This window comes from Colius striatus, chromosome 3 (assembly GCF_028858725.1).
Source record: "Colius striatus isolate bColStr4 chromosome 3, bColStr4.1.hap1, whole genome shotgun sequence".
Lineage (NCBI taxonomy): Eukaryota > Metazoa > Chordata > Aves > Coliiformes > Coliidae > Colius > Colius striatus.
The window spans coordinates 28711825-28783913 of NC_084761.1; positions in this window are offsets into that span (position 1 = coordinate 28711825).

A 72089-nucleotide genomic window follows, 5' to 3' on the forward strand; every position below is an offset into this window, starting at 1 on the left:
TTTTAGAGTGAAACACCCATACAAACCACCAGCATCTAGGTTTTTTTATTTGTTTTTATTGGGGATATTTTGTTGGTTCTTTTCTTTATGTGTTTCTTCTGATCAGTGTTTGTATTTCTGGGTTAAAACCCAGAAAGCACACAATTACTGATTTTGAAAAATCTGTAGTAACAATAACTTCAACTGGCTTGAAAGCTGGGGAGAGTGGAACCTCATGAGGTTCAACAAGGACAAGTGCAGAGTCCTGCATCTGGGAAGGAACAACCCCATGCACCAGTACAGGCTGGATATTGACCTGCTGGAGAGCAGCTCTGCAGAGAGAGACCTGGGAGTCTTGGTTGATAATAAGCTAAATATGAGCCATCAATGTGTCCATAGGGAAGATTTGTGTGGTTCAGCCATATCTAAGAAAACACACATTTACATGTTCAAGTCTATGTAATTCAAAAACTAATTTATATATTTTATACTATTTTTTTTAAATTTTATGCCATGAAGATGATGGAACTTCAGTCTGTAAAAGTTTGTCAAAATTACTGTTTTTTTATTTAATTACTAGCAGTCCAGGGAAATGAAATGCATATCTGATGAGACTGAAAAGCATATGTTTCTGTTTGAGTGTGCCTTCCTTTTTTTCAGGATATCCTTCTAAGAATCTTAAATTAAAATATACAACTCTCTGCCACTGTTTTTATCAGACCTTTTAATTACAATGATTATACATGTCCTCATTCATTTTAAAACCGAGTTTATCAAAACTGTATTGTTACCCCAGTGTTTATTTTCTTGACTTTTTACTTTCGCAAACTACAGAAATAATTTATAATAAATACTTTTCACTTTAAGCTATTTCAGACTTTACCCAATCTGTTCCTATTTCTGCCTCATTAATTTTTGGCATATGTTTTAAAATCCATTGTAAAAAATGTATTGGACCCTAGGGGCTGTTACCTGTTTTCTTCTGTATTTCTGTAATAGTGACAGGCTTACATAAAAATTTTAGTATGAGTTTTGAATAACTGATTGAACAATGATATTTAGAACCAATAGGTAAATAACAGACAAATTGCCCATTAGTAGCACAGAACTTGTTATATTCTTTTCCCCTTTTATAAAAAAGTTGAATGCAGAGTTTGCCATGTTAAACTTAGTACTAATAATTTTGATCATTTGGATATCTTGGTTGTTTCATAGTAATTGACTGAGTTTGTCTTTATAGAAGATATGTTTATGAATATTAGTATAGTATTTATATTATAGCTTACTGTTGTAAGCTTTCTACTCGTGCCTTATTGGAATTATATCAGGTTTCTATTTCAATCAAGGGAAAATATTATGATAAAGAGATAATTCTGATTTAAATAGTGATTACTTCTATATGCATATCCAGATTTTCAACTTGCTATGCTGTTTTTGATTTTTACACATTTGAAAAATACAACAATTTAAATTTTTTCATGCTTTAAAGTACTGGAAAATCATTTAGTGTTGGCTAAAGTATAAATAAAAATGTCTTGAGAGCCGTGCTTCCTCTGTACACACTCTCAGTGAAGTTGGGTCTTTCTGTTTTGTGTTTAATATTGGAACAATATTCATAGGCCAAATATCTTTGAAGGCGAGAGAAGAAAATAAAGTATTCTGCTACTTCAGTATCTAGAACTGCAGGAAGGAAATCTGGGAGGCTTGTTTAATCTAGACTAGCTTACTATAATGATGCAAAGGCTATCTCAACACTGTTTCCTGTTGGGTGGTGTACACCTACACATTCTGCTTGTTTTCCTACTGCATGCTACTTTCTTCTTCTATATGCAACAAATTAAAGACATTATAGAGCAGATTGACTGCAGCTGGCTATGATGTCCCACAGGAGGAATTCTAGGATGCTCATTCTAAACAGCTTTATCCTTTTACAATACTAACCAGTGAACATTCAGAGTATAGAGAATATTTACACTCCAGTCGTCTAAAGTGGTTGTGTAGTAGCTGTGATATTAGCATCATGCTGAAATCATGTGGGTTCTGGCAGGTCATTGAGATGCTGGACTACTCTTGCTGGACTTTACTGGAAGATTAAAAACTTTTGTTGTTTAATTCATTTTGATCAAGCATTAATTTAGCCATATAATTGCATATTTGTTTCAGGTTTTGTCATGGTTTAGCAGGAGTTGCTTTTGCTTGATAACAGAGGGAGAGGGCTGTAGTGCAGACCCAGTAAAGAATTCTCAGATTTTCCCCTGGCTCTTGCCTTCAGACACACCTCCAGCCCAGCTGGGCCAATCTAGTACCTCTGTGATCAATATTTAAGGATGGGAATTTGAAGTGCTTGGGAGGAGGTGTAGGAGTGGTACAAGATGGAGGCGACCATGTGGACCCCACAGTCAGAGAAGGAGGAAGGAAGGAGGAGCAACAGACTGGAGATCCCTCTGTAACCTGTGCTGAGAATACAGGCTGTGCCCCTGCAACCCATTGAGGGCAATGGCAGGACTGAGAGCCACCAGCAGCTCTGAGTGAGTGCACTTGGATAGGCAGGAGACTGTTTGAGGAGGCGGCCATGGCGCAGGCCATACTGGAGAGCCTGAGGGCCGCAGAGACCCAAAAAAGAGGTGGAGCAGAGCTGCAGCCCATAGGATGAACGCACATCGGAGCAGCCCATGCAGGGCTGCCCAGTGTGTGAGGTATCCCGTGGAGCAGCAGGGAGGACCTGTGAGGAGCTCACCTTCCCTGAGGAGAGACAAATGGCAGAGCCTTTAAGAACAGACTGACTGAAACCCCCATTCCCAGCCCCCCTGAGCCATTCAGCAGGGGAGGAGAAAAAGATACCTGGATCGGGGATCTGAGCCTGGGAAGAGGAGAGGAGTGGGGAGAAGGTGGTCTTAAAGGGCTGGTTGTGCTCTTCAACATTGTACCACTCTGTGTTGTTTTCTGTTTCTTATGTTTTGGGGTTTTATGGTTATGTTTTAGTTGGTGGTGGATTAAATTATTTTCTGTTTCCTTCCCTAAGCTGAATAGCCTGATCTGTTTTTTCCAGGACCATAAGCGGCAATTAAGCCCTCTCTGCCCTTTGGCAATTCTCAGGTCTTTGGTACTTGAGTCTAATCGTGGTCTTTTGTCCCTAGATGGGCCTAAACCTGGACAGGTTTTTTTCTCCTTTAATAATTCTGCAACAACTGTCCAGTATTCTGTGCTCAAAGCAGTTCTGAAAGACTTTTCCATATATTTTTTTTGCAAAGGAAAAGAATGTAGACTAGATGACTTGAGAAAAATAAATTTGTTGAAATGAGATATGCTTTGGTCTGGGAGTAGCTGAAGAGGGGAACACTTACAGGAGTTGCTTCTCACAAGTTTGTGTAACGGATTTTGGAGAGTTTTACTGGAATGTTTTGTTGTATGGGGAAGAAATTGTCACAGAATGAACCATCATCTGTGTATAGGCATTTGCAGGTGTATGCGTAGCTTTTATCATGAACTATTGCTGGTTTCAATGTATTCCAGTGTGAGGATCTCACTTTTGCCTTTTTTCAGGTGAGGGGTGTTGTACCTAATTGCTTCAGAGCTCAGATGGACTGCAGTAACTGCCAGTGCTGGAAGAGCTTTCTCCATTTCCCTAGCAAGACATTGATCCCAGGTAGATTGTAGCCTAGTGTCCCTTGGATGCAACAGAGATAATGCAACGGGGATTTCAATGGTAAATATAGTAACATGTTATGTAATAGTAGGGGTTTTTTTTGTTGTTATATTGTATTCATTATTCCTTTTAGTCAGAAGAATCAAGCCCAGATTTTAGAATCTTGCAGTGTTGTTTCTCACCTATGTATAGCTCAAAATATAGTTACCTTTTCATTAAAACAAATGACTATGTCACTTCTGGTAAACAGAGAAGACTAGTTGTTATGCTCTATTTGCAGCTATTTCTGGGTTTAGTCATGGTTTGCTAGAGTTATAAGATCTTTTACTAATGCAATATGAAACAAGGGGATTATGTCTGCTTTCTTCAGCATACAAGAGTGCTCTGATCTTCTGAAAGAAATGGATCACTCTGGACCTCATCTTGCACTCATTGGAATAGTGCTTCTGCTGTCTTTAAATGGTGTGCCCCATGACCCTAGTTATAGAGTCTTACTCCTTCTTTTAAGAACTCTTTTCATTTCAATCACTTTTAGCTCTTCATTTCTTGTATTTCATTGAAGGGGTACAGCTGATTGATTTGGTGTAATACGTGACCTCCTGCCCTCTGGGAAGTCAGTGAACTCTTTGTTGTTGAAGCTTTTCTAAGACATATTTCCAGGTCTCATTTTAAATCTAAATTTGATTCTGTTAGCAGTCATCTCTGTGTGACAGTTTCATTTGCTTCACATGCTAATCTGTCAGATAACATGGCAACTCTTGCTGACCTCAAATTCATTTATTAGCTTTACATTGCTACAAATGCAAAAATAGATTCACTTTAATGCTGAACTTTGCCGTTATGTTTCAGCCTCTGTAAAACTCCGTAGTTTGGGGTGATAGTTCTCTTTTAAGAGGTCTATAACATATGGAGGTAATTATAATGTAATGATTAGGGAACAATTTGGTTAAATATTCTCAAACATTTTAAATGATCTTATGGTTTTGTGTTGTGCAAAATATGATTTGCATGAAATCAACACCTCCCTATCTTTGTGTGCATTTTTTCAAGGTTTACGTATGATTCTTCCTATGCTGCATAGAAAACAACATTCAGTGCTGCAGTCATAGGAGTAGCAGATTTGACGTGTGCTATTATTCTTCAAGTGTTTTATTAAAGCGCTAATTATGATTCTTATCAATAGATATGAAAATAGTTTGTTAAGGAATCAAATAACAAAATTGGTCAGACATATCTTCCTGACCTATTTTCTAGGAGGGGGAGGGGATGTTGAATATGTAAGGCTTATGTATTTTCTTTTTTTATGGGAATGAAGATAGTTGATGGAGTGCCCTTTTTTTTTCCATTCTTTTTCCCTAACTGGTACAAAGAAGTACTGTTTCCACAGCACAGAATTGCTTCAAGTGAGCTGTATGGATTTATTCCCTGATTGTCGCATGTCACTGTTTTGCAAGTTGAAATGGGTGGTATTTTGCGGAAGATATGCTATATCTCAGGAGATCAGTCCCTCTGTTAGTGTGGATGGGAATGTGAGGTGTTAAAACTCTGCTTCAATGAGCAGTTCAATGGATCGTGTAAATATTTTCCCTTTTCAAAGACAGGAGACAAAATCACAGGAGAAGTAAATTTCCTGCTGTTACGCATTAAGACATTAACTGACCTAGGACAAATCTCTTTAATCCCAACTGAGTGTCCTGCTGACTGCTCCACTGCCTCATTTTGTAGCATCATGTAGAAGAATCATGCTGTAGATTTGTAGCATAAGCTGACTAAATAAGCAATTATGTATTTTAGAAAAATATATCCTTTTTTTCTCAGAACTTGACTATTGGGATATACAAGTCATTGGAAAATGGTGATAAGTGATTAATATTGATAACTATTTGGCTGTTGATGCCTCAGATATTCGAATGCCTCTTAGCAATACAGATGCTGGAAACTATTTGGAAATTAATATTGCTGTAATTAAATTACTTTACATATACTGTTTATTCCTTGCCAACATCATGCATGGTTCCAAACCCCATGTAATTTAATGATGCCTCTGTAGAATTTCTGATTTTTCAAACTAGTAAAGTAACATAGCTGCACACAATGATGAACTGTAACTACTTCTGTCATTATTTTCACTCTGCCAGACCTGCTGAATATTTGGCAGAGTTTCTCTTGTCTTGTAGTTGTTTATTTAGGTTTGGAAGGAGTTTTAGAATCACTCCTGGCATTTGAAAGTTTTTTGGGGGATTTTGAGAAGTTTAATTGCAGTTGTGACTTTACAAGTGGTATATCATCTTCAATTGTCACTGAGAAGTTAATGGTTCAGATTTTTCGTTTGTGTGCCTGCATGGTGCTTAATGCTGGTAACTGGTCCAGAGCTGCAAACTCATGCTGTGCAAAAACATTTCTGATACCCTTTTTAAACATGTCTGTGTTGATGAATATGTCATATGTAAGGCAACAGAGTCGGGCCCCTGTCATGATTTCAAATATCTCCATCTAGTTCCTTATTTGCAGAGCTAAACAGCAGAGGTGTAGAGGAGAATGCAAGCACTCAGCTAATATTCTGTATTGCTGTCTGCCAGTATATATGTTCCCCTCATTATGTACTCTTCTCTTTTTCTCACTGATGCTAATAGAATCTGTACATTTTGCTCTATTGGCTAATGCTATAACTGTAATGCTGTGCAGTAAGAGATAGTTGCTGAATATTGTATTTTTGAATAAATTGTGTTCCTTTTGAAATGCATAAACTCTAAAACCACAAAAGAAAGGCACGGAGCAGGATGACACCAGTTGAATGGAATCTGATAGCAGGAGGCTTTACAAAAAACAAAGTCATGTAGTACCTTCCAAAACTGGAGAAAAGTTACGACCTGTGGTACTGGAGAGATATAACTAGATAGTGCAGACCTGCAGCTTTTCTCTACTGGCAATCAAGATTTCTCACATAAATAAAAATTTCCTCAGATCTAGCAGCTGTACAAGACCTTGTGACCCAATGAAAATTGTGACCTTCTTGACAAATAGTAGACCTTGGTGGTAGATAGACAAGAAGCACTACTAGAATCTCAAAAAAAAATATTTCTAAGAGGTGTCTTAGAAAATATAAAGGCAATGTGTTGCAAAAGACTTTTTAGGAAATGTTTGTCAAGTCTACATGAGACTTGATCCATCTTTCATGTTGCATCTATTTTTCATGCAAAGTAAAATTAGGCTGCATTGGGTAGTCTGATACTAACAAAACTCATTTGAAGAACTGAGTAATTTTCTTTAAAAATGTATGGTAGTATGCTTGATGTGGAAGTGTAAAATAATACAACCTGTTTCACGTATGCTGTATTTTATAGAGGCATACTACTTTATATGCAAGCTACTTTTTTAAGTAGGATTCTTAATTAAGATTTTAGACCAGAGAAAATGACAAACTCAATGCCATTTCCACTTTTTGTTTCAGAATAAGTTTTACATCTGTAATAAATATAACTGTCTCCTTTATACGAAAAGCAGTTTCAATAGCGGAGGCTCAATAGCGGAGCTGGGTCATCTTCATGTAGGCTGATTTGGAGAGCTGATTTTCTTGAAAATTACTATTTTTCTTTTTTTTTAATCTGGTCTGTTTCAGCTGTATCTGTCAATGGATACTTACACTGGCATGATAAAGGGGTTTTATGGAGAACAAGAGGATAAGAAGACAAGAATTGTGTTGCTTTGGCTGCCTGTGTCTAACTGTACTTATAGAGGAGATAATGTGAAACCAGTTGTCTGCAGTGCTTTTAAGACACAACTGAGTGCTGGAATCTATATTTTCCTACAATGGTAAGGTGTTGAGAGATCTTTACTTTCCATGGAGCTTTGCTTCTCCACCCCTTTATTTTTGCTAAATCTAAAATTTAAATTCTGTTCTTACTACTATGATTATTATGATGCTTAAGAGCTTAGAAATGTGAATGTTCGCCTTGTGCTTACAGCTGTTATTGGAAAATGGAAATAGTAAATGCTAATAGAATCTGTACATTTTGCTCTGTTAGCAAAAAGTCTCATGCTATACCATTTTCATACTTTATACATTGAATATGGTAAACCTAATTTCATATCATAAAAATGTTGTAATTTAAAGTTATTACTCTTGTGTTGCTTTAGGCTACGTGTGTGAACACAGTGGTGTAAGTGGAAAAGAGATGATCTCTGTGCTGGGTATAAGGAAGTCATTAAAACCATGAATAGAAAAAACATGTAATTCTAGTTTCCTGCTGTTTTTACATTTATGTGACTGACATGCCTTGTTTCCCAATCTACATTAGGAAGTGTTGTGACTATTATGTGAATTAAGCTTGCTTTGTAGCTATGTTAACTGAATATGGAGTGCTTGTCATAGTCTTATTTGTGTTAGTTATGGCTTACAGTTATTAGCTGATCCTGATAATATGCCTGTAAATGTTCTGTAATGCCTGTAAGTATTCTGTGAGAATAGAAAGTTCAGAAGATACCTGAAATTACAGACCCACCTGTCAACTGTCTTCTCTAGACCATGCCTCTAACAAGAACTATAGGAGCACAGGAAAGAAGTTAAAGAAATGAAATATCACACAGTGTTTCTCTTGCAACATGTATCAAATATGAAATAGAAATAAGAAGGAATTTTGTACTGTTTATCATAGAGAAAGCCAAGTCACTTCTCTATGGAAATTAATTTAAATATTAAAAACATATATAAACATCAGACATTCTCAGAGTCTAGTCCAAGCCCATTTGTTCTGTCCCAGGCCTCTTACCCCTTGGGGATGCATACACTCTTACTCATCTGGCTAGGTTTCCTTGAGTGTCTTTGAAGCTTTCTGTAGCTAAGTCTATGGACAGTAAGAATGACTTTTTAGTATCTTTCCAAATGTCTGGTAGTCAGTGCACAATATTCTGATCTGACAGAAAACTTTAATTTCCTCCTATTCCTGTGGATTCCAGTGCTGCTTGCTATGAAGACTATAGACTACCATTATTTTGCTTGCTCTCTGTTTTACTTTGCTTTGTAAGTCTAATAAGCAATGAAAAAGAAAGTGAAGGAAGTCCCAAGTACTTTTATTTTTCCTTTTTAAATAACAAAACTACTTATATTCATTTACATAGATTTCACATTATAGTAGTAGTACTTACATTTGACTAGTTTATGTGGTGAGAGGATTGATGCTAGTGAAAACTGCTTAATTTCGTAATTCCCAAATCACGTAACAGGAGGATGATGCTAATTGAACACTAATGCATTCAAACTCAAAAATTATTTGAGTGTGTTCTAAAAATTGGCATATAACTATCTCTAGAGGTGAGATAGGTGTGTCTATTGTAAGTAGCCAAGTGTTGTTTAATAAAATCTATTTACAATCTTGTAAGTAAGTGTCAGATTTAGTAACTTTTCCACTGGTAGTTTTTTTCTCTGTTTCAAGGGGAGGTGATTAAGTCTTGCTATTTAGGAAACAATATTCCTTTTGCAGCTTCAGTTTGTTTTTACATCGTTATACTTTAATTTCACACAAGAGATTCCAGTGGGTTTGTTTTTCTGTAAAAAGAATAACTTCTAAAATCATACCCTGTGGTGTGAAAGCACACTGTTTAAAGGAAGAAAAATAGTTTCTATAGGGCACGATTCTCTCTATATAGCAGAAGATACTGATCTTAAACCGCACTGTCAAAACCTCTGTTTATTTATTTATTTTTTCTAAAAAGGAAAGCAATAGAATAAATGGCCAGTGAAGTTTCTGTACGTTTTGTCATTAGTGCTAAATTGGTACCTGCTGCTGCCTGGTAAGCACAAGGGCACAAGGTAAGGGGAGAAAGAAGGGTACCCTGAGGAAAAGCTCTAGGAGCTTCAACAAGCTCAATCAGCTGCCTTTGACTCGAGTGCCAGCAGTCTTTGTTGCAGCTACCCCCTGATTATGGAGGGTCAAGCACCCTTTCAGTTAGCGCTGAGAGAGGCCTATATAAGAAACAGACATGGAGCACATCTATCAGAGTGCATTCAGCAGATGCAGCAGTTTGTGCAGCCCTTCATGCAGAAGGGTGCAATGAGGGACCCTCATCTGAAGTCAGATCAGCCTAAACGTTCTCAGTTATGGCAGCGAGGCACCACATGGCATGATGCCCAGCAGGTGTTAGAGCAGCAAGTAGGGATCCAGATGCAGCTCCAGATGATTGATGCAGCTCCAGATGACTGATGCAGCTCCCCATGTTCCAGACTGCAGGGACTGTCTAGGTCTTCACCCTGAGGCCAGGAGAGATGGTCCTCTGTCCTGCAGGTGGTATGCTGGTTTTGAAGGGCTGTGTTCTCAGGTCATGTAATTAGAGCAAGTCAGCAGGCTGTGTGGCATCAGAGGTTGAGAGAGACAGGATGGTCTCGTAAATATAATGCAAGCTCTGGGAAAGGTTAAGGGTAAACCTAGTGACTTCAGCTCCACATGAAGATTTGCAACTGTGGGGCAGGTTTACTTGTCTCAAGGCTGAGGAGGAGCTGGGTATGCTTTCAAGCAAAGCATCTAGGTCAACTGACCCTGAGCTGTGCAAAGCCATCAGGAGGAAGCAGTGAGCGATAGTAATGGGTGACTGCTGCAGGGAACAGATACACCATCTAGAGAGGGGTCCCGGTAGACAGCAAATTGAACACGATCCAATGGTGTTCCCTTGCAGAAAAGGAAGCTACCAGGATACTGGGCTGCCTCAGAAGTGTTTCCAACAGACTGAGGTAGGAGAGCCTTTCACGCTATTCGGTACTACTGAGGCCAGACCTGCAGTACTGTGCCTAGTTTGGGACTTCACAATACAAGAGATTAAGTTGCTGGATAAAGAATAGCAAAGAGTCGCTGTGAGGATTAAGGGACTGGAGCGTCTCTCCTAAAAGGAGAGGTTGAGAGAGATGGGATTCTTGAGCCTGGAGAAATGAAGGCTTGGGGAGGAATCTCATCAATGTGTACACATATTTGGAAAGGGGAACTGGGGTGAAATTTGTCTTCCTGCATATGTGAAGATGCATTAAGCATTATAAGAGTGGCTAATCACATTTGCAAGGATACCTAGATGCATGGAACTTGAATCTTTGTTATGTTGTTATTTACCTGTCTCAACAGCAATACACAGGTAAGATAAAAAGACACTTTGGCTTAAGAATTCTTCTGTCTTTCATTATACCTGATGATCCTGCACTGATAAAATATTGTTCCCTGCAAGACTTCCCTTACAGTTTATTCTTCAAACATAGAGCAGTGGTTTGCAGTTTATTTATATGCAGTCTTCTGCCTCAAGCAATGCAGAATTTCTGTTAACAGTTTTAGCTGGTTATCTGTTCATATCATCTTTATCAATCAAGTTTTAAAGTATAGGAGAACAAAATACCAAATCATTTATAGATAGATGTAAAGTATGTAAAGAGAAGAATTCATGAGAGTTTTGCAACCTGAAAATCATCTCTTGAGAAAAATACAGATGGTGACTTAGCAACAGTTAATACAGAGTTTTCTAGAAACAGTATCTTATATCTCCCAGTAGTCTGCTCTGATAAAATAATAGTCTCTCAGATGTGGTGTTGTCTAACTTCTTTATAAAGCATATATTTCTTACTCAAACATTAATATTGGAGGGATGTGTCTGCTGTAGGGTTTTGGTTGTGTGTGGTTTGTTAGTAGTTGAGACCTTGTAGTTCAATGTACATGTATATAGGGTATCAGGAAGATGAAGCCAGACTGTTCTTAATGATGTCCAATGATAGGACAAAGGGAAATGGGTATGCTAGAACATATGAGGTTCCAAAGAACCACAAGGAAAAATTTCTTCACTATGAGGGTGATGTGACACTGGAATGGGCTGCCCTGATGGGTTGTGGAGTCTCCTTCTCTAGAAACATTCAAAACCCACCTGGATGAGTTTCTGTGTGACCTACTCTAGATGGTCCGGCTCTGGCAGGGGGATTGGACTAGATGATCTTTTGAGGTCCCTCTAACTCTTAAGATTCTGTGACTGTGAAAGAGTTATTGACTACTGCTGACGGAATTAGGAAGAATACAGCAATAGAATAGTGACTGGAAAGGTTGAGACAAAAAATTCTTTTACTGGTTGATGCAACTCTGAGTAGGCTACCTGTACAACCTGCATCTGGCCCCTGTCCCATTCTCTGCACTCTGTTTTGAAAACCTAAATTCTTTCAATTATTCAAATTGGATTACTGTTTCTAATAAATATAGCATGTTCAAATGTTGTAAGTTCTCAGTTGTGGGTTCAAATTCACTGTGTTTTGACAGCTTTAAGTCTTTTCCTGTTGTTTTGTTTTAAAGTTGACTTTGCACTTCTTCAGAGTACCAATGTGGATCGTAAAACATAACCTGTTCAGTATAAGAAGCATAATGTTTTTGAAAATTTCAAAGGCTTGACAATGCTGTAGCATTCTGAGTTCCAAAAATGCATCTTAGAATATCCTCTTTAACATCATAGTGAAAGAATGTCTCTAGTGAATGTCTGTCTCGCTTTATTTTTCCACCTGCTACTAATAAAAGAAGACTTCCTTTGAAGTTTTGGGTATATGATATTATTGGTAATTAGCTCATCTTAATCTTATGAGGATGCCAAACTCTCTTAAATCATTGCTTTGCCTGTTGTCATTCAGACACTAGAATTACTTGTTGATTATTCATGAATATGAGGAAGAGCATTTAAAGGAAATTTTTAATGGATTTCTATTAAAAAATTAATCAAAGCCCTGATTCTCTGGATTGTACAAAGGGCAAACAGTTTGAAGAATGAATGTCAGGTAGTTTGGTGAAGAAATATTTCATCTATTTAATTTTAATTTGCAAGCTTTGCACATGTGAATTAGAAATGTATGAGCTACTGAGAGCAGATGTGTTGGATAATGACTGCCAGAGATTTTGGCAAACCTTTCTTTTTTCCATTTTTCTAACCCGTTCCATAGATACTGTACATGTTGGTAGTGGGAGCTGAGGTGAAAATCCTATACAACAATGGAAAGAACAACGAATTAAAAGCCTATTTCAGGATTTTATGTCTCATTTAATGTTATCAGTGCTGTTGTAAGAGTTTTACACCTTTCTAAAATAACTTTCATCCGAAGATGTGTTAGGCTTATAGCAAAAGGAATTCATGCCCTCTTTGCTTATGTAAAAAGCAGGCTGGCACATAAATGGACTTCTCATCCTCTGTGTGGTTTTAGTCACAGGGTTGCATGTTTTTCCAGAAGCTACAGAAATCGCTGAATGGGTGTGTGGCACTAGCTATTGAAAAGCCAGAACAAATTAGTGAAGGCCAGAGAAATCTTCAGACATTCAACATTACTATATAACATTATCCTTAGCAGCTTGCAAAGCTACCTGTTGATGGAAGGCATCTGGAACTACCTGCCAATGCCTCTGAACATTTGATACCAAAACACTAGTTTCAGGATGGGAACTACTGTCTTAAGTGAAAGCTTCTGAGACTAGGGAGGACAAAAACCCAACAAAGTGGTGGTGGTAGTGAATGCACATCATATGTAATAGTATCATAACTCTGCCTTGTCCACAGTGAAAAAAGGCCATGATATTAAATTTTATTTTTTGTCTCCTAAGGCACTCCAAATAGAACTCCCAGAGATTTTCTCTAGTTTTCTGTATTCACTGACATGATGCAGTATGATAATGCCACAGGGAATGTTATGCCACCATTACCCAGGTACCATTACCCAGGTAATGGTGGCATAGCCTTAGAATATGGCCTAGTTGTGTCTAAACTTTGGAAGCAAAAATTATTTTTCTCTGAAATTTCCCTTTTTGGAAATTCTTCTTTAAAGACTTGATTTGATTCCTATGTAATCTCTTAGTCTTCTGGGTTTCTGAAAATCTGTGCTTCTCATATCTATGTGAAAAAGGCTTTGAATTAATAGTATATTCTATCATTGTATATCTTTTATAGTTTCTTTATGTTTAATTTTTTTTTTTAAAGTCAACTGCAACAACATCTTGTTTTTCATCTCAGTAGTTGTCACAAGTTTGGTATAACAATAAAAATATTGCATCTTACATCACTGTGCATTCTGCTAGGGCTCTACTGAGGTTTAAACTACATGCAACATCTCTGCAGCATGTAAAGACTTTAATAAGAGAAAGTCAATGAGCCTCATGTACCTTTTATAAAACATGACATAAGGCAATATAATTAAAACTAAACTTATTTCCTGTGGTGAAATTAACTTACAGAAATGAAGGTGTTTATTTATTAAATAGGATCTCCGGAGTTCTCGCCTCATTTTTACCCCTCCTGGGAAGGTTTTGATTGTTTGCTTCCTTTCTTTTGCTTGCTTACTGTGTAATTTAAAACTGATATCTTCCTTTGGGAAACAAAATTTGATCGGAGAATGGTCTGCATCACTAACTAAACAAATTACCAATGTTTTATTCACTTTTCTTTCCCTATTCTTTCCCAAACTTCCTCCCCCCGCAACTGTAAAGGGGTGTGCAGAGGTTTTATAAGTGTAGTAGTGTAGGGCCTTTCCTTTCAGGATTGGCAAACACTTTTTTTTAAGTGGCAAAAAAAGATAGCAGGTGGTTGCTTTTTTGTTTATTTTTTTCCTGTGACCTAGTCTTTTGATGTTCATTTTTGGTCTCCTACCATGTGAGCTGACGGGGTGCAGCTGCTTTATACTGTACAACATGTAATTTATGGAAAGGATTAAAGACATGTGTGAAAGCAGTGCTGGTTGCTACTTGGCTCAAAATGGCCAGCAGTGTCTTTACAATGTTTTTTTAAAATACAAGGCAGTGCAGTAGAGTTTTATTTGCTTTATTAAGGAAAACAAGTTTCAATGAGTGGCTAAAAAAAAAGATTATGGGCAAAGTCAAGAAAAGACAGCTGCTTCTTTGTGTGCCATGGTTTCCTCTAATAAGACCATTGCAAATAGAAGGTTATTTTTAATGTGATAGTAGGTTAAGATATGGGCAAAATCAAATCTTCATACTTATAAACTTTAGTTGAATGAGTTGGAACCTGGATCTTATCTGCACAGGTTGGATTTGTGCAGTAATAGAGATAGAAGAATCATTATTCTTTTCATAATAATTTAGTAAGACGTGTTTTCAAAATCTGTTCGGTATAGGCAAAAAGTTGAATGATTTCTATCTTTTAGACCTTTGTAACTGACTTGGAAGAATTTTTTTAATATACATTGCATGCTATATGCTGCCTATATATAATAATAATATTCTTTGCAAAATCATTATGGTAACTAAGAATGATTTAGAATAATCACTGGAAAATGTGAGCTACTAAAGTTTCATATTTTAACAGAAAAAAAAAATTCTTTTGTTTTCCTAGCAATGATTATGAAAATGATGCTAGAGAATTCACAGAATAAAAGTTGGCAACCAGTACACCAGCATGCAGTGAGTGGAGGCTCTAACTCTAATATTTAGAAATAGATTGATACTGCACTGTATCTTCTGGTTTAAGTGAAGTCCTTGATCATAGTGCTATATGACAGCACTTTGACTGAGTCAGTGATTTTCTGCAAACAATATAATCACATTTGTTACTTGCTTTCTACATCAATGATAACTGTGATTTAGGTTCACTTCTCATTTTTGGGAAACATTTTCTAGTATATAGGGGTTTTTTATGAGATGCAAAGAAAGAATCCAAGTTTTGATTATTTTTTTTTCAGGCTTCTAGAGTGCTAAATCTGATTTTGCAGATTTGTCAAATCTTGGTGTACTATTGGTTAGGATAGTATGAATAACTCTTTTAAGAGCTGGAGTTAGAGAAATAGTGAAACAATGACTTTCTGTAAAGATTTCAGTAAAAGAGGTGATCTGGAATACTTCTTTAATGCACCATCTCAGATTTCCTGAAGGAGATCACACTTTAGATGTGAGAGGGAGATACTGGTTTACTTGACTAAACAGGAATAAAAATTAGGGGAAAACTGGATTTTCACCTTATAGAAACAATAAGGCAACTTCTTGGTTATCTTGGTCTGTGCACTCATACGTGAGAAGGTAACTCTCTTGGCGAGTACAGTGAAGAGGAATTCTATGGCTTTTCTCTGTAATTCATCTGCCTAATCTCTTGATTTAGTAACATTTTCTGTCTCTTATAAGTATAAATTGATGTCTTCAAATTAATAGCAGGTTTTTGATTTTTTTCAGATTATTAGTATGAACATTGTGTTTGAATTTACCTTCTGTTCTCACACTGCATATTGTAGGGATAGAATAGAAACTAAGAATGCAAAAAAAACATTGCCTTTTAGGATCAGCTGAGCTAAAGCAATATATGATGAATTATCTGAAAGATTTGGGTTTGCTAGCATAAAATTTTCTGAAATGAAAAGATGTATACTTCTGAAATACTGTTATGAATACTTACTTATAAGTATTCCATAAGGTAGCACATCTGATGAATCATCAAACAAAAATCTACCTAATTGCTACTCAAACTAAGTCTTTTACAAAAAGATCATTTGCTTTTGCCATAGTTGTGAGTTGATCAAGAATCACTGTGGTTTGACCTTTATAGGAACTATCTAGAGGAACCAAAGTGATGCTAAAAGTTGTCTCAATGGGAGTTTAAAAAGTCTTCTTAACCTTTAAAAATACTACACCTTTTTTCAATCGCCTCTGAGTATTTTTTTTTTTTTACTGCTTTCTAAGTACTTTGTAAGTTTTCATATGTGGTGCTGTGTTGGGTTTTTTTTCCTGATTTTGCAGAATGGTGAGGCAAATGAGCATTAGAAGAATGTTTAAACTGAGCTTACGTCCTTCTGCAAGAGTGTTGAAGAATAAACTTTTTTTTTTTCCCGTAAGAACTCTTTTCATTTCAATGTCCTTCTAAAGTTTCTTGTCTTACAGCTCAATATCTTCATTCAGGATCATTTCTTCCTTGCATCCTGAAGTCTGGTCTTATAACTGTCTTACTGTGCACTTTTAAACTTTTGTGGATATTTAATTGTTAGAGAAGTTAATTTTTCTCCTTATGGAAAGTGTGCCATTGATGAATTTATAAAGTGTGTCTTCTCATTTTAAATCAATTAGTCCTAAGAAATGTAGTTGAATGAAATTAAATTCATGAGGGAGGTAAACACCAGGGACAGAGAAGAGCTATTTAAACTGAAGGACAATATTGGCACAAGAACTAATGGGTCTAATCTGACTATGAATAAATTCAAGCTGAGATTTAAAATAAGGTTCTGAATTTTTTAGAGCAGTGAGGATCTGCAATGGTTTTTCAATCAAAGCAAAATCATAACCACTTCTAGGAAGGAGTTTGATTGCCTTATGAAAAGCATTAAATTACATAGTGCTTGTCGTGTCTGGGGACTGGACTGAAATTTGATGGCCCTTTATGAGACATTTGTTTATGAGTCAGAAATGTATCTTTATGTGTCCTGATAGATGCATAAATTTCTTTCGCATTCATTTTAATAAGAAGATCAGACCTTGGCACGTGCAATTTACATTAATTTTCAGGGGTCAACCTGGAGTCTTGAGTTGTGGGGGTCTCTCAGTTGTACGTGGTAATGGTAAGTTAGATATTGAGATAGGCTTCTTGCATTTCACTTCTCCAAATTTACATGAAGAAAGGTTAATAATCTTTTTACCTGAAAGTATATGTGGAATTAAAAGTGTCTTTTTTTTAGTTACCACTACTCAATTTTAATACAAACTAAAATAGCTTTCTAAAACCAGCACTAGAACAGTCTACTCGAGTAGCTTAAATGTTGCTTAGTATAATCTAAAGTAAAATCAAGTGTGTTTTACTTCTGTATTTAGCCTGGGGTTTTTTTCTGCCTTTTTTTGTTTGTAGGGGGTATCTATTTTCTCCCTATGTATCTACCTGAAATTTTTAAATAAAGGAAAATATATAGCAAGGTAATGAAGTTTTTCTCATTCAAATGTGTGTAGACTAACTTTTACAAGTAACTATTGCAATGACTGCCTCTAGTGCTGACAATGGTAAACATGATTTACTATTAATTCAGTTACATGATGTCTTTGGGCCATATTTCTGAACTGTTATGCACAGGAACTTAATTTTTGTTCCTGCTTTAATTTTTTTCATGCTGAAAACTAACCATCTCCTCAGCTACAGTCAAGCAGCAGACTTCAGTGAGTTGACTTGCAGCTGCATGAGAATTTGTAATTTTTTGTCAGTCTTTTCTGCCTCCTTGTGCAATCCTGTCATCTTATTTCACATATCAGGTTTTGAGGTTTCTTGGTTTGGGGTTTTTTGAACCTTTCATACTAGCACAAAAATGTCAAGTTATTTCATGAATGAACCAGAAAGACACTACTAGTAAGTTTTTATTAAGTTCTCATTCTTGTGTTCTGTATCGTCTTTGTGCTTTGACACTTTCTGCTGTACAGATTGATCCAATCCTTTCAGAAAGTCATAGGGTGGAAACTGAATTGATATATTTTTAAATAAGAAGATAAATCTTAGTCTCATCAATAACTGTAAAAAAAAAAAAAAATCCATCTAACCACTGAGAAATGGACCTCAGAAAAGTAGTTGTACATGTTTGTAGTGAAAATGTTTACTGACCTATGTCAGCTGAGCATTTCTTGTGGTGAATTTAATCAGGAAGGGTTTTTGAGGTTTGTCCATAATGTTGAACAGCTGCTTGCATGTACTGCTGTCAGGGAACGGCAGAAGGCTTATTAGTACTTCAGTATGTTAAAAAATGCACCCTCCTTAACAAAAATGTATTTATTTTGTTAGTATATGTTAAGATGTGCCTGTGTATTAAGGGTGCACTCCATTAACCTTTCACTTGTAGAGCTGGATTAGAATCTGGAATAGAGCATCAGAAGGCCTTTCAAGATAAAGTTAAAAGAATCCTTTGTGCTGTATATAAAAGGCTGGCCTTATGCCATCTGACAAATGCTTTGATCATATTTCTCTTCTGGGAAGGTAGTTTTTATAATACTAGACTCTAACAGGTATTTTCAATAAGCTATTATGAGTGAAGCAGATAAGCACGGTAACAATCTTTGATGTCCATTTGATTTGTCAAAGGTCATTGTGGGGGTTCCATTCTGAAGTAATTTTGTTTACTAAAACCAATGTCTAATTAAATCAAGTAAGTAAATCAGAGTCATGAAAAAAAAAAAAAGTATTGTTTCCTTTCTGGAAAAAAATTGAGTTTAAGAATAGGTTCCATATTCATGTTTTATTTACAATTGTAAAAGAACATATTTCATCAATATTTTCTGACAGGTTTGTATTGGATTTAGGCCCAGAAGATTTTCTGCAGATGCAAGATTTCCAAAAGCTATTGTTTTAGTGATTTTTCACAGTATATTATAAATGGCTTGTTTTCTTTACTGATTTCTATCCATTTTAATCAATCTGAAGACAGGTTCTGTAGATTAATGTATTTCTGCTGGGTCCAGTCCCAGTTACTTTATCCCTTTGTGAACTGTATTGTTTTTGATGTGATTGGGGACTACAGCTATGGTTTTGAGTACATTTGAAACTAAAGGTCTACAACCTGTGCAGTGATCATTTGCCAGTCTGACATAAACAGACAGTATGATTTTTCCTATCGTAGTGATAAGTAAACTTTAGGATATAGCATTCACTTTCAAGCATGTCTAAGTAGTTTATACTCTTTCATAGATATACTTGAGAATAGGGGTTTTGTTAATTTTGAGAGAATGATTACATTTGTGAACTGAGTGACTGTCACAGATGGAGTGATGCACTTCATTCATAAGAGAAGAAATCATACATTTATTGATAGAAAGCAAAGTTTGATAGTAAATGCAACAGTGGTTTAACAAGATTTGATGTCCAAGTACATTTATTTACTGCATAGAAGACAGGGTCAGAGACTCTTTTGTTGAGTCATAAGGCTCAGGTTGGAATTTATTGCTTTCTAAACTCCTTGGAGAGGAATCTAGGTATGGCTGAATCCACTCTAGTCCCACATGTGTTCAATGCTTTATGTGTAAAGAATTATACATGTGCAATCAAGCCTTTATATCACTTAGTTTTAAAAGTTTAGCATGTTATTAATCACTTAGCAAGAATCTGGTGTGACAAGGAGTCTCTCAACCTTGAGAAGTAACTTCACTCAAGGGGAGATCCTCACGTGCAACCTGCTGCTATACAGGAGAGCTCAGTGGGCCCTGGGCTGTCCACTATTTATGGAGTAAGATGATTGACTAAGTCATATCTGCAAACCAACTACTGATGTTTCTTTCTTCCAAACCTGGCTTGAGTAGAACCTTGACCAGCACTGTGATTAGGTGGATGCATTGCTCAAATTAGCCCTTGGCTATCATATTGCCATCCGTCTCCTCCAAATCCACTTTAAACCAAATGCAACCACCATGACAAGATGCATCAATTACAACTCCCACTGGTGGTTCTCACTTGACTAAGGTTATGAAAATAATTCTGCTTAGGAGTGGGGAGCATACTACCATAGTGCTAATAATTTTCGTTGTTATATAGTAAAATGGTTTCAAACAAAATTAATTGTCCTGGTTTGGGCTGGGATAGGATAGGATTAACTTCTATAAGAGACTGGATTTGACTGGGATAGTGTTAACTTCTATATGAAACTAAGCAGGGTTACAGACTGGGCAGCTGACACAGGCTGTCCAGGAGGTAATCTATATCATACTGGCATCATGCCCAGTATATGTAGGTGGGGAGCTGACAGGAGGGACATTTCAGAACCATGGGTTCGACTATCAGTCTGGAGAGACTGTGTCAGTTTCTGGGTGTTGAGCAACTGTGTCACACACCATTCCCTTTGCACATCTGCTCATTTATTGTTATAACTGTTTACTTCTTAACTTGTTATTGAACTGTTCTTATTTTGACTTATGTGGGTTTCTCCTCTTTCCCACCAGTTCCCCTCCCCATTCCACCAGGATAGGGAGCAGTAAGCAAGCGATCTCGTGGCTCTGTTCCTGGCTGAGCAAGACCACATCAGTAACTTATCAAGTAAAAGAAGAATAAGGGAAACTTTTGTTTCTGTGGTGAGACTTTTTAGTTGGTTTGGGTTTTTTTGTTTGGTTGGTTTTGTTTTGTTTTTTTTTTTTTACCAGAGCAAAATTTATTAATACCACTGATATATAAAAAAATGTTATAAATCAAAATAGAAATTAAAGAAACAGAAAACTGGGAGAAAGTGGTGGAAGGAAAGGAAAAAAGAGCTTTTAGATATGTGCCTGTCCTAGCTTTATCGTTGCTTCTCCTGGTAATTAAGTTTTTTACTGAAATAATAAGAATGTTTCTGTGAGTGAAAGGGATGGTTAACTAAAACTTCCATCTCAGCCTAAATGTTTTTCAAAATCCCATCTTTTATGATTATTGATCAGTTTTTGAGTCTCTTAACTTTGGAAAAGGTTACCTGCAGGAAGATGGAACATGAGGACTTGATCAGCCTCTAGCTTTCTGAGATACACTGTAGATACGATTTTCACTATTTGTACTTCTACAGATTGTAGATTTTTTCATCAGAGGTGCACAATATTTTATGTGCATTTTAAGATGGATGTTCTTTTCTATTCTACCATTTATCTACACTATAAGTTCCTTGAGGTCCTCTTATTTATGATTTCATATGGAATGTTGATTTCATTCGGGAATTAAGTGGCTATAATGTCAGGTAAATATGATTTAATTGGAAATTACTTCATCCAGGTACAGATGTCCTTATATTCCAAATCCGTGTGTAATTTCTTTTTTTGCTGTTTATTAAAGTGCATTATTTTTCATGCAAATTTATTTTCACCTATTTTTGTGAAAGAAAGTTCATTCTAGAAGGTTTGAAAGGCCTGTTGGCATTGTCTTTTGTCTCCCCAGGCACTGTATGTTGGAAGGGCAGGGGTTATATCCATTGCACGTATCAAAGGTATGTGTGTATGGGAAAGACCTAGTAGAGTAGAGTAGCTTACAAGGTATTTAGAAAAACAGGAGAAGATTAAACTTCTATAGGAAGCTTTTTTTTTGGCGCAAAAGTATCTCAAACCCAAAAGAACTCTCTTGCTCCTTTTAATAGTTTGTAGACAGACCTGTATGCTTTGGCATATTAACTTGGTCAGTAGTTAAGGTTTCTGTTTTCCTATGAGTTTTTTTGTGCCTGGGGTTGATTTATGTTGGAATTTTTCTCGGTGCTCTAGAGACAATTTGATAATAAGCATTCAAAACATTGACAGTGATAAAAAGGAAGATGAAGTTAGAATAGAAAATTGTGCATAACATTTTAGTATTTGAAATTTACCACATGCATTCCTTTATTTTTTTAAAGTTTTATTAGAAAAATGTTCAGACAGAGAATTATAATTGTAGTTTAAGTGGTTTTGGCCTTGATTTTCTTAAAATAGGTATTTTAAATTTGTATGTCTAGTAACATATATTTGTGGAATATGAGATCAAATTGGATATGAAGGGATGATGCAGTACTTAAAAGTGCTTCTTTTCTCTCTGGGAATCAAAGAATATGTTCAGTAGATTCCCAGTCTGATTCAAAAGATAGAGTTCAATTGTTTGTTAATAGAAAAAAACAAGTAATATGTAATCGGCATTGGTTATATTTAAAAGAACTTGTTTTTATTATGAATTGTCAAGGTGACCTGTTTAGACTGTATTCCTACTGTGAAGAATTTAAAATTACTGTAACTGTTTGTCATTAACAAAATAGTCTCTTAACAAATTAGAAGAGACAAGGCTGATAGTCAACTTTGACTATTTTTGCTGTACACAATGTTTATTACCTACCATTGATCTTTTAGTACATAACTTGAAGGTATTTGCATATATTTTACTCTCCAAATGTCTAAAACGGATGTGATGGTTTTGTGTGGAGCCACTTTTGCTTGTTAATAATGGGAGGGACCCGCAGTGCTGTCCTCATAAACAGTTCCTGAAACTTCCCCTGGCTCTGAGTTAGGACCCATCTCCAGCCTAGACAGTCCAATCTGGCACCTCTGCCATCACTATTTAAGAATGGAAATTTGTAGCGTTTGAAAGGAGGTGGAGGAGTAGGGCAAGATGGAGACAACCACATGGACTCCACAGAGGAAGAATGGGAAGTGAAGCAGCACCAGACCAGAGGACCCCACTGCAGTCTGTGGCAAGAGAGCAACCTGTTCCCCTGCAACCCACAAAGGCCAATGGCAGGACTAATAGCTGCCAGCAGCACTGGGAAGACCTCATGCCTGAGGGAATATGTGTTGGATACTCTGTGCCTAAAGGGGTGATTGTTTTGGACCCCACCCAGAGGAAGGGAGAGGAGCTGCAGCCCTCGGGACCAACACAAGTCGGAATGGCCTGTGCAGAGCTGCCCTGTGTGTGAGGGACCCTCCGGTAGAGCAGGGAGGACTGGCAAGGAATCTGCCCTTTTGGAGGCGAGATAAGTGGCAGGAGTCATTGGGAAAGTACTGACTGCACTCCCCGTTCCCTGGACCCCTGAATTACTTCATGGTGAGGAGGAGGTAACACCACCAGAATCAGGTCCCTGAGCCTAGGAAGAGGGGAGGGGCAGGGGGAAAGTGATCTTAAAGAGGCTGATTGCACTTTCGTTATTTGCCCTACTCTATTGTATCAGTTGAGTATTTGATATGTTTTTGGTTGATGGCAGATTAAATTTTTGTTTTCTTCCCCAAGCTGAATAGTCTTCTCTGTTTTGCCTGGGACCATAAGTGATAATTGAGCTGTCCCTATCCTTAAGAGATTCCAAAGGCCCTTGGAACTGGCCTTTTGTTCCTAGATGGACCTAAACCACAACAACAGGTCAAATACTAAGAAGAAAATACATCCATACAATGAACACTTTTGCATGGATAATGCTTGTTTCAAGGTTGAAAGGAGTGGCGTAGATGTTCTGTGTCCTTGAATGTAATCCCATCCTGTCACAAGCAACAGCATTTATATAATGCTTTACACGTTGATCAGGCTTTGAATTCTGTTTTCAGTTTTATCCGTGGATCTCAGAGCCTGCCTTACTGGGAAGCTGTACTATATATTCCAAACATGTGTAATGTCAAATGTGAATGCTCTGAAAACAAGTGTAAAAAACAAGCATTGACAGTATATAAAACAAGTACTGTCTCCTGCATTTTTCTCTTTTTGACTGTATCCTTAATGTCATTCTTCTCCCTAAGGAAAACTTTTTCTGTCAGAATGGTTGCTGAATAATAAAGATCCTATGTCAACTGAAGATCCTTTAAGAACTCAGAGGTCAAAGGCCTGCTTTCTTCTCCATGGATTCCTTCAAGTAACGTGTCATGTACCTCTCCCTTCTTAGGAAGAAAACTTGTACTTCATTTCACAGTTACGCTGACATTTGTTGTGTTCCATTTTACTCGGGAATTGTTAGATTATTTGTCCATGACAAATGTTTCCATTTATCCAGTTTTGGGTGATAAGAAGATTTTTTCCTAGACAAGAAAAGTTCATGTAAATAATAAAATAAGTTTTGATGTTGTTATGAAACAGGGCATTAGTACAAAATTACTTTTCCGATACTACTAGGAGCAGATTTGTTTTAATGCCTAATAAGAAACATGGCACTGAAATAAACTTTAACTGTTTCAGCAAACCACTGAAACTACAGCTTTAACTCTGATGGTAATGTGGCAGGACATGTGTTGGGATGTGGTGGTTGTTAGAATTCAGCCTTCCTAAATTAGTCCTCTAAATATCTGTTATTATGTAAGTGTAAATGTATGCTTTCTTCAGTACACAGCATTTTAATTTTCTCTTGGAAACCACAACCAGCTACAATGTCTCTCCTAGATGCTAAAAGCCTAAGCTGTCTCTAATTCCAGCTTTCTTTTGTCAGCTTACATAATGATATCTTATATTCAATGTAAAAAATAGTTTTAAAATTATTAACATGGAGTAAATGCCATTAAGAGTACTGGATAAGAAGAGAGAGATTGGAGTGTGGCGGTGCTGCCTACTTTTTTCTCTGCCAGAGGGTAATGATGCCGGACAAAGGGTAGCATATTTACTGCAAAGTTATTTATTTATTTTTATGTTGCTCTTGGCCATTTAAGAAGACAGTTGAGTATTGCTTTGTGTAAAATGAAATTAGCAGTTCTGATAGTGGCTAGTTTCTGGAAAATATCCTTGCTGGTTCTCCTGTGGAGTAGCTTCAGTAGCCTGCCTTCCTAACTGTTCTTCACAGCATGAAACCGATTTTACCATGTGGAAGCAGACTTTGTCACAGCAGGGACAAGGCAATGTGCATGTATAGCTGCAAAAAAAGCTGAAGGGGTCTCAAATCTCTGCAGGGTCCACCTTTATGCTTCAGTAATTTTTCTATCAGTTAACTGCATCAACATAATGGAGTTCTTCTATACTGATTTGGTAAGGGAAGTCTAAGAGTAGGAGAGAAAAATGAGAAATGTGGTAAAGAAGTAAAAAAAAAAAAGGAAATGTGTAAAAATGAAATCTTATCTTTGTGAACTGTAGATGTTTATGTTGTAATTACACGTCATTGCATAAAATAGAGATATAAGTTCTGTTATTAGAGGGAACTGCAAAAAAGCAAGACTCTATGAATTTTACTGAACTGCATTTTGGGTTTAAGTTAATTTAGGTTAATACCAGATGATCCGAAACTGAGTCAAATCTAAAAACGTTGAGAAGAATTTTATTTTCTAATAGTTCCAATCGGGATTTTTCTGAAAGCATTAGATGAGAACAATATTTTTAAAATGTGTAACTAGATTTTATTGACAGCTCATACTTCCCTCCAGAGAGACTATTAATGTAAGTGCTCAATAGACAAATACTTGCATTGGACAAAATATGAAACCAAAAAGGAAACAACACAAGCTACTGTACTTTTTGTCATCCTATTAAAAAAATATTTTCTTGGAGATAATAGGGGGCAATAGAGAGCAGGATTGTGGTGTTTGATTAGTTTTCTTCCTCTGTTTGCTACTTTGTTAAATAGACTCCATGAATAGACCAGAAGGTCTGGCAGAAGAAATAGTTCTATAGGTGAATGTTTCTATAGTAATAGAGAAATCCATGTCTTGAAATAATGTAGAAATATTATCTCTATGAATGAGTCTGAGCTCTGCTTCTATGGGGTATTTTGATGCTTGAATGGGTGTTATCTGTCCTCCATTATCCCCAGATTAAATGGATTTGATCCTGAGACAAAACTTGCCAAAAATCATAGATTTTGTCTGTGGTGAGTCTGTCAGAGATTTTTTTTTTTCAGATTTTGAATAATGTCCAGACATTTGGTGTTGATCTGTAGCATAAAGGAGAATTTTTCAAGTAGCTAAGGAAATTCAGTTCATCTGTTTTCTTCTATACAACTGCACTAAATTAATAAAATACTGGCACGATGTTCTACTTCTGAATGCAGTTCTTGAGTGCTTTAAGTTGAACAAAGCATAAGGCAGTTGTTTTTGTGGCTTTTGAATTGTAACAACATCCCAAAAATGGTGATAAAAGTCTTTCTACTTGATTCTGTGCTGAAAGGGGCAATACAGTCGAACACTGGAAGTGTCACTGCATGCGATACTGTAGTGGCATCACAGCAAATTTCATATCCTTAGTTTGTTTAGAAGACATTCACAATGCAGCAAGCAGCTTCGAGTATGTTTGAAAATACAGTATTGTGAAAGGAAATAAAACAAGTTGAAGTAAAACCCTGACTTGAAGTAGGAAATGCTACCTAAGAATAGTAGTACATGTTCATGCAAACAAGACTGCTGTTATAATGAGAGGAAAATGTTTTTCAAGGTCAATAGTTTGTAAGCAGTGGAGGGAGGCTTTCTGATCAAGTTGACAACCTTAGCTATCAGTATTTACTGTTATTAGTTCTGAAACATTACAGCAGTTATTTATCCTGAAATAAAAATTAAGAGTTATTTGCTACTGTGTGGCAAGGATGGGTATTTGAATGATTGACTTGAAGTTCTGGAACTGCACTGTGCAACAAACTTGGTATGAGTTCAAAAGTATGGACTGTAGGAGTGATGAACAACAAGCTGTAAGATTATTTCAGGGAACTTATTCATTTGATTTACCTATGTAAATTCATTAGAGTTATGTTGGAGACTGGTTGTAACTACTAACCATTGTACAAAGAACATGTTTTTAGGGATGTTCTGTGTTCTGCTAGATTAGATTGAGTTAGTTTTATTTATTTATCTTTGGCTTCTCTGAGGGAGCTCATCCTTTCTGTGTTTGGAACTTGCCTGGCTTTGTAGTTACACAGGTAGGGCTGGATCTCTGTATTCTGTCTCTTGCCTCTCTGCTTTCTTCCCTTTTTAACTCAGAGGAATTCAGCATCTCAAGATCTGCATGTTTATTTCTCCATCAGAAACAATGCTTTTGTTTAAGGACAAGTAAATAGTCCCAGAGAGGGAAAAATTATTGGGGAAAGGTGTTGACTAAAAAATCAACCCCTTTGAAATGCAAAGCAATGTGGGAACATCTGATTGCAGTCTTTACAGACTGTCACGTTAATATCACTATTAGAACAAAGTGCTGTTGTTAACAGTTATTTTATAGATATATGAAAGAAACTAGTAAATACGTTAATGACTAGATGTAACTGAAGTAAAAGATGGGGATCAGGGTTTGTTGTGGTTTTTTAATTAAAACTGAAGCCTCTAAATTAATGTTTAGATAAAAATAAATATTTATGTCAGCTGATCAAACCTACTGTTTTAAAACAAAATGTACAGTTTAATATTCTGCTTTAAGTCTGGATAATTTCTTATGGTAGATCTTGCTCATTCAAAGTTCTTTAGTGAAACACTGTCTTGAATGTAGGCTCTGCAGAATGGTACCTCTGGTACATGTGATAGAAATGTTAAGCAACTAGTCTGACTAATAAAAAGTATGATTTGTGCATGCATTGCTTGTCAAAACAGAACACATAGTGAATTCCTTCCTCAACATGGAAGCCTAAAATGCATATTTCTATCACTGGAGAAGCACTTTGATGGGTAGTTCTGATCTGCTTGTTTCATCCCTTTGCTCCTTTGTTAACCTCATTTACTTACCTTTTTAAAAAAATACTTCAGGACTTTATTGCTCATCACAAACCTGTGAACATGAGGACAATAGTGTAGTACATGTAAGCATTACAGCACTGCACCAACAAGCATTTTACAAAAGAGGTAGTATCTTGGTATTACTCATTTACTTAACAGAAGCAATGAACATCAAGAAAAACAAAAAACAGCGGGTGGAAGCAAATAACATTTTCTAATGAAGTATAAAACTCTTGATAAAAGAATTCTAAATTGAATCTCAACACATCACATTTCAAAATCTTAAAAGAAGAAATAGAGGAAACGATGATTAGTGTTAAAGTAAACCCTCTGATAAAGTGTTAATCACATTAAGTGGTCGATTTGTTTAACAATGAGTTACCTCAGGATTCTTACTAATTTTTCTTAGTTAGATAAGTAGTAATGACCAAGATGGCCTTAACAGTGTTTCACTTTAATAGGCCATGTAAATACTTGCTCCTACATCCATTGCCCGTTTCAAACTCCCCTATAGTCTACAATCACCCATGCTCTGTGGAACTGCTTCAATAAGTTACCATTTCTGGTTCTAAAATAGACATACTGAAACTCTGCAAGGGTAGTGGTAACACTGTCTGGACTATTCCCATGTTCTGAGAGTGATTGGTTTATGAACATCCTATTATGTGCACATTCCACTTGTTTACTTAATTTATATATACTGAGTACACATTATCTTAAAACACTGGTTTTGATACCATCTGTCTAGTTAAGGTATTATCACACTTTAAATTGCCCCTAAAAAAAGGCAAGCGTTTCTTATCTTTGTTCTCTCTTATATTCTCATCTGAACAATTTCTATCTATTACAAGTAAAGTTGAAATCAGTATTTTCATCTGCCTTCTATTTCATTGCCTGATAACTCACGACTGCTGATGCAGGGTATTTGACAAGATTAATGACACAACTAACCTCTCTGGGTTACTGTCATTATAAGTATGTATCTTAAAATCCACTTCCAAGAAAGGTAGAAAGGGCTCTTTAATATGAAAGCAACTGAAAGTCTTGTTAGCCACTAAGCTGAAAGCTGAACTCAACTAAGGGAAGGATGCAATCTTAATTAAATGCACAACTCTGTGTAAATCTAGTAAATATTGCATATTGTGATATTCAAGAAGACTGGAAAAACCTGTACATAATGCTTAGGTAAACTTTCTCTGTATACTTAAACTAACAGTTCATTGATTTTTTTTTTTTTTACCCACTGTTCTTCATTGAAATAACACTATCATAAAAAAAAGTAGTCAACATAATTAGTTTATCCTGTTAGTTATTTAATGGTTTGAGGTTTTTAATTTGATTTCTACTCTTCACTCCCTTTTTCCTCAAAAGTACTTAAGTATATATGAATGTAGATGGGAGAGAGCTTTTACTGTCAAAACTGAATTTTGATAGGTGGCAATTTTGCTGGATTTTACTGTGTTTTCTGGTGGAGCCCCACATTCTAGGTCCTTTCCCTGACCTAGGAGTTGAACAGTTAGCTATTTTCTATTCCATATCAGCAAATTGTTTCAGTTTTGTAGTTTAGGGCACATTTTTTAACTCAAGGTTGGTGGGTGTTTTTGGTGTTTTTGGTTTTTTTCCGACCTTTAGAGTATCATGAGTTGAGCAGAAAGTGGTATCCAAATTCCTAATAGCCATGAAATCTTGCTTCTAGTGCTGCCCTCATAGGGAAAGTTCTGGTGCATAGCCTACAGATCTTTTGTCTTTGATTCTTTGCAAGTCTTGACAATCGTGCAGCTTGGGTAATTTCTGAATAATTATTTTCACAGTCTCTTATAGAAATGAGGGAAACTGATGAATCCTTTTTCTTCAGGATATGTAATCCAACAGGTTCTAAAAATCTTTAAGTTGATGTCCTTTATGCTAACTAAGGTACATAAACAATGGATAGAACTGTTACTGAAAACTGGTTCAGAAGAAACTCTCTAACATTTGATTTCATGTTAGAAAGCGGGTGTTACCTTGGTGTTAATCTGTGCCAAGTGCATAGGGGACAGCTCCTCCTAATACATGCATACTGAGAAATGAAAGAATACTCCTTATATACTTTACAGGAAAATGAGCTACCCATCAATCTTTTATGCATGCAATGCAAGATGATGTCCAACATGATTTGGGTGGAGATTTGAAGAGCATATTCATATGTTTGGCATAGTTCTCTATTATTTTATTGTCATTTTTAGGGCTACCAACAGAGTGTTAAATGTAATATTAATTTCACAACTAATTAAGCCATTCTCTCACTTTGGGCACTGTGGCCTTGTCGAAACTGTTTTGAAATTGTTTGCCTGCTCAGTCCCACGTTCTATAGCCAAAACATAACTGTCTTGCCACTGTAAGGCTCTTTTAAGACTCCCTCCCTTGGCTCCTTCTCTGGCAGATTTCAAAGGCCTGCAGCACACAGGTGTCTACACAACAGATAAGTGGACATTGGCACTTAAATACTATTAACTTTGCTTGCAGTTCTCTAATCATTCGTCACTCAACTCAAAGTCCAAAACACACTTGTATTGAATAGTACATAAGGATAGTGTTTGGCAGGGGGAATGTCTATAAATGAGATATCTCTGAAGTCTGATATCAGAACCATTTGGCTGGAAAACCTGAAGTTTCAAGATAAACTTTGCCTGGTGTGAGTTACCAGGAGTGTTGGTCCCTGATGAGCTTAGGATTTAGCAACTGCTGCTGTTCAATATCTTCTACTCCCTTCAGATGTGGTGTCTTACCTTGCCAAGAGTTCTGCCAGGCTTTCCAAATGTAACTATTTCTAACATATGTGAGTACAAAAATATGAAGACTTTGCCGTGTTACTGAATGAAACAGAAAATGGTGATTCTTAACATAATCTGGTAGCTAGATGCCTGACTACAATCATCTCATGTTAGGAAAATGCGTCTTTATCCATGAACAAGGCATTCCAAGCAAAAACTAAGAAAGCTGGAGGCATCTGTTTTCCCAAAGTGCAATTTTTGTCTAAGGAGTTTAGCTCTTGCCATGTAACAAGCAGAGCACATAGGCATGGCTACAGTAATACTCGATATGGTGACCTTGTTTCCTATTCCTTTATTCCTTAAGCTCAGGGGTTAAAATAGCATGAGAAAGCTGCAGGAGAGCATCAGCCCTTAGGCAACTGAAAGTAGATTTTGTAATGAATCTATGGTGTTGAGCACTAAAGAACAATTAAATAAACTATTGGAAGATTTCTGAGTTCTTAGGTGACTGCCAGCCTTCCTCTTCTGTTAGCTTCAAATTTTGTGTATTTTTCAACTGATCTTATAGTTTGAGAATTAACTGGTGCACGTATTGTCTTGTAGCTGTTAATTATCTCTCGTAATGTTTTATCTAATATTTCATGAGCAGTGAGTGAATTTTATCTGATGTCATGAAAGGTTTACCTTACGTGTGTTATAACCTGCAGACGACATGTTGATCCACCTCCCATGGCACGTATCTAAGTGTTTAGATTTTTAAATAATCTGGAAATGCAAACGTGAATTATGAGCAGCAGATGATTTTGTTTCCTGTTGGGGGATATCAGAGATGCATCTTGTCCCCTGGAATAAGGTAAACTACTTCATATGGTAAGAAATGTGTTTGTGCAGATGTGAATAAAAATCAATCAACAATCCATTGGTATCTTTTTTTTTTTCTCCCCTTAGAGAAATGAAATACCAGAAATGTATGAAAGTGTGATAATGAAGTATTTTGAGTGATAATAAATAAAACTCATTAATCTTGAAAACTAATTATTTTTTAGAACCAGTAGCCAAAGAACAGCCTAATGTAATTACTTGGTGAAATGCATTGTGCAAAATGGATGTCTGGAATATTGAAATTGCAAGAAAATGTAAAAATAGGCTTCAGTAAAAAGTAGGATATTAAAACACAGGGGAAAGTGTATTGAGTGCACAAAGTATGTTTCTGTCACAGTCAGTAAACGCCAATACAATTAAATTGCAGGGGAAAGAAAATGGACTATTGTCATCAAATATGAAATTAAACAATGTACTTAATATATATTAAATATACACAACCACAGTGGTTTTAAAAATAGGAAATGCAGCAAAGTTAAACGAAAAAGGTAGGAAAAACTAGATAGTAAAAGCTAAAATACAATTTCCAGCCCCAATTTCAGCAGACTTGACACTGATCTCCTTTCACTCAAACCAAGTAAGTTTAAGTCCTTGAATGAGGAGTTAAACAGTGCCAGACTAAGAAATTATCTGGCTTATAAGCATTTGATATTGCAAGTATCTCTAGCAGATTAATTTTATGTGATGGTGATCCAGTCACAGAAACAGAACTAAAGGAAATGTGATAGCTGACTACTTTGACTTTTGGGCTGACCTGAAGGTCAAAATTTTTTTCCTTCAAAGGTTATCTCTGAAGTAGGACAACAGCAAGAGTTTTACAATGTTCTTTTTTTTTACAGTCTCTTTATTATGACATACTTGCTGGACAGGTCCAATATTGCATAGTATTTAGAGAGACTGTTCTTTCTTGGCTTGAATAGGAATGATCAAATACTGAAAGTTATATTACTGCAAATATTTCTCTTCATTCACCTGTGTTTGTCTATGTCTTTCATGATGACGATAAAAGTGGATGATGAATTTATTTGGAACAAGCCTATACATAGTATAGTGTTTCTTATTCAAAGCTGTGATTTAAAACAACTTTTGAAGCAAGGACTAGGAACCATGCTTCCAAACTGGTGGGAAAAAAAAAAACCCTCAAAGGCCCTAAAACCCACACAACCTTTTTCCTTAACATTAATTTCTTTTGCTGATAACCTATTCAATCTCTCATATGCTAAATTAACAGTTTATTGGCTGGTGACATTGCGCAAAACAATTTTATGCACAAGGCATAACAGAATCCAGGTGTCATAACTGAACTTCAGTGTTCCAACAGATACCTGTTTATAAAGCTGTATTATTCAGTCAAAATAGAAGGTAAAAATGAATTCATGAAAGTTTTGACAGATCATTCTATATAATTCATTTTAGGATTTAAAACAGGAGTTAAGTAGTTTATATTGTATTTTTTCAGTCTCTGAATTTGATATTAGAAATTTGGAAATTTGTATTTTCTTGTATTTGTCAAAAAATAATGAGACAGTTTATTGCATTCTGTAGGACACACAAAAATATAGCTTTTCACTTTCTTCGTATTAGGAACCTGCACTGTGTTAAGGTGGATTTAGAATTATCTCTTCAAAGACTTGCTTGTTCCATTGAAGCATCTAGTGATGAAGTGGAGAGATTTACAAATGTCTCTTAAGTATATGCTGTTAATACACCATTAACCAAGACTTGCGGTGGGCCAATCAGCTGCGCATATTCCTGTTACTTTTATAGAAGTCATCTGTGATGATAATAACAGTTATAACTATTCTTTACTGGTGTGAAATACCTTTCCTTCTTGAAAATTATTTATTTTACTATGTGAGTAGCTAATAAATGTCACTGGGTGCTGCTGCAGTTGGTGACAGCACCTCCTAAAATTAATTGTATTAGAATGAAATACTGTTGCTCTTTACACTAACAGCCATTTGTATGGGAGCTGGTTATTGCAAATGATTTGAGTGCGGGTATGTTTGTTGTCTAAGGTTTCTGTTAAAGGTAAAGAAAAATAGGAAAGAGGTCTGTGTTATACTTTTTGTAGAGATGCTTTTATTTGATTGACCTCTCTGCTTCATTCACTCTGTTCTTAGGAACAGTTTTTAAGCTTTAATGTATTCCCCCTGATCTATTTTCTATATAGGCACTCTCTCCTGTGCTGTTCATATTGTGGTGGAAATTCAAAAATCTTCTTTGTACAAGTGAAGTTATATAGTTAGTGCAGAAGCTCGGTGCCAAATTTTTCAACTTTGATTTTTGTACTAGCTTTTAATATATGTTACCCTCAATACTCTACCTTTTACTTGTTCAATGGAAAAAGGAGACAACACGGTTTCTATAATAAAGTACCATAGCCTTAGACATATTTTTTTTTGAGGTAACTTCAGTCCAAAAAATAGATTTAGGGGCAGAAAGTAAAGCTTTTTCTGAAGTTTGTCCTCTGTTTCTTTAGATGGTGATTACAGTGAACGTTATTAGTGATTTATATGGTGAAAGAGCCAAAACTTGAATTAATTGCAGTTTTATGTGGCAAATTCTTATCTTTGGATGACCTACTGTAGCATCTACTACTTGTTATATTTGTTATATGACTACTTTTGTTGCCCAAACCGGAAACAAATACAGTGATTTTTATCTTCTTTTTTTTCTTAACTATAATGATATTCCTGATCCTGAAAGATAGGTAGAAAATGTTTAAATTTGCATAAAATTACTTCAAGAGTAATACAGGTTTATTATTGAATGTGTTTGTGTGCTTGGGTTGGTTTTTGTGTGTTCATTTTTTTGGTGTGAGTTTTGTGGGTTTATTTTTTTTTTAAATAGTGCAGATGTGATACACATAATGTTTGATACTTCTGCCAGTGATAGAGGGATTAGAATTCCATGATTGCTGCTGTTAGAACTAAATCCCATATCTTTGTTCTAGAAAAAAGTTTATTTTAATCTCAAGCATGTTACATTGATCAACTTACTGTGTGCACCAAAACACTACATAGAACTGTAAGTACTTAGAAAACATCAAAGACTATATCTGTAGGAGTTTTAGACAACTTTAACATTTATAAAATCTTGCAAGATGTGTTCGTTCATGCAAATACAGAATAAATTGTCAAAAACATGCATTGAATTCATAATTTCTGAAGATAAGCTAGACCATTTCTACTGGGAAAGAACTGAAATTTAGATCTTTTGTTTATGAATGCTAACGAGTTGTGAATGCATTATGATGCAATTTACAAGTGAGTTAATAAATCAATTTCCAGACAATATTAATCAAATGCAGGATGGAAAAACACCCAGAAATAATTGAAATGATCAACATGTTGGTATTGCATACAACCTCCTACAATATTGTTTTGCATAAAAAGGGCAAGTAAGGGGAAAATGTCCATACATTATGGATTTAATTGGCAGTTTCTGGTTATTAGAAAAGAGGGTTATTTTCATTCCTAATGTACTTAATGTGAATTTAGTATTTGAGAAAGGTTGATAGGTGAAAGATAAGGTTAGGAGTTGACTTGTGAAAGGTTTAGTACTTCTGGATTGACAGTTCTGGGAATCTGACAATAGCTGTACAAAGAACCAAACCAGTACAGATGGTGTTGCTGCCATCTTCTTACCATGCCATACCTTACCAATGATACACCCATTTTTACCATCTGTAGTTCTGAGACATATTCCTTTAAATTCTATTTTCTTTGCTGAATTTCCTTGCAAGAGGACTAAATGCAAGAATACAATGATAGCAATGGCTCTCTTCGAGATCCTGACCTACTAACAGTTGGCTCTTGAGATCATTTATTCTGTCACATTGCAGTCAGTAGATTATTACTTTTTCTGAGACATCTTCTGGGAGAGGACTGAAAGCACTAAACTTTTAGAAAACTACCAGTTTTTCTCTGAAGTAGTAAAAGCCTGTTAGATATATCAAGGGGAGGATCCAAATTCAGACTCCAATAAGGTTCTTCCCTCAAATGGTGTAAGGAACAACAGGCTGCTCTTGAACTGTTTTGATGTCCAGTACACGATCTATTTTTGAATCATGGATTCTGTTCAGTGTGAGTTGCTTGAAAATGCTTGAGCAAGCTAACAGCTATGAATTGGAAGCTAATTGTTCAAGGCTGTACAACTTATTCATACATGTGTTTCCTTTCTAGTGGTACTTTTCAGAAAGAAAAAATAATCTTTGAACCTATTTATGATAATTTTGCTCTTAATAACATGACCTTTAAATAGTATTTCCTATGGCTTATATTCATGCTAAGTGCAAGCATAATAGAGTAGCTAAAAGCTACGGTGGAATTTATTTCTCAAGAGGATTACATGTTCAGAAATAAGATGTTTCTCCATGGACTTAAGTGGACAAAAATCAAATGAAATCTGTGTTTTCCCAAGTTGGAATGAGAGACTACAAAATTGTAAACATTTATGGAGCTATGTAATTTTGTAATTAAATTGTTTTTCACTTTTCAAGATCCTACTTTGTCATTAGCAGATGATCATGTTACATATGAAGTTGCGAATACACTTTTAAAAAAAGTGATAGCTTTGTAAGATTCTTGAAGATAATCAAGGCTTTTAATTAAAAGCCATAATTACTAAGTTGATGTGACGTGATAATGCTGGATTTTTCTCTCTTCTGAATCCATAATCCACCATGTAACTGTGACTAGAGTCCTAATGCAAGAAGGAGAATACATATAACAAAGTACAGTCTCTAAAGCTTTGTTACATCTTGTTATAAAGGCTTGTTATTGGCTAATAGTGCCCATCACTTCCTCTGAGACAAACGGCTAAGGTTTGTCATTATTATTGGCCTTTTAATATTTAATATGATAAGAAATTTTCATTTATTGGACTTTTCATATTATTTTACCTGTCAGAGGACAGTTGTGCAAAGATCTGAGAGAAGCTGCAAATATTTTCACTATTTAGGGTTATTTTTCTCTTAAAACTTGATGATTTTCTTTGCTTTGCTACCTCGTGTAAGTAGTAAAGTGTGGTAAACTTTAGTAGCATTGAAGTATTGTGATCATAGGAGAAAGTTCTAGAAAGTACTGTAGCATGAAATTCCAGATATAATTAGGAGCATTGTAAACAGAGTTCCTTTAAGAACTCTTGAAGATATCTATATAAGACATGGATGACAAGCTGAGAAAACCAGAATAAATGACAAAAATATAAGAATATGGGATTACAGTCTACGTGATCTTTGAAGTGAAGCATATTTCAAGGAGAAGCAAGCTTTGGAAACATTGAAGAAGGGCACAGAATTAAATCCTTGCACATAAACCTTTATACAAGTGGGTTGTACTAAAGAGAGAATTGGCTACAGTACCAGTAAGCTGAAGATTAAATGATGGATTGTTCATAGACGTGTTCCATGTCATGTCCTAGTAGTTCTGCTAAGACTGCAAATTTAAACCAACGACCTGTAAGGTCTTTCTTGGTCCCATTATCTTTGATCCACTGAATTTGACTCATTTGTTTAGTAATTCCCAAATGTTATTCAAGTAATGTACATTAACAGGATATTGACTTCTCTTGAGGCAAACATCAATGTTTATTGAAAGGAGAAATAAATATTGACTGAAGTAAAGCCTAAGTCAATATTTTCCTCAGAACTATAAACCTTAATGTTCACTGAAATGCCAAGTAAATATACCATGTTCACCATTTAAATCTTAATAATTCTGTGGTGATATATATAGCACTACTATTGCTGTTTACATGTAAAATATAACTTTCATAATAAATATGTTAAAAGAATTTGCACATATATAGGTTGTTTACTAATGTAAGCACAGCTATGAAAATAGGATTTGATAATTGTAGCAATTATGGTCAATTTTTTAATATAATGACCTTTAATATAATGACCTTTATCAGCAAATATTTTATTTGCATTCTAAATTAAGAGATTTTTTTTATTCCCAAGAGAGAAACATCTGTAATGCAAATATGAACTTATCCTAATTAAAGGAGTTGCCATTGATTTGTAAGCCAGCTAAATGTGAGTGCATAATAAATGTGATTTGTATGCTTTTAAAGTACTATACTTGAAAGGATATATGTATTAAAAAAATTATGTATTTACAAAAATATGATCTGTAAGCATAAACTAAGCAATTATGTGTTAGAAAAAGTGTTGCAGGTAAGTTTGTTTCTGTATTGAAGAAAGTGGATCTAAGGATGCACTCCCATCCAAGTTAAGTACCTAACTAGACAGAGATGTCAGTCTAGAAAAAAAATAGCAGATTATGTAAATGGAGATACAGTTCTTCCAGGTCCACTTTGTGAAGATACTAACAAGCCTGATTTATTAACAAAGGCTGGCTTCAACCTCCTGGAAGTTTACATGTTGATACAAGATCCTGTTGTGTGGAGCGATTCGGTCATAAATGACTCTTGTAGTAAATAAATGAACAATGGCCAGTGAGGATCAAGGTACAAGTAGCCTGTGAGGAAGCCAAGTGATACTTAAGTACATTAATTGATTTTTATGAACCACTGCATTTGGATAAAACTGTTAACATAAGTAAAAACTACTTTAGTGTGAAGGTGAGAGAGCTGTGGAATGGGCTGCCCAGGAAGGGTGTGAAGTCTCCTTCTCTGGAGGTTTTCAAAACCTGCCTGAACATGTTCCTGTGTGATCTGATCTAGGTGGACCTGCTTTAGTGGGTGGGTTGGACTAGGTGATTTCTGGAGTTCCCTTCCAACCCATACTTTGTTGTAACACATTGTGTTGTAACATATTGTGTTGCTACTGTCAGTGATATCTACAAAAAATTTCATTAGACTGATAAAATCCAAGCAGATACTGCATATCTGATTTGCACTGTAAGTTTTGTTATAACATTAAATGATTTTCACTGCATCTGCTTTCCAAGACAAGTTGCATGCCTTCATGGTAATAGTGGACCTAAAGGACTGTCGTTCATAGTCTTCTTCATACTACTCATGTCTTTATCTTCTTTTTTTTTTTTTTCATGTAATACCTCCCATGTAAAGGAAGCATAATATTAGCTGTGGTTAAGGGGTTTTATTTTCATTATAGTGAATCATGTGCAAAGGAGCCATTCTGAATAAGATCTTCCACTTTGATTTAAGTGGTAGTCATGTACTCTCTTTGTGATATCCAGAAAGGGGATACTCTGTATTGTTTGTGCTCTTTTTCTTCTGGTGTGATCCTTGTTTCCTACTAGCTGTTTGCATTGCTGAGTGCAACATGCATACTCTGTATACAGAGTTTGTAACTTTTAACACTGCAGAGCATAATCAAACATGAGACTTTGGTTCAGTCTGTAAACTTAGAAGACATGTTCTGATGCAGTAGGTGAATTTCATATTTTGAAATACTAGTGTTTGCCATTTTCACATATGTAATCCTCATTTAGCACTTTCCTTTTCAGAAAACCAGTACTTGTGAATGAAGTAGTGAGGTGTTTCAGGCCAAATTAGGCACATGATGAGATTAAGCCCATGGGACTTCCAAAGTACAGGAGGCACTGGAATGAATTTACTGAACTATCTGATGTAACCAACATTCTGCTGAATGTTAAGGTTCTTTTCAAATTAGTTCCAGGTTTTATATGTGAAAGTTATGTAATTTTTACATTTTCAATTCCAATTTAAAAGTGATGGAATAAAATACATTGCCCTCTCCTTTTGTAAAGCTCAAATCAGAAATGTTACTTCTTTATCATAGAGAATGCTGTCATTGAATAACAGTCTGCTGCCAGGAAAATGCTGAAGCAAGCTGTCTGATATTTTCAAAGCAGGCACTGCCGCTTTTGAAATAATCTTGTAGCGGTTCTGTGATGGAATGCTAAATAGGAGACCAATTCCAGATCTTTTGACAACATTCTGTTATAATGACTTTACTCCTATTATACCAAATGCTTGATGTAGATGTAATCAGTATGGTTGATAGATGTTAGTGTGGCAGGGTGACATTTGATTTCTGTTCTGTTTGAATTCTGATTAGCTTAAAGAATAAATCTGTGCAGCATGGTTAAAAAAAAGTTTACTGTACCTGTGTGACTAAACTGGTGTCTGACTGACATTTATTTTATCAGTGTGGAAGGGTCAGCAATCCTTATTATTCAGACTTTAAAGTGAATTTTAATGCCTGTGAAATGAACCAGATTGACAGCCAAAAGAAGTTAAGTCCTTTCTCCACATGCAAGGGAGACATAGCATAGAAAAACTAGAAGGATGTTCCTGCCTAGGGAGTCTTTATACTTGGTTTTGGGAGAATAATTTTAATGGTCTCAGGTCTGATGAACAGTGGTACCCTGTATTTTGTCCATGTGGGTTTGTATCATAACCTACCATATGTGGCCGTGCAAGAGTTTAAGGGAAAATAAAATTTCACGGTCTGTTTCATGTGGGAGAAAACCAGGGGCTGCTGATAGAGCGACTGTGTGTAGAGATGTCAGAGATAAAAAATGTGTGGAATTTCAGTTACTTTCATCTTCCCTTATGCACCTTCTTTCATCTCTAAGCCATTGCCAAGCAGGAGCAATGACTGATTTGTTACTGGGAAGGTCAAGAAAAATATTTTTGTGTAGATATATAAGTAATTCCTGTTATTGATTTATTTTATAACTTTTATTACTGTTTGGTCCTATTTCTTCTTTTCAGTTGAGTCTCTTGATGAGCCCTTAAGAGCAGGAGTGGTGATTTCCAGTTCTTGTCTGCTGAAGACTAAATACACCTGTGTACTGGGTCCATGTGAGATGGAGTTAATTTTCTTCATAGCAGCCTGTATGATGCTGTGTTTCAGATTTATGACTAAAACAGTGTTTTGGTAGTTACAGTACTTACGCAGCACCAAGACTTTATTTTTTTTTTTTGTACTGCCTCCTATTCGTTCCCAGTGAGTATTCTGGGGTGGCAAGAAGCTGGGCAAGGATACAACTAGTGCAACAGACCCAAATTGACCAAAAGGATATTCCATGCCATATAAAATCATGTTCTGCGATAGAATCTAATGGGAAATTTTTTGGGGGATGACCATGCAGTTGCGTACACACCCTCATATGACTGTTTTAGCTGTTACTATGATGATTTGATAGGCCATGGGGCATAGAAAGAGATTAGGTAATGATGTGTGGATCTGCTTTGCTCATGTCAGTTATCTTCACTGTTATAAAAAAGACTGACAGTGTAATAAAAGTATCTGTTCTGGTTCTTGATGGCATTAACATCCATTTGAAAACATGTTTTAGAAGAGTGTTGTTAATTACAATTTCAGAAATGTTGAGGGACTAAATTCTTCTCTTTTCTTTTTTACTTCATTTTTTTTTTTGATCTCTCTTTGTTCCCTAACCTCATGTGATTGCAAATGAATTTCATAAAGGTGAACTGACCTTTGTGCTGACATAACTGTAGAAAGCATTTAGGATTAATGCCACTTTGTTTTATAGATCTTCAGGCAAGCAGGTTCAGTTTGTTCTTTCTTATTCAATATCCTGTATGACTTCACTCACTTGGGGACCAATGACTTGTCTTATAAAAGTTGAGTTTCAAAACAGAACCCAAGTTTAATTGGAAACTACTGAGAGAAGGGCGATGGCTTCAGTACTGCCAGTAGTTAATCGCCATCCCTGTTAAATATTTATGACTTACTCTTAATTTAAATTTGTCTGGATTTAATGTCAAGCCCTTTTTCAATACTGGGTCTTTCTCTGCTACATTTGAAGACAATTTTCTCTCTGTTAATGTTCTTACATACTCTAATCAAGTTACTGTTTGGTCTTTTTTTTTTTTTATAAGCTAAACAGCTTGAGCTATTTCACTCTCTTACTTTAAGTCATTTCGTCTGTTTCTTCACTATTTTTGAAGCTCCTTCTTTCTTCTCTCTTTTACTACCTCCTTCATTTTTTCAATATTCTTTTCAAAGAATCAGAAGGAGATATTTTATTCCTGCATTCATCCCAGTGATACTTTATTTAGGAGTTAAATGACCTTTTTGCTCCTTTGTTTGTATGTGATCCTCTGCTACAGTGCAATCTGCATATGTTTTTCTTCTAGACGTATGACTGACTACGTCAACATGTATTTGATGTGGAAGGCCTGCTTTACTATGTGCTGGTCCTGGGCCAACCAGGATTGGGGCAATGCTCTGAAAAACACCAAACCTACTCTGGTTTGCTGAAGGAGGAGCGTTGCCAAGAGCAAATGTTCTCATGCTGTATGCAAGCCCCCAGTTTATTGTCAAAGTTACATAATATCTGCTTTTGCTTTTACATCCTGCTGACCTTCAGGCTTTGCCTGTTTTCCACTCTCATGCTGCTGCTTCTCACACTCACAACAGGGCATTCTGTAACATTACCTCATTCGCCAGCAATCAGCCTCATACTCTGAAGGTCAGTTTACATTTTTTGCCAGTTATGAGTACTTTGTTCCCACATTATATGTACTCTAAAATTTAGTCTTAAAAGCTACATACAGGTTACTTCTATTTCATTATTATATACCTTCATAGTGAGAGGGTTCTGTAGGTGTATTTTGGAAAATATACGTGGGAATGAAACGAACTTAAGAACTTACTTATAAATAGGCCTAGAGTTAGCTTAACAAACAAGTTTACATTTTGTCTACAGATGGATATTAGTTTGAGTGTTTGTCATTATTCAAAAAGGAGTTATTACTGAATCTTAATGGGAAGAGGTTGGTGTTTTCTCCGGAATTATTTTGTGTTCTCAGTCTGGTGTCATACCAGTTGTAGGGTGTTTCGAAAGTGTTTCTCTGTCAAACTATTGTATAAAACTTTGTATCCCGAACTACTCTTAGTACTTTGAGAGGAATAAAGGAGAGGAAAATGAAGGTCCAATGGGATGCAGTTCCTCGGTCCTTGCAGATCGTGTTGAAGTTCTATGTTTTCTGTGGAAGGTAAGTAGGGAATAACAGGTCCAATTATGAAAAAAAGAAGATGGAAGAATCTGAAGTCAGTGAACATACACAGACTAAAATAAAAATAAATAAAAATTGTACCTGTGTTTAGTCATTGCCTTTCAGAAGAACATTGAAAAAAGCAGTCTAGAGATTGTTATTGTCAACTAAAATATGATCATCTCAGCTGAGATGCTGACAAAGCAGTGCTGTGACATGCGGTCTAGAATTTTAAAAAAAAAGCTTTGGTATGTAAAATACAAAAACCCCAAAACTATGGATGAAGCGTGAGCATTTAATTGCTACATGATAGGTCACAGCAGCCTTTGAAAAAGCACTCAGAGATAAATGGCTAGTAAGTCTGGGCTTATGGAAGGTACATAGTCCGGCTACTGTCTTCAGTGCCAAATGAATTGAACTGCATTAAGAAATCTACTTTTGAGCAGGATTTTTAAGGATTGCAAAATGTGATTACAATAATAGATTATTTGCAGAGTTTAACCATAATATGCTTTGCCTGTTGTAGAAAATAAAGCATTAAGTAACCTTACTGGGCAGCCTAGCCTGTAGTAGAAAATGTGATATGAAACATCTAAATTAAAACTCCTGTGAAAGCTTCAGTTTACCCACTTACTTACGGATAGCCAGGATACTGCAATATTTGGAGGGAATGTTCACCAAAGGTTTGTGCAAAGCCCCCATTTTCCACTGAAACTAGTTTGATTAAAAAGCCTTTTGAAACATTGATTTGTGCTTGATTTAAATTCTACTTCCTCCTGCTTGCTTATTCTTTCACCTTGGTTTCCACTGGGAGGAAATGTAATCTTTTGAAGTGTAGAGGGATTCGTCATCTCTCCCAAAGTCTTCAGGAAGAGAGGTAACTTCCCGAACTGAGGGACTATGGTGTGAGATAATGGATGTCTTGCCACCCTGACACGAAGTTTACATGCAACCTTCAAGACTAGTGTATGTACTTATCCAATGTCTTACTGACTTTCTAATTCTTATGTTTTCATCACAAATGTCTATGCGTAATAATTAACTCTAGACAAAAACTTTAAAAAAATTTGAAAAATACCTTGAATCAACATTCCATATGAGAGGTACAGATAAAAAGAGAAACTTGCATGTAAAGCCTAGTCCTAATGAGACTAAGCTAAAAGATTACCAGTAGTAGGAATTAATGCTTCTTGCTTTATGGAGTTGCTACGTTATCATTGAGATGTATTCTTTTTACCACAGTGGGAAACAATACTCTATTGTATTTGGTTGTTATAATGGTACTCAGAACCTATGCTTGCAACTTGCACCGTGACAGCCAACTGAAGCCACCATGCAGAGTATGTGGAAGTCACTAGAGAGAAAGTAGTTTTGAAACATTTGACCTTCTCAGGAGGATTTCCTTTTGGCTCCAGCTGCTTAACACTCCTATTTGAAACATTAATCTGGAAGTGCTTTTAAATGCTGAACAACACAGACAGTTTGGGAAGTACAGCATGGCTTGCCAATAAGTAGATTAAACAGGGAGAAAAGAGGCAATGGGGAGATGAGTAACTCCAAATTGGTTGACAGGAGAAAATGTAAAGGAAGAGAATCCAAAGAAAGAAGGGGTTGAGACAACAGGGAGAAAAAAGACATGGGAAAGAAGAAAATAAAACAGTGTATGAGAAACAGAATCTGTGAGTTAGGAACATTTTCAAAGCTCTGTAGCCTTCCTTAATCCTCCACATATATTGCTTTGAAAATATGCCCATTTGATCTGTTATCTTAAAAGATTTTTTGGAAATAAAACATCACTTGACCTCCCTAAAATAGAAGCATGCTGACATCAGGAACAGTGACCAGCATTTCATCTTGCATGGGTTGGAACCTGTACCTTAGCCTTTTAATCTCTTCTTATTTTTTGTGATTTCTGTTACATGTCTCTTATGTTTCTTTCTTGTTTTTGTTGCCAGCATTTGCCTTCATTTTTTAGTTGCAGACAAGTCTTTGTTTTAAAGCATTAAATAGTATCAGTAATGGAAGATTAACACTGATTTCTAGAATAAGACACAATATAGAAAGTAATTATTTATATTTCTCAGGTGCTACTATACCAACAACCTTCAGTTTCAATCTGCAGTAACTTACACTATTCTTTTTTCACTTTCAAGATGAGCTTTCTTGTAGAAATGATGCTATACTCTGCCAAATACTGTTGTGGTATCAATTAATGTCTTACAAAAGAAAACTCTAAGAATAGGAAGCTTATTGAAGAAAGTACTTAAATGAGATTAGAAAGTCTGTATGAAAATAGTCAAATTTGATTCAAGCAAAACTCTCTTTAATATCGATAACAAAATATTTACTATCTTAAATGCTTTTAATGATGAGTTTGTTACCATACATATTAAAAGGGAAAAAATAAGTATGCTACTTAGGCTTAATATTAGCACAAGTCTAAGATCGTTGTTTAATTTTGCATATTCCATGTGTAGCAATTTCTAGACGTTCAAGTCAATGGTAGATTTGCATGAGTAAAAACTGCTGGTTTGGTCCCCCATGATTCATTGATAAGGGTATTGCTTCTGACATTAGATTCAGCTAAGGGTAACAGACAATAACATGGCTGATTACTAAAGTAGAAGATGTAAATTCTTTCACATTTCTATGCATTAAAAAGGCTTAGAATTCCTGAATTTTAATATAAAATACAATGAAGTGTATCAAATAAGATTCCCCTATCTTGCTTTGCAATAATAAATTGCAGTGTGCACATTCAGAGGGTGAAAAATGGCTTTAAAGAACCTTTGCCTCCTAAGGTTGAGAAAATATGTTACCAAAATCTCATTAAACACTCTCACATTTTGTGTGTGTGATTGCACGTTCCTCTTTATTCAAGTGATTATATCCAAACTTGCATGATCTTATTAATACCAATTGGGCCCACAGCAGTTGACTGGGGTCTATAACAGTGAAGTAACTCCTATATCTGTGTATGACTTTGGTTATCCAACTATTATGAATGCATAAATAAATAAGCATTATCTTCTTACTCGAAGATCCTGGAATGCACTTTTTACTGTATTTCTCTACTTTGGCTTACAATTCACCACCTTTTCTGGCTTCCCCATTATCACTTGTTAAGCTGCAGCATTAGTGAAGCATTTCAGAACTTGGTATGCATTCCATTATAGTATTTGAGTTCAAACAATTTAGCCTTTATATACAGACTTGAAATAAGTAGCAATCAACATTTGTGTAAAATAAGACGTGGGTTTTTTTGTGGAGTAGAATATTTGTTTTCATGGGTTTGTGTTTGGGATTTTTTCCAAATCTCACTACTCCTTTTAGGAACTATTCATGGAGAGGAGAAAAGATTAGATTCTGCTCAAGGCTAAGGGAAGAATAACAGATGCAGCCAGCATTGGTCCTCACAGTCCATCCCCACCAGAACTTTATAACCTCATATAAAATCATTGGAGTTACTATTTTTCCCCTGGAGCTAACCATGGCAATGATAGACGTTAGTGCCAGAACACTCTAGAACACAAAGTACAGTGTGCTTGGATACTGGGAAGTCCTGATAGAGGAGGGTAACCAACAAATAAAAAGCATTAGAGCTTCTACTGTATCCAGCATTAGCTTCTTTCAGTGAATATCATACAGAAGAAAAGAAGAGAAAAAAGAGTCCATTTTTGTTCCTATTGGAAATTTAACTCAAATAGAATAACACAGCTTTTTTGAGTTTGGAATCCAAAGTCTAATTAACCTATATGATGCTTAGTGGTTTTGGTAATGTCTCAACAAATGCCATTGCTAAAACCAAACCAATTCTTTTATGTTGAAAATATTTTCCAAATGTATCTCTTAGCAAAGGTGACTGTAAGTAATCAGGCTTTGTAATTGCTCAGAAGAAATGCATGACGTTCATTTTATCTCATAAAATAAGAACCTGTTGGTCTCAGGAGAGAAAAGAATCAGTGTTTTGAGCATGTAGCTTCCATAATTTGTAAGTGTTCTGAGATCTCTACTGCCAGCTGCTGTTCTCATTCCCTGAAAGTGCATGTGATCTGATTTTTTTTTTTAAACAAAAGAAGGTCATGACAAACAGGAGTTGCTATACAAATAATATAAGAAAGAATTTCCTTAATTTCCTTTTTAGGTTTTTGGTTGGTGTTTTTTTTTTTTTTTTAAGCAATTATTAGTTAAAAATAACTCACTGAATTTTTACCCTTCAGATAATCTTTTAGCATGAAGAATTGTGCAGCCATTATCAGGAATTTACTGAAATTCACAAAATTTGTAGATGGTGATGGATGCTCAAACACTGTAGGGTTATGTGAAAGGTTGAATTAGTTAGGAGCTCCCTAGCTGAATAATTTGATGAGCACTTAACAAGCCATTTGAATAACTTTTATTGATGCCTCTTTTTTATTAAATGTTCACTCTATGTGCATATATTTGTTTGTCTTATTGCTGTGGTTATTCATTTGTTCCACAATGACCTTTTTGTTGTGCCTTAGTATTGAATGCATTTGGACTGCTCATATCTGTAAGAAAAAAGAGATGACTTGACTATATGTATGTAAATTTACACAAGTTGATTCATCATCATTCAAATGATACATTGTAAAAATGAGTCTATCAAAATTACTTAGCTCATTCTGTACTTAGCAGCAAAGGGAAAAGAGAGTTATTGTTTAGGGTGATCTACAAAGACAGAAAAACTGTGTGTAATAGGACGTTTGCTTTCCCAAGCTCCCAAATAACATCTGAAGTATAGTTTAATTATCAATAGATGGCAGCATAGCTCTTCAAGAGACAAATGTAAGGCATGTAATGTCTCAATGTTCATGTAAAGTGCTTAATGATAAAGTTATTATCTATGTCAACGTTGTTCTGGTGCCTTTTTACTAGTTCTCTAGCTGTTTTTGCTTTAAAATAGAAAGGAAAAAGCTTGGATGGAATAGAAGACTATATTTATGTCTAAATAAATGCTAGGAAGATTATTTAAAAAGGAAAAAGCATTTTATGTACACAGGAATACTTCTCAATTCCAGTATATTAGTTTCAGTGAAGAATCTTAAGTATCTAATTTTCTATTTGATAGAATTTACATTTTGTTTATAGAACATGAAGAAGAAATATCAAGACATGCACTTTGATTGCAAGGGTGACGGAAGCTGGGTCAAGCACATCAAGCACATCTGAAAATAAAGCCGAATTAGTGTTTTATTTTGTAAACCGTAAAGGTTATTGTGGAAATAGAACAGTATTTAGAAGGGCAGGTTTGTTTTCTTTTCTGGAATCTGCCCTAAGAAAATTGCTTTCTTCTGTATTGTCGGCCTCAATTTAGTCTCAGAAGTAAGGATCTAATAGCACAGGACTCTACTTGGTCTTGCTGAAGGATAATTAGTTTGAAATTCCAATACTCAGACACCCGGCAATAAACTATTAAATGTATGCCTGATCAGCACTGTGATTAACTTTGGCAAACAGGGTGGGGAGGAGCAGGGTGATATGGGACAGGAACAAACCCCACAAATCTTTTTATTGTGTCATTCCTGGTCTTAAGCTTTTTCAGAGTCACCTTTCATAGTGAGGAAGCACATGTGAAAGAAATCATTGAGGGAGAGGAAAGAAGGATTCATGAAGGGCACCTGAGGTTGGCAATAGCTGGAAGCTCTCTGCTGAGATGCAGACTGTGATAGACAAGAAGGCAATCAGATCAGAGGAAGCACAGCTTGTAGCTAGCAAGCAAGTTCTTCTAGTCTTGATTTTTAATGCTTTGGCATATAGAGTAGCACATTATTACTTGGAAAGGAACTACTTCTCAGAACACTATTCTACCTTCTGGCTTAGTTCATGATGCACTGATGTCCATTATACATATGATCCTCATTTTCTGTGTGAGACTGGTTTTGGGTTTTTTTGTTTGGTTAGCTGGTTTGTTTTATTTTTAGTTTGAGGAGGGAAAAGTTGAAAACTCCTTTTATTTGAATTATTTTGATAGATAGCACAGAGCCAATCTCTTTACTCCAGATCTCACCATTCCTCTGCTCTTCTTTTTTATTTACTGTACAAGGAATTTGTTTACAACACCAATGCATTTTTTTGTATTGCTCTTAATTGAGATATTTGTATATTGTTGCAATGACCAGTCATTTCAAGTGATAAAAATACTGCCTATCTGTAAACTTATTAAAAAAGCTGATACCTAGATTAGAAAATTTGGCAGAAAAATCTCTCAGCCTTAGAGCATCTGGATTTGTCATACTTTCTACTCAGGAAGGAGGCATGCATACTTTACCACTCTCCTATTGTCTTTGACCAGAAATTCCGCTGGTCTGTAAAATGTATTTTCCTTGGTGAAAGTTTTTGTTAAGATCAGTGTATCCATGAGGATTAACTCGACTAACTAGTATTTTTTCGGTGGTTTTTTTCTTTCTTTTCCTACATCGATAAATAATTAGATTCAGAATACATAAGCCTTGATTTTTTTTAAAAGTCCGAGGTTGTCTTTTTTTCCGGTATTTTACCAGATTACATGGTTTTTCATTTAATATTATGTTATTTATTCAGAAGTTTCCTTTTTTTTTTTAATATAAAAATGTATTCTACAGTAGCTGTGGGAAATTCTAAAGCCAGTGCTTGAGCCAAGTTTTGTACTTTTAATGTAGCAGTCTCACAAAAGATGGTTCATCCATTAATACAATTGATTTTTCTGAGAGGGGAGATTGATAGAGAGAAACAGGAAAGAAGGGATTAAAATAGTAGGAAGATTAAATCTTTGTATTTCACTTATCCCTTTATTATCAGGATATCTGTCATTTGTGCATTAATTTATACAATCTTCTGTTGTTTCTTTTGTTACGTATCATGTTCTTACACAGGCAGTAGATACTAATTATTAAAAAATAATTTATTATTTTTATTACCTGAGGCTGAAAATTAAAAACATGATCCAGTGAAAGCTAAACTTATATTTAGTCTCTTAATTTTTGGTATGTTACAGTTGCTTTTGTTTTCTGACACCTGCATCTGAATATTTGTTGGAGATTTGAAATCTCTTGGATATTTTGGTAACCATTGAGGGTTTTTGGTCTAATATAAAACATTAGATGTTAGTGATGCAGTAGAAATTTGTTTTTTGTTTGCTGAAGTGCCCTGCTTTGGTAGGCATGGGATTTCTTTGTTTTGAACCTGAATCTTAGAGTCACATCAGAATCATCGTTGGTTGTTGCTTTGTGTACTGCATGGAAAGATGTCACTTTAACTGGCATGAGAGGGTGGTCTTATTCTGTAATCTTCTTGACAGCAATGTTCTTGACATTTTGGAATCTCAGTGTGCTTAGTGTTTGTGGTCTAGGCTTGTGAAAATCATAGGGGAAACTAATTTGAAAATTCATTACAAGACTAGGGTATTTCACTCTTCTGCTCAATAAGATATCAGTGAAGCTCTTTTTTGTGGGGATATGTAAATTAATATGGAACTAGCCAAGAAACCTAAAAACATTTTCTTTTGGAATGTACTCAGCATCCTGAGAAGTAACATGTGGCTGGGTCTTGATGATGAGGGCAAATGATTAATTTTTAAGGATGCTGTTGTCGTGGTTTGGCCCAGCTAGCACAGCAGCAGCACGACAGTCTCTCTCTTGGTGCCCCCATTCACCCCCACCCTCATTAGGATGGCGGAGGACCCAGCGAAATGGGAGTAAAAAGATAAGCAAGGTTGTTGTGGATTGAGACAGGGCAGGGAGGACTCACTGCCAATTATGGTTCTGGGCAAAACAGACTCCAGTACTTGACTTAGAGAGGAGAGTAGGAAAGTTTATTCTACAAGAAACAGAATGGAATAAAAGCAAAAAGGGAGTAGGATGATGAGAAAATTACAACCAGCACTTTAAGATCTCCCTCCCCCATCCCTCCTTTCTTCCTGGGCCCAGCTCACTGCTCCCGATATCTCTACCTCCTCCCCCCACAACGGCTCAGGGGGGCAGGGAATGGGGGATGTGGTCAGTCTCTCACAGATGGGCTTTGCCGCTCCTGTCTTCTCAGAGCAGGACGACTCCTGGCATTCTTCCCCTGCTCCAACACGGGGTTCCTCCCCCAGAACACAGTCCTTAACAAACTTCTCTGGTGTGGGTTGTTCCCAACAGCTGTGGCTTCTGCTGATACAGGGTCCCTCACACGGGACACAGTCCTTGGTGAATATCTCTGGTGTGGATTCTTCACCATAGTTGCAGTTTCTGCAGTTGCAGGGTCCCTCTCTCAGGACAAAGCCTCTTCTGGGCATAAGTTTAATGAGTTGCTCTGTCGTGGGTTCCTCCCCACAGTTGCAGCTGTGGATATTGGGTCTCTTCTTCAGGACATGGCCTGCTCCAGCCATAGTTTTAAAGAAGAAAATCACTGCTCCTGTCTCGGGGTCTGCAGTGAAGTGAATCGCTGCCCCTGGTCTGGGGCCAGCTTTAGCAAAATGAGTCTCTGCCCCTGATGGAGGCTCATTATCAAAATGAGTCTCTACCGCTGATGCGGGGTCTTTAAAGAAATGAAAATAAATCTCAGCTTCACCAGTTCTCTCCATAGAATGCAGGGGAGTCTCTGCTCCAGCACACCTCCTCCTCTCTTTCATCACTGACCTTGGAGTCTGCATGGTTGTTTCTCTCACTGTTCCTACTCCTTGCACCACCACCATCCAGAAGAAGAAGGGGCAGAAGAAGGAAAGAAGATGGAGGAAAGAAACCTCCTCTTCCAGCTTCTTCTTAAAAAGTGATCATGGAAGCATCTAGTTTGCTCAGCCCCACAAGTGGGTCTGGCTCTGAGATGGGGAGAGTTGTGAGCAACTTCTTACAGGAGCCATCTTTACAGCCCCTTCCCCCTTACCAGAAAAGTCTATCATGTCAAACCATGACAACTGTGGACTGTTCGGCAGAAAAATCCTGAGCTGAACAGCATAACTGTAGTTCATGCTGCTGACACTTTCTGTAACTTATTTGATTGAGACTTCTGTGCTGTATTTGTGGGTTGAATCAATTTAAGCTTTTAGGACTGGTTAACTGTGTTGCATGAGTTGCAATGGATGAGTAATCGTTTTATGTTACCATATAGCCTGAGAAATGTTGTTTTTTGAATATAACCCAACCTTTCTTAGTAAAACCTACAAAGAAGGTAAGTTCAGTTTTGTTTTGTTTTACAAAGTCTGTATAAACAATTTATGTATTTTGCATTTAATGAGTGTCTTCCTGAAAATGCTAGCAATGACTATTGTTCTAAACAACAACAAAAATTACAAGGAAACCTTTTATGCCAGTTTAAATTGATTTTATGACAAACATAGAGTCACTTTGAATTTCTGTCCCATCCATATATTTATCACTGTATTTTTTCTGGAAGTCCCTGAAGAGTCAGTGTCATATCCATGGAACACAATAGGTGGCCTTCTAGGCTAATTTATCTGAATTTTCCTCCTTCTAAGCACAAGTTTAAACGCAGATTTAAGAATGTGGAAAATTCACAGATTGTTCCCCCCACTCATACACTCATGAAGTGATTTCTGATGGATAATAATCACAGGGAGTAAGGACAGTCATGGAACTGGAAGAATATAACCAGAATATATATCGGAATGTATACTGTGATAACTCACAAATGACTTCTAATGTGATGGAGAAATGCTTTCTAATGAGGGTGCATGCTAGCCGAAAACATCACTATAGGGGAAAGTCCTTGGAAAGTGAATGGTTGATATACCTAAGATTGAGGCTAGACAGCATGCTAATAAGTAATACACTCTGGGGAATGCATCTTGAATGGATGCTGGCTTGATTAATAGGTGCTTTATGTAAATCTTTTTCTTTCCCAAAATATTTCCACCGTGAACTTATCCAGTTAGACAAACAGTGATCAGAAGTTATGCTATTCTGGTTTGCTATTTAACTGATTTCATTAGAGCCTGCAGGAACTGTATGCACTTAAAATTAAATTCATGTACTATTTAATATCTTATTAATCTTAGCTATCTTAAATTGTTCTTCATAATACTTCAGGTAAACTAAAAACAAAACTAAACCTCAAACTGAAAAAGGAATGCTCTGAAACTGTGTTCCAAAACTTATTCTTTCCTTACCTTCCCTACCTTTTCAAAACAGCTTCAGCACACTCCAAGGCTTAACCTATGGTAGATCTTAGATGGCTTTTGATTTCACAAGTAATTAGGTTGAACAAAATTAATCATAGATAGTACAATCCTGACCTCTGAAATACTTTTTCTGTGCTGTGTTTTCCTTCACACTGTTGTGCATTTTCCAGAGGATAATGACCTCCTTTTATTTTTTAGTATAAAAGTGAAATTATTTGATTTAGGTGCCTAAAAATAGACTTGTGCTTTGAAGCCACGTGTGCTTTTGAAAATTTTAACTTTAAGCCTAGTGGTAGATACCTAATTTGCAAACTGTTGACTGTATGACAATCAATATAAAATAGAATGCATTTTTACAGCAAATCATTAACCGATATTGTAGTGGGTCTGGGACGGTAGTGATTTTCCACAGCAGCTCCTGCAGTGCTGTGCTTACTGTTGATATCAATATTATGACTACCGCTTGCACAACATCAGGGCTGTCCCTCCAGCATTCCTTCCCCCACCTTCACCAATAGCTGTGGGTGGGCATGATCTTGGGAGGGACTATGGCCAGGACAGCTGACCCAGGCTGACCAAGGAGATATTCCATACCATATGACGTCAGCTCAGTAATATAAACTGGGGGAAAGGAGCAGGAAGGGGAGGCGAGATTCATTTCTGGCCTTCCCAAAGCAACCGCTACGCGTACTGAAGCCCTGCTTCTCGGGAGGTGGCCGGACATCGCTGCTGATGGGAAGTAGAGAGTAACAGCTTATCTGCTTCTGCTTTGCTTCCCGCGCGCGCGGCTTTGCTACTTATTTATTAAACTGCTTTTATCTCAACCCACGAGATTCCCATCTTATTTTCTCCCCTTCCCTGGCTTGCTTCTCGGGAGGTGGGGGGTAAAGCGGTGTGGTGGGCACCTGGCATCCAGCCAGGCTCAAACTACCACAGCCCTTTTGGCGCCCAACGTGGGGTGAGATAATAGCAGATTTACATTAACTGCATTGCAATTACAGTAAACCAATGAGAGCAAAGTTCCTGTGCTGGTCACGGAGCCTTGCTGCTATGCAGCTTATCTTACACTTTCTAATGTTTGGGAACATGATGCTCCTAACATTGACTCTCGGCTGTGCTTTAACCTTAATAGCTTTGCTAAGCTGGCTATATAATTTTGTGAAGAGGATGAAAGGGCCTGGGAACATGATGGCCCAAATAATAATAGCAAGTCTCATTCTGTTACTGATGAATTTAGTGTGCTGTGGGAGCTATCTTGTGGAGGCCATGGGGCAAAGCACCTCTTTCTCCTCAGCTCGGACTGATCTAGACAATTCTGTTACACAGACTTCCCAGGTCCTTAGTCACCCTTATACGAGAGTTTTAATATTACTAATTAACATGCTTGGTATATTATATATCTTGTGGAATCTGGAGTCATCTGGGTATCAGAGAGTACAAATTTGTGATGGAAACATGTTAAAATGCCCCCTGAAGCGGCCAGTCCCTGGGTGGCAGGGTATGTGGATGAATTTAGGCAAATTCCTAGGACGGTTATCACCTCCTGTAATCTGGGATTTTACATCTGAACAGATAAAAAACCCTGCTTTACTGACACGCTACCTGATAGAAGGGTGTCTTACCTACCCTAATGAGGCCCATCAGGTTCAGGCACTATACTGGGGCCTAGCCTCTGCCTACCGAGCTGCATTCCAGTCCTCTCAGAGAACTGTGATTGAAATGGAAACTCAAACGGTACCTGAGACCAACATAGTTGAGTCAGTCGCAGTCCAGCCCTCTCAGAGAACTGTGATTGAAATGGAAACTCAAACGGTACCTGAGACCAACATAGTTGAGTCAGTCGCAGTCCAGCCCCCTCAGAGAACTATGGCCGAGGTGGAAATTCAAACTATACCTGAGACTACCATGGTTGAGTCAGGGAACCAAACAACAACCACAGTGGTTGCCCCAGTAGTGAAAAAGAAGCAGTGGATAAGGAGGTCAAGTCCATATCATCGATTAGTAAGGGCAGACGAGGAGGAAGAGGAAAGGCTAGAAGAAGAAACTGGTCCTTCGGTAAGGAGATCAGGAGAAGTGAGAGAAATCGAAAAGGAAATGGAAACTACTCGGTCCCTCACCTCAACAGAACTTAGAGATATGCGAAAAGATTACAGTCGCCAGCCAGGTGAGCGGATTGGTGCCTGGCTGCTCCGATGCTGGGATAATGGGGCTGACAGTCAACAATTGGAAGGCAGAGAAGCCCAACAGCTAGGATCTCTTGCTAGGGACCGGGGAATTGATAAAGGCATTGGAAAGAAAACCTCAGTTTGTAGTCTCTGGAAACGACTCCTCTCAAGTGTACGGGCAAGATACCCATTCAAGGAAGACCTTGTAAATGCCCGAGGAAAGTGGACTAGAGCTGATGAAGGGATCCAATATCTAAGGGAATTAGCTGTGTTGGAAGTCATCTATGGTGATCTGGATAATGTCGAGGCCTCCACAGATCCAGACGATGTCCAGTGTACACGGGCCATGTTGAGAAAAGTGATCCAGAGTGCCCCAGCTACATATTCTAATATCCTGGCAATGGTGTATCATCCAGACATGGACATACCAACAGTGGAGAGGGTATCTTCTTGGTTACAGAACTATGAAGAGAGCCTCTGCACCTCCTCATCAGTGTGGGATGATGGCCTGATTGTTAGATCTGCCTCAAGAACTCAGTCATCCACCGTCCCGACCAGGGGAAAGGGAAGTCCCAGACGCAGGAGTACACCGCGAAATGAACTCTGGCTCTTTTTGCGTGGCCAAGGAGAGGATATGAGGAAGTGGGATGGTGAACCCACTTTTAAGCTAGAAGCGCGTGTACGTGAACTAAGGGGGAAGACAGCTGTTAGAAAAGGACCACCCAAGAGGGCTGTCAGCAGAGTGGCTGCCAAAACAAAAGAGGACAATCAACAATCTCCAAGACATAGAAGAACTGCAACTACTTCCTTCGAAGCCAATGAGGAGACTTCAGGTCTGCAAATGCAAGGATCAGATAGCGAATACTCTGATGAAGAACAGAAATAGAGGGTCCCTGCCTCCAGCCAGGAGGAGGAAAGGGATGACCGAATCTACTGGACTGTGTGGGTTCGATGGCCTGGCACATCAAACCCACAAAGGTATAAAGCCTTAGTAGACACAGGGGCACAGTGTACATTGATGCCATCAAGGTATAGAGGCACAGATTCTGTCTGGATCTCTGGAGTGACAGGGGGATGTGAAGAATTATCTGTATTAGAGGCTGAAGTGAGCTTAACAGGGGACAAATGGAAAAAACACCCCATTGTGACTGGTCCAGAGGCCCCTTGTATTCTTGGCATAGATTACCTCAGGAGAGGGTACTTCAAAGACCCCAAGGGGTATCGATGGGCTTTTGGTATAGCCACTGTAGATACAGAGAAAATCAAACAACTCTCTAATTTACCTGGCCTCTCAGAAGACCCTTTTGTTGTGGGATTGCTGCAAGTTCAAGAGCAACAGGTACCAATTGCTACCAGGACAGTGCACCGGAGGCAATATCGCACGAACCGAGATTCCCTGGCTCCCATCCGTGAGTTGATTCATCAGCTGGAGGCTCAAGGAGTAATTAGCAAAACTCATTCCCCATTTAATAGTCCCATATGGCCTGTGAAAAAATCTGATGGAGGGTGGAGGTTAACAGTAGACTATCGTGGCCTGAACGAAGTGACACCACCACTGAGTGCTGCTGTACCAGACATGTTAGAGCTCCAGTATGAACTGGAGTCAAAAGCAGCCAAGTGGTATGCTACGATTGACATCGCTAATGCATTCTTCTCAATTCCATTGGCAGCAGAGTGCAGGCCACAATTTGCCTTCACATGGAGAGGTGTCCAATATACCTGGAATCGATTGCCCCAGGGGTGGAAACATAGTCCTACTATTTGCCATGGTCTAATCCAAACTGTGCTGGAAACGGGTGATGCCCCTGAACATTTACAGTACATTGATGACATAATTGTATGGGGCAACAAAGCAGAAGAAGTGTTTGAGAAAGGGAAAAGAATAATACAGATTCTCCTGAAAGCTGGTTTTGCTATAAAAAGAAACAAAGTAAAGGGACCTGCACAAGAGATACAGTTTTTGGGCATAAAATGGCAAGATGGGCGTCGGCATGTGCCTATGGATGTTGTGAATAAAATAGCAACTATGTCTCAACCGACTAATAAGAAAGAAACACAAGCTTTCCTGGGCCTTGTGGGATTCTGGAGGATGCATATCCCAGGTTATAGTCAGCTTGTGAGCCCTCTCTTTAGAGTAACCAGAAAAAAGAACTGTTTTGAGTGGGGCCTTGAGCAACAACAAGCTTTTCAACAAATTAAACAGGAAATAGCTCGTGCAGTTGCCCTTGGGCCCATCCGTACAGGACCAGATGTGCAGAATATCCTCTACACTGCCGCTGGAGAGCATGGTCTCACCTGGAGCCTCTGGCAGAAAACATCTGGAGAAACCCGAGGTCGACCATTAGGGTTTTGGAGCCGAGGATATCGAGGATCGGAAGCCCACTACACCCCAACTGAAAAAGAAATACTAGCAGCATATGAGGGACTTCGAGCTGCTTCAGAAGTCATTGGCACAGAAGCTCATCTCCTCTTGGCACCACGTCTGCCTGTGTTACACTGGATGTTCAAAGGGAAAACCCCTTCTATACATCATGCAACCAGCGCTACATGGAGTAAGTGGATGGCGTTGATTACACAACGATCTCGGCTGGGGAAATCTAATCGCCCAGGAATCCTGGAAGAAATCATGGACTGGCCAGAAGGCAGAGATTTTGGAGCATTGCCTGAGGAAGTAGCTCGCGCCCAAGAGGCACCACCATATAATGAATTGTCAGAAGATGAGAGGCATTATGCTTTGTTTACTGATGGATCCTGCCGCGTGGTAGGAAATCATCGTAAGTGGAAAGCTGCTGTGTGGAGTCCCACACGACGAGTTGTTGAGGCCACTGAAGGAGAAGGTGAGTCAAGTCAGTTTGCTGAAGTGAAGGCTATCCAACTAGCTCTAAAGATTGCAGAACGAGAGAAGTGGCCAGTACTCTATCTTTACACTGACTCCTGGATGGTGGCTAATGCTCTATGGGGATGGCTACAGCAATGGAAGAAGACCAACTGGCAGCGCAAGGGTAAACCCATCTGGGCTGCTGCATTATGGCAAGACATTGCTGCTCGGGTGGAAAATATAACTCTGAAGGTACGTCATGTAGATGCTCATGTGCCAAAAAGCCGTGCCAATGAAGAACAATGGAATAACCAACAGGTAGATAAAGCTGCTAAAATTGAACTAGCTCAGGTAGATCTAGACTGGGAGCGTAAAGGTGAGCTATTTATAGCTCGATGGGCCCATGAAACATCAGGACATCTGGGAAGAGATGCAACATATAGATGGGCTCGTGATCGAGGGGTGGACTTGACCATGGAAGCCATCACACAGGTCACCCATGAATGTGAAACATGTGCCGCAATCAAGCGAGCCACACGAATCAAGTCTCCCTGGAACAGAGGCCGATGGCTGGGTTTTCAGTATGGTGAGGCCTGGCAAATTGACTATGTTGGACCACTACCACGAACACATCAAGGCAAGCGGTATATACTCACCATGGTGGAAGCAACTACTGGTTGGTTGGAAACATACTCTGTAAACCACGCCACTGCCCGAAATACTGTCTTGGGTCTTGAAAGGCAAGTTTTGTGGCGACACGGCACTCCAGAAAGAATTGAATCAGATAATGGAACTCATTTTCGAAATAATCTCATAAACTCCTGGGCAAAGAAACATGGCATTGAGTGGATATACCACATCCCCTATCACCCTCAAGCCTCTGGAAAGATTGAGAGATATAATGGGTTACTAAAGACCATGTTGAGAGCACTGGGCAATGGGGCATGGAAGCAGTGGGATAAAAATTTAGCAGAAGCCACTTGGCTGGTCAATAGCAGAGGTTCAACTAACCGTCCTGGTCCTGCCCAAACAAAACCACTACATACTGTGGGAGGAGATAAGGTCCCCGTAGTGCACCCAGGGAAATGGCTGGGGAAGGCAGTATGGGTTGCACCTCCCATGGGAAAAGGCAAACCCATTCGTGGGATTGTCTTTGCTCAAGGGCCTGGCTGTACTTGGTGGGTGATGAGAAAGGATGGGGAAACTCGATGTGTACCTCAAGGAGACTTAACCTTGGGGGAAAAATAACCTGTTATGTGAGTTATCTGTTGTAGATGAACTTTGCAAGAAAAACCGGACAAGTGGACAAACCAAGCTGGTGCTGGTGCCCAACACTGAACATACTGTTTCCCCTGGCCTGGATATTCATCTTGATGGATGAGACAGAAGTTATGACCTGCTCCAGTGAACATCTACAGAGGATGAAAGATATAAGAATGTTGTTTGTTTGTTTGATGCAAGATGCAAGAGGGAATACAAGAATGATGTTTGTCTGTTGAAGAGTGGGGGTACTGGTTAATGAGAGTATATAAGAATGTATATGGATTGTTAAGATGGTTTGTCTGAGCATGACATAAATGGTATGGAATAAGGGGTGGAGACTGTAGTGGGTCTGGGACGGTAGTGATTTTCCACAGCAGCTCCTGCAGTGCTGTGCTTACTGTTGATATCAATATTATGACTACCGCTTGCACAACATCAGGGCTGTCCCTCCAGCATTCCTTCCCCCACCTTCACCAATAGCTGTGGGTGGGCATGATCTTGGGAGGGACTATGGCCAGGACAGCTGACCCAGGCTGACCAAGGAGATATTCCATACCATATGACGTCAGCTCAGTAATATAAACTGGGGGAAAGGAGCAGGAAGGGGAGGCGAGATTCATTTCTGGCCTTCCCAAAGCAACCGCTACGCGTACTGAAGCCCTGCTTCTCGGGAGGTGGCCGGACATCGCTGCTGATGGGAAGTAGAGAGTAACAGCTTATCTGCTTCTGCTTTGCTTCCCGCGCGCGCGGCTTTGCTACTTATTTATTAAACTGCTTTTATCTCAACCCACGAGATTCCCATCTTATTTTCTCCCCTTCCCTGGCTTGCTTCTCGGGAGGTGGGGGGTAAAGCGGTGTGGTGGGCACCTGGCATCCAGCCAGGCTCAAACTACCACAGATATGAAAGTCATTTTGTTTAATCAAGTAGCATCCAACCTAGATTGACAAGTACAACTATTAGAAGCCAGCAGATCTTAAAGCCTGCTAGAGGGGAGTTAGCTTAGTGATACTTGAACAAAAATAAACGAGCAATTCTCTTATAGTTTGCATTCCTGTGATGACCGTAATACTGCTTAGATCATCTTATTTTCATCCTGAAAAATGCCTTATCTAGATCAGGACAGAATCATATGTAAAAATGACAAAGTATTGAACAATTATTGAACACAAGAGCTTATATGTTGCTACTGCTCTTCTCATGTACTCCATCACACTGATGCTCTCTGGAAGAATATCACTTTCTTATTTAGAGTTCTGGCAACTAAAATTGAAACTCAAAATGCAGTCTGGTTCTAGACTGATAATCCAGAAGCTTTAGTAATGTAATTAGACAACAGTAAATAAAATATTTATAGATAGCTACGTGGATCTGCAGAGGATGAATCCTACGGGTTTTCCATCTTTATGTAGCTAATGGATCATCCTCTTTTGTTTTCAGTTTTTTGAAGTGGAGTTAAGTTTACTTATAGCTATTCTTAGATGGTATATGTACACTAGTCAGAAGGAGCAGAATTCTTGACATCAATACTAATGCTTTTATCTTAGTTGTCTAAACTGTCCAGGTTTAGGCACATCCAGAGATAAAAGACCGCAATTATATTCAAGTACCATAGACTTGAGAATTGTCAAAGGGCAGGGAGGACTTAATTGCTGCTTAAGGTCCAGGACAAAACAGACCAGGCTACTTGACTGGGGGAAGAAAGCAGAAAATAATTTAATCCACCACCAACTCTTTAAGAACAACCAGCCCTTTAAGACCACCTTCTCCCCATCCCTCCTCTCTTCCTGGGCTCAAAGCCCTGATCCCAGTGTCTTTTTCTCCTCCCCTACTGAACGGCTTAGGGGGGCAGGGAACGGTGTTTACAGTCAGTCTGTTCTTGATGGCTTCTGCCGTTTGTCTCTCCTCAGGGCAGGTAGGCTCCTCGCCACTCCTCGCTGCTCCTCTGGAGGTTACCTCACACATGGCAGCTCTGCATGGGCAGGTCCAATGTTGTTCATCCCAAAGGTTGCAGCTCCTCTCTGCCTCTAGTGTGGGTCTGCTCTGTGGCCTGCAGGCTCTCCAGCATGTCCTGTGCCATGGCCACCTCCTCACACAGTCTCCTGCCCATCTGGGTGCAGTCACCCAGAGCTGATGATGGCTCTCAGTCCTGCCATTGCCCTCCATGGGTTGCAGGGGCACAGCCTGAGTTGTGACCATGAGTTGCAGAGGGCTCTCTGGTCTGGTGCTCCTCCTTCCTTCCTCCTCTGAATGTGGGGTCTGAATGATCACCTCCATCTTATATTACTCCTACACCTCCTCACAAGCACTTCAAACTCCTGTCCTTAAATAGTGATTGCAGAGGTGCCAGATTGCCCAGCTGGGCTGGAGGTAGGTGTGAACCAAGGAGGCCTGGGAAAGTCTGAGAAGTCTTTACTGGGTCTGTGCTGCAACCCCCTCCCCCTGTTACTAAGCAAAAGTGGCTCCTCACTAAACCATGACAAAACTAATTGAATTTTTTTTAAAAAAGTAAAAAAAAATAGATGTCAGCTTGCTAAATGCGTTACTTGTTGATCTAGTGATATCAGACAGCAGGATGCTATCATACTTCAACAAGATATTAAGCTCCAGGTTTGATCTTTTCTGAGAGTATTGACTGTCATTGGTTTATATAAGACTTTTCTTGACAGAGAAATGTTTTAGAAATAAGCTTATTTAATGTACTTTCACTGTGCTACTTTACAGGTATGATACCTAATTATAAAAAATAATAAAGAATTTTTTCCTACTTCTTCCTCATGCCCATACATACAGTTATAAATGAGTGCTGAAAAAAATTTTGGTTATTTCCTAGTCACATGTGTCTCATGTTGTTGGAATAGGGAAGGTAAAATCCTTGCTGTCTTCCTCCTGTATACTTCTGTGAAGCCCTAGAGAATCGTCCAATTAATGATGTTGGTAGGTTTTCAAGACAGATAGGGATCCTTTGGTTAATCTCATCTCATGCATAACAGAGATCATGTATCTTGTACAGGAATCTCTGCATCAGAATTTATTGGGAAATCCTACCAGTTCATTTCTTCATTGGCAGTAGATGTTTTTTGTTTACTCCATGTTTAGTCATTTCTTGTTCTTCTTGCTGCAAAGTATGCTTTCAACAGATCTGTTTTGTTTTGATTTTTTTCTTTTTTTAAATAATGGCAGATTTTCCATGGCTTCAACACAGCAAAAAAAATTAATTTTCCTGTTCACATGGAAAGAATACTATTTTCTCCAAAAGTAAGTTGTCAGCATCACTGGCTTTTGGAAGATAACACTTATGAAATAAACAACGACAAATTAAGTTGATGTTGTAGTCCTGTATTCTTTCTGTGTCTACTTGCTTTAATATTTTTCAACTCTTGACCTCAGTTATAACTTTCAAAAGCTAATTAAATTAATATTGATAAGCACTTTCTTTTAATACTGCTCTCCTTCAGTTTCACAGGTTGTTCTTTTATGGTGATCTGAGGTTCTGAATTGGTTCATTTAGAACAGTGTGCTAATTTGCCGTCTTTTGCATGTCTTCTTCCATAAATGAACAGCCACATAGACCCTATCTCTTACAGTGGATTCATTTACCTGCCTGGTTAATTCTAATGATTGTCAGCATTCACTAGGAATCCTCTTTACTTTTGCTATGTCCAGATCTTGTTAGTATAGCCATCATAAATGTTCTCAAGTAGTCACAACCATGACGCTTCTTGAAATAATGCTTTTTTGAAGTCGTGCTCTACTCCATTCTCTGTTCTGAAGTAAAGTTTCCTGATTATAATAGTTCATTGCAGAAAAGTCACCATTCATCTGTGATGAACTCACAACAGGTTGTTTAAATGGAATAAAATAACAAAATGCTTAAAATCGATGCATATATTCTTCAATTCTTTTAGTATATGTGCTTCAATGGTATATTTTTCTTATTTTTGATGGTATTTCCAAATACTATTCTATAAGAATTTAAATACTTTTGCTCTCTTGCAACTTGCCACAGCAAAACCAGAGATGATAAATTTTGCAGTACGCTCTTGAATCATGTATGTATCTTGTCATGAGAATGACACTACATTTGCAAGAAGCCCTAATCAAATTCAAAGAAAAGTATATATTTGATTGAATTTTAACAGTACTGGATGTTATACGTTGTATGTATTGAAAATTACTTTTTTCCAAATTGATAATATTTCTCATTATTCAATGTCACAAGCATTTTTGCTGCTCTTCTTTGTTTTTTAAACCTGCAGTCAGATTTAAACTACAGGGGATTAGTTATATAGACAATAAAGATCTGTGTTTGCTGGGCTGCTTCTATCATCTTTGAGTATGTGTGATTTTAAGCAAGTATAGTTCTTAAATGATTTTTATTTTCTATCAAAATTGTGATAATTTTTAGTATTTTTCAGAAATTCTTGGCATATTGAAGTGCACAATTAACTAACCAGTCTAATTCAGAAAATTAATATGTCATTCTAGGCTTTGAGAACAGCTATTATATTTTAGTATGTAAAGTCTAAGAATTTTCATTCCTATACTATTTTCTTTCCACTTGATCATTTTCTACTTTTAGCAGGGTATTATTTTTCTAAAGCCATTTTCAATGACTGTTATTCAGTGGTCATAGCAAACCTTAAATTAACAGACTTTGATGTAGTGTGTATCATTATCCCATTATCAAGTCATCCTTTTCTTCCTTGGTTTTTTGAGTTATTTATTTATTGTTGAGAAATGTTCTGTTCTGAATTAATAGTACTTAAGGTGCCTTTTCAGTGTCTCTAGTTACACAATACAATTCTGCACAGTAACTGTCCTAATTCAAAAGTATTCAAGGTTCTGTTAAATAAAAACCTAAATCTATTTAAACCATGAAAACAATTCAAGTCAATATAAAAAGACTTCTCAAAAAACCTGTTGTCCTTTTATTCTCTTTCTGAAATTTTCACACAAAATAATCATGTTAAGATACAAATTCCATTTTGACAACACAATTAGGTGCTGACTGTGTTGTACAGATATGTTAGATACCTGTTTCTAAAGACACTTGTAGTGTGCTTTGTCATCTCTTCCAAGTAGTGATCCCAACTTTCTTTGTAGACAAACTCAATCTTTAATGCCCTTTTTCTTATAGTGACCATCCTGGAGAGTTTGCAGTCATCTTTGAAGGTGAATTACAGTGAATGCATTAAAGGATGGTGGACCCAGGGAAGAACAATAGGCATGTTTTATGAGTGGAAATTTGCCTTGTTCTGTAAGAATATAGTGTAGTGTGTTTCTATTTGGTATTAATAAACTTAGAGTGTGGGTAAATATTTTCCCAAAATAATACTGTGCATTTCCTTCCTATGTTTCCATTAGGGTGGATTATTTTACACTTGAGGAGTTATTTGCAGTGGAAACATCATTGGAATGTGTGGGATGAGCCCATATATACATTGCAAATAACCCTGCATTATAATACTTTTTATTTAAGAATATAATTTTAGATGTTAGAATTGAGTGCCTATTTTGAGGCAAAGATTTGTTACCTCCTCTCAAGAAAAGCCAAGGGGGAGATCAAAATACTTGACAAGACTTTTAAAGTGCTTGTTCCCATGATAGTTCCTCCTCTCTCACTCTGTTAGTTCACTTTGTCTTAATAGTTACCAAATAGCACTGCTCTATGAAGTTACCAAATAGCATTGAAAAACCTAGCAGATTGTCAATTAATGCTTAAAACCATCAACTGTTTCTTTTTTAATTTTGCATCTACTTACAATGACATAATTTGTTTTAAATTTCAATAAAACCATCAGAGACATCTTTACAAAATGAAGTACTTCTATGTATTCTTTGTATTATGGGCTAATAGGCACTTTTTTCCTCACTAATTGATCTCTCTCAATTAAAACAATTACAGAATCAAATATATGAATATTAATATAGCATTTAAATTGTTATTTTATTATACACGAGTCAAGAAATTCACAGTTAATTTTTCTCACTACAACCTTATCTTCATTCCCTGAGTGTATGCAATCCAATGAAGGACTTTTATTTTACAATTACACCACATAAATACATTTAAAAAAAAAAAAAACAAAAAAGGCAGGAGGAGGAAGTGTGGAGAGAAAAAGTTATACTTAAAACTGGGAATCACAGTGCTACAAATAAGCCAAAACTTTCCCTGTTCAACATTCAGTAGAGTATGAACATTACTGTGTCAATAGGATGCTGAGTTTCCTTTTCCTATTATAGTCACTGTCATCTTTTCTTGTGCTAAAAAGTATACAATTATTCCTGTTCAGGAGTCCACAAACTAGTGGACTTCATGCAAGCAGTTGCATTGTGGTGATGTTTAGAAATCATGGATATGACATGGATTAATTAGAAGCTATTGTTATCCTTGAATGAGAAGTAGATTACATTGCGCTTCTAACATACCAGTAGGTAAAATACATTATCTGGAGTCGTGAATGAAACTACATACAATTCTGTGACTGAAAGCTAAGAATTCATTACTTCCAGTGAGTGATTTGCATTGATGTATAATTTCTAAAATGCCATTAAAGATAAAAATTGAGATGATAAATTATGGTAAACTTCTGTAACTACTATGATGTTTGCTAAAGTTTGGGAGAAATTCCTATGTGATCTTAAATTTTCATTGTTATTGACTTCATCAGGTTTATCAGTTCTGCAATGTTACAGTGATGGATATGTGCTGAAACTGTTTTCCATTTCATGTGCTTAACTACTTAAAATTGAGCATAGGTTGACAGTGTTCATATTGAAGTAAATGTCAGCATTGCCATAGATTTTGCTAGTACTTAACTCTCCAATGAGAGGAATCAGTACTTGTGTGCTGCATCAGAAAAATTAGAGGCAGCTCTGACCCAATCTAAACACTAAAGATCAGACCAAGTGAGAATCCTTACATGAGAAAAGTGATATGTTTGTATCCTCAATATTCAGTAATGTGGATCCATTCTCCAGAATACTCCAACTCTCAGTTCACCTGCTTGCTCTGGACAGCTCTTTACTGAATGTGGCTTTAGGATTTGGGTAAGTCTTATGACCCTAATGAACCAAACAAGATCAGAGTGAGGGAAAAGCACAAGCTAACGTGATATACTGTTAAAAAGTAGAAGGCACTTTACAGATTTTCAATTAAAAGTTTAAATTCTGTTCAGTGAAGCACAGTAGCATTAACAGTGAGACCTGAATTTGACCCACAATGAATTTTACATTATCTCGGCTTAAAAAATCTCGGAGTAGTGATCTTAAGAAGCTGTATATGGAACCTACTAATTTCTTTTTCCTTTTTACCTTTCTGCCCCTCTAAATACTCTGTTTTCCTTCAAATAAACAGACATCTATAAATGCAAACATCTGCAGTGAGATTAAGCATAAGAAGTTTCAGGCCCAAATATTTTTTTGATAATGTTGCAACAAAAATGAAAGCACTGGCTCAGCCCTAGCTTGAATGCTGTTACAGCTGTGACACTAATTACCAGTTTTTAAGTGTACTTTTGTCTTGGGGAATGGCTTTGAAACTACAACGTGATAGGCTTAAGATATTTCCAAATGAAACAGTGGGTTTCTTCATGTCTGGCTTGCTGAGAACCACTTGCAGTTCTGGTAGCTCAGTGGCTACAGAAGTCCAGAGGAAAAAACTGAGCTTCTCATCAAGAAGTGCATGTGTGTACTTATGTATATGTGTGTGTACCTATGTTAGATGTGTATACGTGTATTTGACCACTTGAAATCAGTGGCTTTTCTTACCTGGTGGAGCACTGTAGAAACTTTCCATGCCTTCTAACCAAATACACTGAACTGTAACTGAAGTACAAACCTGGCTTTAGGAAGATGATGACACTTTTTGCCTGTCAAATACCTTGATAAGTATTCAATTACATAATAACAGCTATCTCAACATAGGCCTATTTGATGCAATTAAAAAAAAGTTCTATTTTTCTAACTCTTACTTTAAATATTTCCCTTTAATTATATGATATCAGGTTAGAGCTAAACTAAATTACTACCTTTTCATTTGGAGATGTACTACAGTGAAAATAGAACATTGTGTCAGTACAAAACATTGCCCATGAGACCAAATTTTATATAGTCTGGTGTGTCCATGCATTTCTAAATTTAAATTGAGTTAATTTAATGCATGCTTAGGGCTTCAGTCCTTGCCCTCTGGTCCCTACTGTACTGTGTGTCTGCATGTAAAGGGAAATGAGGTTAAAAAGGGTAGGGAAGGAGCCTGAAAGGCGACTCTTCTGAGTGAGTGAGCTAAGAGCTCAAGGATGCTAGCTGATGAAATTTTAGTCAAACTGCTGGGGTATAAAGCAAGAAATATGTACGTGTTTGATTGCTGTAAAATAGTGTAACATACTTGTCTTTACGAGTAGCAGAGGGAGGTGTAACTTATGTAAAGTAAGTAAGTATTTGAGAATCTCCCATTATTTCATTTCAGCGATACCATTTGTTTTTGAATCAGGGAGTAATAAACTCTGTCCGTTGTATTGAATAAGGACAGAAATGTAGTCAGTCAAATTTTATGGTTTTGGAGTGAAAATGTGCCAGTGTTGGTGACTGGTAATGTTCTTTATTAATTTTTATAACAGTAGAACTGTTTAGTTTCTTTTTATGTTTTTATATTTTCTTTCTATAAAAGTACCAAAATAGAGTGTATGTCTTTATGTAAATGTCCCCCTGGACTACTTCATCCAGAAAGATTGCTGAATTATAAGGAAGTTTTGTTTTAAATGCAAATTATTTGTCAACATTAAGTATTCAGTGCTTTCTGCACTGAGCTATGGAGGCCTCAGAGGCGGAATGCTGCCAACCCAGTCTTTTGGTTTTTGTCACTTAAGAGTGTAGTTAGTCACTATTTTTGGTGGTTTTTTCCCTAGTTTTGTTTATTTGGTTTTTCTTTTTTTTTAATCCCTATGCTCCTGGTGGCTGCAGGCTAGAAAAAGTTGATGTTATTGGAACAGGCCAACAAAAAAACAATAAAGCATGTTACATATTAAGTCAACAAGTTCCTATCTATCAAAAATGGATAATTTTAGAGTTCTACATTTGAAGGGGAAAAAAAAAGCGTATGGCTTTAAACATGAAATTTTCTGATAAAATAACAATGTTTCTTTTTAAGGAAGCAAGAAATATGAAATGTGTTGTAGCATGCAGACTCCAGTCCCTTTATGCAATTTTGACAGCACAGAAGTGTTCTGGGATTCTCTGCATAGAATTTTTATTTTTTTTAATGATTTGGTTGTGCCCGTAAAGATGGGACCCAGGCACTGTGGCTACTAATCTAAAACAAATATGAAGACTCACCTACTACCTGGCTTGGGAGTGTGAAGCCAAAAATTTCCCCGTTCTGTTAAAATGGCCTGATTAACAGGCAAACAGTGTGGTTTCCTTGTTTCCACCAAGAAATCTAGGGGGACTGTAGTTCAAAAGATGATACAGATTCATACGTATGAATACACAGGTGAAGAGTACTCAAAACATACTGAGACTTGTCACAGGTACATATTATTTTCTCTTTCATATTGACTGCAGTAGAATAATATCAGATACAAGCTGCTGTGTAATTGTATCCATCCAGCCTTTGTCTTATTAGCTTCTTTTCAGGGTGTTTCCCTGAAAGACCTTTAATTGGTTTTTATTACTGTTACTAAATGTAAGGGGTTTTGTCTTTTATTTTTTTATTCTCAAATATTCAAGTTGTTGATGCAACAAAGTGGTACTTACATTCTGTTGTATTTAGGTAGTTTGGAAGGATCCTTTTTATCTTCTGATTGTGCTAAATTCTCCTTACCTTATTTTCCTTTTCTGCATTGAGTCAAATCTTCCTTACTTATTTTTTCTTCCACTCTTTTCCTTTTTTTTTTTTCCATATTTTTTTGCTTTTTTTTTCCAAAGGGCTGGGTGAGATACTGAGCTGTCTGTAGGTGATCTCCCCCAGTGATACAAACATCAGCACTAAATGGATTAGATGACTTTAAATTAGATTCCACTGACTGCATATGAAGTACGCTATTACATTTCTATAGCCAAAGCCCCCATTTCAAAGACAGCAGACCTGAATCAATTGATCTTATCTGAGTTTGTCATCTAAGATCTAAACCTGCTTTTTAAAAAATAAAACTTTAAGCAATTCTGTGTATCTTTTGTCCTCCTCTCCTTCTCAAAGCTGAATTCTGCATTTGCCTTACAAGCTGTAGAACCTGCTATTTTTTGCTACTCTATACTTTTGTCTTATGGGTCCAAATAGCTATTATACTCTGTCCTGGTTTAGCCAGGAGCAGCTTTTGGCTTGGTAACAGGGGGAGCGGGTTGCAGTGAAGACCCTCCCCCGGCTCCTAGGTTCAGACCCACCTCCGGCCCGGCTGGGCCAATCTGGCGCCTCTGCGATCACTATTTAGGGGACGGGAATTTGAAATGCGAGTCGGGAGGTGGAGAGTGATACAAGATGGAGGCCACCACGCGGACCCTTCAGCCAGAGAAGGAGGAAGGAACGAGAAGCAGTAGACCGGAGACCCCTCTGCAAGCCGTGGCGAGAATACAAGCTGTGCCCCTGAAACCTATGGAGATTCGTGGCAAGACTGAGAGCCACCAACAGCTCCATGTGAGTGAGCCCGGACGGGCGAGGGACTGTGTGGGGAGACAGCCATGGCCCAGGCCGTGCTGGAGAGCCTGCGCGCCGCAGAGCAGCCCCACACGAGAGGCAGAGAGGAGCTGCAGCCTTTGGAATAAGTGGGCATCGGAGCAGCCCGTGCAAGTCTGCCATGCTTGTGAGTTACCCCACGGACTTGCAGGGAGGACTGGTGTGGAGTTCACCCGTCCTGAGGAGGGACAAACGGCAGAAGCTCTCGGAAACCGACTGACTGAACCCCCCACTGCCTGCCCCCCCGAACCGTTCAGGGGGGGGCAAGGTAAAAACACCGGGATCAGGGCTCTGAACCCGGGAAGAGGGGAGGGGTGGCAAGAAGGTGTTCTTAAAAAGGCTGGTTGGACTCTCCATTGATGTATTACTCTGGGTTGTTTCATTTTGGTTATGTTTTGGTTGATTTTGCATTAAATTATTTTCTGTTTTCTTCCCCAAAACCGAGTAGCCTGGTCTGTTTTGTCCTGAACCTTAAGCGGCAATTAAGCCCTCCCTGCCCTCGAGCAATCCTCAGCCTCTTCGGTACTCGAGGCTAATCGTGGCCTTTGTTCCCTGATGGGCCTAAACCACGACATACTCTTAATGAACTAAGTGTCTTATCTTTTTATTTTCCCCTTCTCTCTCTTGTTCAATCTCTCCTGAGATCTGTATATATTAATGAAATTATATACTTGGTTGTGTAGGCAACATAAAAACTGATAGTAAATATCAATCTCTAATGTGCAATTAATAATACATTTCCCTTTTAACTGAAGTATTTTCTTAGTCATAGAATTAGAAAAATACCTGTTATGCTGTTCAGTTCAACCTTATCCACTGCAAGACTGCCCTGGTATATTTAGAATATATATTTCCAAGTGCTTTGTTTTAACTAACCAAGAGATGAGACTTTCAGCATTTGTCTTGGGAAACTAATCTGGAGCACTGTGGGTCCCACTGTTAAGACATGTATTTTGTGCCAAAATTTATCTCGTTTTCTCTATTTTTTTTTTTCTTGAAAGTTCCGTTTTAAGTAACACTTTTGGCATAGCTTCAAAATCCTGAAACTTCATGGTGTGCCAACTAATTTGTTTTTTTTTTTTTAAATTGAGTTTTGGATTTATTAGTAAAAAGATAGTGGAAATATTGTTATACTTAGGGGATGGATAGATAAAGTTTATTCAGGAGCTTGCAAGGCAGCCTACTTGTTTGGTATTTAACTTAGATTTACGTACTTTGCTAGCTCAACTTGAAGCTTTGATTTGGGTTTATATTTTTTCTGTTTATTTGTATTTTGTATTTTATTATTTTTAATTACAGTCTTTCTAAAATGGCTTTATTGTTACGTTTTCTCTAGAAATAAGCCTGTAAAGAGGATTATTGCAAGATTTCTGATTACTACATTGGAATAATCATAAAATCCTTACGCTGGAAAACATCCTTAAGATCATTAAGTCCAATCACTAACCTGCCAAGCCTGTCACTAAATTAAACTATATCACTTAACACTTCACCTACACATCTTTTAAATATCCCCAGGGATGATGACTCTACCACCTCTCTGAGTAGCCTGTTCCAATGCTTAATAACCCCCTCAGTGAAAAAGTTCTTCCTAATGTCCCATCTAAACCTCCCCTGACACAACTTGAACCTGTTTCCTCATGTTCTATCATTTACTCATGGTGAGAAGAGATTGACCTCCACATCACTACAACTCCTCTTCAGGTTGTTGTAGAGGGTGATCATGTCTCCCCTCAGCCTCCTCTTCTCTAGGCTAAACATCCCTAGCTCCCTCAGCCCCTCTTCATAAGACCTCTAGGCCCTTCATCAGCTTCATTGCCCATCTCTGGACAAACTCCTGCACCTCCATGTCGTTCTTGTAGTGAACTGGACACAGTATTCAAGGTGTGGCCTCACGAGCGTGGAGTATAGAGGGCCAATCAATTCCTTGGTCCTGCTGGCCACACTATTTCTGATACAATCCAGGAGGCCATTGGCCTTCTTGGCCACCTGGGAACACTGATGGCTCATGTTCAGTTGGCCGTTGATTGACACTCCCAGATCCTTTTCCACAAGACAGCTTTCCAGCCACTCTCGTGCAAGCCTGTAGTATTACCTGAGGTAGTTGTGGCCCAGGTGCAGGACCCAGCACTTGGCCTTGTTAAACCTCATGCAACTGGCCTCAGCCCATCAATCCAGCCTGTCCAGGTCCCTCTGAAGAGCCTTCTTGCCCTCAAGCAGGTCCACGCCCAACTTGGTGTCATCTGCAAATTTACTTAGGGTGCAGTCAATCTTTATCTCTTGCATAAATGTTTGACATCTTTTACACCTGTAGTATTTAGTACAAATTTGAATAGACTATTGCTACTTTTATACATTACCTAAATACTCAGTTCTGCATTCAGATATGTACCTATCCTAAAAAAGACTGTGTGATGCAGTAGAAGCTCTTTATGTAGTTTGGAAGTGCTGTCAGGCATGTAGAGAAAAAACAAATTTGTGTGCCATAAATAGAATAAACTTTCCTACTTTCCTCTTTAAGTCAAGAACTAGAGTCTGTTTTGCCTGGAACCATAACGGGCAGTGAGCCCTCCCTGCCCTTGTCTCAATCCACAACAACCTTGCTTATCTTTTTACTCCCACTTCACAGGGCTCTCTGTTGTAGGCACAAATGTGGCTTAGACGAGCCAGCTTGAGTAAAGATGGTAGGGGCAAGTTAATGCAGCTGGCATGCTACTTCCAATTATCAGAAAGAGGTGCTGCAAGTTAATCAATTGGGCCCTGGGTGATCACATGGGAGGAAGCAGCATATAAGGAAGTAGCTAGCAAAGGAAGGGTGGCTTCAAGTCAACTCTGTTGGTTGTACTATGTTGCCTGTGT